The sequence below is a fragment of the Callospermophilus lateralis genome, unplaced genomic scaffold, assembly GCF_048772815.1.
Source record: "Callospermophilus lateralis isolate mCalLat2 unplaced genomic scaffold, mCalLat2.hap1 Scaffold_1348, whole genome shotgun sequence".
NCBI lineage: Eukaryota > Metazoa > Chordata > Mammalia > Rodentia > Sciuridae > Callospermophilus > Callospermophilus lateralis.
The window spans coordinates 107,637-179,725 of NW_027512510.1; the positions used below are offsets into that span (position 1 = coordinate 107,637).

General features: G+C 38.0%; 1 protein-coding gene and 1 pseudogene across 1 annotated transcript; one reads left to right on the top strand and one right to left on the bottom strand.

The window, feature by feature from the left end:
• Positions 1-10,172: 10,172 nt before the first annotated feature.
• On the bottom strand, positions 10,173-12,360 carry LOC143640202 (zinc finger protein 511-like; annotated as a pseudogene).
• Positions 12,361-26,956: 14,596 nt separating this feature from the next.
• On the top strand, positions 26,957-59,770 carry LOC143640203 (fibronectin-like). The gene is given in 30 exon segments (XM_077108092.1): positions 26,957-26,962; positions 28,315-28,402; positions 28,585-28,679; positions 30,152-30,320; positions 30,733-30,819; positions 32,969-33,160; positions 34,473-34,706; positions 34,709-34,744; positions 35,886-36,068; positions 38,079-38,168; positions 39,357-39,626; positions 40,401-40,517; positions 41,185-41,349; positions 41,992-42,147; positions 42,819-42,932; positions 43,748-44,017; positions 45,192-45,385; positions 46,177-46,264; positions 47,152-47,328; positions 48,211-48,300; positions 48,519-48,698; positions 48,865-48,963; positions 49,942-50,396; positions 51,493-51,631; positions 53,846-53,854; positions 54,069-54,224; positions 56,108-56,233; positions 56,733-56,839; positions 59,234-59,347; positions 59,699-59,770. Coding segments are annotated over 30 exon segments (4,278 nt in total).
• The last annotated feature ends 12,319 nt before the right edge of the window (positions 59,771-72,089 follow it).

A 72,089-nucleotide genomic window follows, 5' to 3' on the forward strand; every position in this document is an offset into this window, starting at 1 on the left:
TACAAACTACTAGGCAAGAAATTGTTGATATACACACAAACACCATCTCTTTATAGATACAGGCTGTATGTGTTGAGTGAAATTCTTCAAAGTTCTGTTCTCACTTCACATGAATTTTGCAATTAGTCCTTATGTTTTATTTTTATTCAATTTTTTTCCTCTGGTTATGTCACCTAAGTTACCCTCCAAATTAGAACATAAATTTTGTTAGTTTTTAACATGTTAAATATGCTCCTACTCAAGAGTAACATATTAAACAAAGACATGAAAAGTTAGAATACACGTTTGCTTAGGTTAACAAAACTGAAAGATCCTTGGGATGAAACAACATCTTATGTTTTTGTTTGTATAGTCAGTGCTAAATAAATGCTGATGGACTGATAAGCTGATAAAAATTAGATCTTTCTTAAATTCACAGAAAAAGATTTTCATTTGATCTATATACTTTTTGTATAACTGTTTATACAATATTTTTATACAATTTTTTATACATGTTTTTGTTGTTATACAACTCATCCTTGGTGAAAATATTTTCACATAAGAATCTCTTTCATTTAAATTGATTGTGAACACTTACTGTGTGCTTAGCTCTGTCCTAGACAGCAAAAGCAACACAGTTTCTTTGTCACTTGGACCGTTGTCAAAGCTGTCAGTGATCACACATGAACTGACCTTAAATAAGAGACAATTTTACATAATCAGAACTTTTGAAAATATTCACATTCTAGGTCACAGAAATTTTTGCCTGTAGAAGTTTAGTCTATATCCCACAATGTGACCTTATGGAAGATGTGTTCATAATCAAGTGTTCATATCCAGCAGGCACACTTACTGAGTATAAGTGACTCAATAAGATTTGTTTCCACAAGTCCTTTTCCTTTTATTAAAAGAGAGGTGGAGGAGGAGCAGAGAGGAGAAAGAAGAGATGGTGTCTAAAATAACCACATACTGCATGTGTCAATCCATTGAAAGATTTACAATTTTCAGGAAATTCTGATGATGATCAAATCTGTAATTCCTACCACATATAATGAATGTTAAGTGGAAATTTGATTCATCTTCTCTGGTATCATTGTATGAATGATAGCATAATCGTCTTTGAGATAAAACATGCTTCTTCCCTAAACATATATTCACATCTTTCATTCACATTAGAGATGAATCCATTCATCTGAGCCCATTTCCTTGTCTTCAAGGGAAAAGGAGAGAAAACATCTTTCTTTTATCTCCCAAATATATGTAGGTATTGCAGGAGATCTATAGATATAGAAGCACACATTTATATATGTAAGTGACTCCTGGCATTTTTCTCTCTACTCACTGTTTAGTTCTGTGTTACCACAATCTCTCCACCTTCAGGTGTTGCTGGTTTACTGAGTAACATGCTTTACTGACCAATGGCACATATGCTCAGTGCTACACTGTTCCCTGAGTGTCGAGGCTAACCTGTTCATTTAAACCAAGCTAGTGCTGCCAGGGAGCCCAGATTACTGGGGCACAGCAACTACATGAAGCCGGAGACTATTCACAGAGTGTTAATGGGGATAAATATTACAAATAGTTGGTACAGAGCTTAGGAAGTCTGTCCTCCCAAATATAGGAGAGCAATGTTGGGACAACATTCTCCCTCTTCTCAATTCCATCCCTCCATATGCAGTTCTGGTCCATGATACACAATGCCAGGAGCCCTACTTTAATATGAATTCAAGAAAAGGACTTTTTCTATTAATATGAAAAGGACCATAGTCAGAAGTCTCAAGAAACTTATAATCTTTATGTATATGAAGAAATCAATTACTAGGGTTTAGATGTAAAATATCCCCCAAAAGTTCTTGTCCTGAAAACATGGTGTCCAGTGCAGCAATGTCCTGAGGTGGGCTTTTGGGAAGTGATTGGATCATGAGGGCTTTAACCTCATGAGTGGATTAATCCACTGATAGATTAATACTTTGAATGGACTTCAGGAAAGAGGTGGAAACTGTAGGCATTTGGGGAATGGTTGGAAAATGGTTGGAGGTGTGCCCTTGGACTACATCCTGTCCCTGGTCCCTTTGTCTGTCTCTCTCCCTTCCTAGCTGACATGAACTAATCAGCTTTCCTCTGCTACGCCCTTCTTCCATGATTCCGCCTCATCTCAGTCCCAAAGCATTGGAACTGGATGAGAATGGACTGAAATTTCTGAAAACATAAGCCAAACTAAATTTTTCCTTTTAAAATTATATTAGGGACTTTGGTCACAGTGACAAAAGCTGACTAATACAGCCACCAAAATGTTTACAGGAGGATTTCTTCCTCCCAAGACTATTATTACTTATTCCTTAGCTGAATCTGTGGGTGCATAGACATCAATGTGAGAGTAAAACTTCACAGGACCACTGACTCTCCCTTCTTAAGACATTTTTTAAAAAAGTATAATATTTCAGATGATGGCCCTTCTACTGACAAGTACCAAACAAAAATCAACCTCAAAACGTAGTTTTTATCATATTAATTATATTTCTTTGAAACAAGTCATCTTTGTTATCTCACACAATCTCCCATGCAAATAAGTTTTAAAAGTCTACAAGTTTTTATTTTGAAATTTTTCATAATATTTAATTTGAGTGTTGTTTTGCTTTCTCTGGCTTAGAGAAGCCAAAGACAGATATCTTCATAATTCACTATTGTATTTTAACTTTTTATACTTAAATTACACCTTAAAACACACCAACCACAAATATACACATTTTTTAATATACTGAGATGACAGGATAAGCCTGCGATCATATTTTTTTTATTATTTCTTTGTAGTTTCATTTGATTTCTCAAGATACTGGTTGATGCTGAATGAGGTGACAGACTGTTTTGATTTTACCATTTGGAGAGTTTCATTGACTCATTAAAAATGATTCAAAAGAAAGGAAACATAGTGCCATAGAAAGAGACAAAGACAAAACATACAAAACATGAATTTGGCAAATTTCAAAACATACTTCCAAATATTTCATGCAATAAAAAATTACAACTATATATTTTTAAAATACCATACAACACAAATAGTACTTAAAGAGGATTTTATAGCTTAAATGCTTATATTTTAACCTAAGCAGACTTTAAAATTAATTAGTTAACTTTCTCAATTTAGAAAGTTTTAAAATTTAGAAACATACAATAAATACAATGAAAGGAACAAATAATGGATATACAACCAGAAATTAAAGAGACAGAAAATGAAGACGCAACTAAAAAATAAGGCCAAAATTCATTTTTCATATTCATACCACCCAAAGAGATCTATAGATTCAAAGCAATTCCTATCAAATTTCTAATGGCATTTTTTACATAAATAGAAAAAATCCAAAAATTTATATAGAACCACAAATGACCCCAAAGAAAAAGGTAATTTTGAGAAGGCATTACATTGGAGGCATCACATTGCCTAAAAAAAATATATTACAAAGTTAGATATGCAGATTTTAATGTAATACAAAAAAGAAGACTTAGCAAAATAAAGAGGCCACTAATTTATTAACATCAAAGAGTGAAAATGTTAAAATAATTCAAAAGAAATTTGGAACAATAAAACATGAGAAAAAACAGAAGTGACAAATAAAAAAATAAAATGATAAACCTAAATCCAATTATGTCAAAAGTTGCACTAAAAATTATTAGTCTAACCACTTTACTTAAAAGGAAGAGATTCACAGCAAGGATAGAAAAAAATCAACTGTACACTACCTATGAAAGACATGTCTTAACATACAAATTTGAATAAGTTGAAAGTAAATATATATTAAGATACATAAAAGTATACCTATAGACACAAGAAGGCTAGAGTAAGTGTATGAACATTAAATTAAATTAATATAAAGGGTAATACAAGTGATTAAAAAATACTTTATGATCACAGAAGCTGCAATTTATTGGGAAAAGAGAACATTTATAAATGTGTGTGCTAAATATAAGAGCTCCAAATTATAAGGATCAAAATTAAAAATCGAGAAATCAACATTTCTATAGCCACCAGCAGAAGATTAGCACTGCTCTCCCAGCAATTGACAGGACAATTAGATGAGACATCAGTAAAGATAGATCTGAACAATATCATCATCTACCTTGATCTAACAGACTTTTATTGAATGCTTCATCTATCAACTGCAGAATATGCATTCTTTTCAAGTGTCCATAGTATATTTACCAATTCAGACCTAAACAGAAAGCTCCAGGACCGGAGTTCTTAGTCACCAATTTCATCAAACATTCAAGAAATATTTTGACACAAACTATTTTTTAAAGTTTTAAAAAGAGGAAGGGACATAACCTAAATATTAGAACTTGTCTAAAGCATTGCCAAAAAATTGGAGACAAATATTCCTCATAAATATAGATGCAAAAACCCTTTTAAAATATTACAAATGAAATGCAATATTCTGTCTATAGTGGATAGTATATTAGGACTAGGATGAATTACCAGACAATGCAAAACTGATGAACTTAAAAAGCTACCAGTGTAAATCATCGTACCAACAGAATAAGAGAAAATTCACATGAATATTTCAATAGATACAGAAAAAGCATTGGACAAATTCAACACCCATTTATGATAAAAGAAAAAAGCACTCAGCAAATTGGGAATGGTAAGAATCTAACTCAAAATGATAAGCCTACAGTTAACATTACATGTAATGATAAATAACCAAACACCTTCCCTCTGAAACTGGGGACAAGGAAAAAGTGTGCACTTGTGCAATGTCTTTTTAACATACTGAGGACAGTTCTGGTAATGCTTTTTGACAATTGTAAAAGCCATAAAATTAAGAAAGAAGAAATAAAACTATGGGTATTTTCAGGTGATAAAGTTGTATACAAAGAAGATGTCAAAGAATCTATAAAACCACAGAAGTATTAACAAGTAAACTTAGCAAAAATCAGTTGTTTTCTTACATTCTACTAGCACAAACTAGAAAATGTAAAAAAAGATAATCCATTATGATGACATCACTAAACATTAAGTATTTAGAAATAAATCTGACAAAATATTTTCAAGACTTTTACACTGAAAACTATAAAAATTTATTGAGAAAAGAAGACATAGATAGAGAGCTATATTATATTCATGGAATAAAAAATAATATGATTAAAATGACAGTTATCCCCAAATTGATCTGTAATTCAGTGCAATGCCAATCAAAATTCCAAAATTTTTTTTTCTTCCAAATTAACATTCATCCCAGCAGCAGGATGAATCTTTGAAAAGCATGGTAAATGTTAATTATCTTGACTATGGTATTGGCTTCACAAGTGGACATATATGTCCAAATTCATAAATGGCACATTAAAATACACAAAATTCACTGCAAGCCAATTACGCCTCAATAAATTTATAAGCAAAATATAAAAACACCTTAATGCCTATATATATAAAAACAGACAAAATAAGCAAATTCCTGGAAAACTACAAAATATAAAGACTGTTCCTGAGAAGATAGAAACTCTTAGATATTTTAAAACTAATAAATTGAGATATTTAATTTTTTTAAAAAAATAGTATTATCCCAAAGAAAATATCAAAGGTCAGATGATTTTGCAGATTAGTTTGATCTTTTCCCTCCAGAATTGATTAATTCAAAATCTTTCAAGTAATGGAAGAGGCTGCCCTTTCCAACCAGATCTGCAAGTCTAGTATAACCAAAACAGATGGTGACAATTTGAAAAAAGATATCTAAAAGCCTACCTTAATCTTGACATGGTACAAAATTCCTAAAGAGGATATTAGCACAATGAATTGATTATATAAAAATAAAATATGTAATGCCCCCCCAAAATTTAAGGATTTAGGAATAAAAGATCACATGGTTATATCAACATCTATGGAAAACACATTATATGAAATTCAATTAATGTTTTCTCATTATCAAAATAGTATAGAATAAAATTCCCTTAATTACAAGGAGTATTTTCAAAAACCTATGGTCAATATTGTTTGGATGGGGAAACCTAAAAATTTGGCTGTAGTCTACTCAGTGCTTTTGTATAAATTAGAAAAGATAATCTTCCTTGATTGATGGATGGATTAATATTTAATAAAGAACATACTTAATGATAACTATTACAAGAGTTATAACTCTTGTTATAATACTCTGTATAAATGCAAACCAAATTCTTGAGCAGAATAAATTAGAAATATTCTTCATAATAGTCAGGAATTCAAAAAGTCATTTAAAGTTCTTATTAAATACATTTTTAAAAGATGTGTACTTATTTATTTATTTATTCTAATTAGGTATATATGACAGCAGAATGCATTTTGATTCATTGTACACAATTGCAGCACAACTTTTCATTTCTCTGGTTGTACACAATGTAGCATTGCACCATGCTTACAGTCATACAGGAACCTAGGGTAATGATATCCATCTCATTCTACCAGCTTTCCTACCACCTTGCCCACTCCACTTTCCTCCCTCCCCTTTGCCCAAAATTCCTCCATTCTCCCCATGCCCTTCCCCATTATGGGTCAGCATCCACTTATCAGAGAGAACCTCTAGCCTTTGTTTTTTTGGGATTGGCTTACTTCGATTAGCATAATATTTTCTAACTCTATCCATTTACCTGCAAATGCCATAATTTTATTCTATCTTAATGCTGAGTTATATTCCATTGTGTATAAATACCACAGTTTTTTTTTTATCCATTCATCTGTTGAAGGGCATCTAGGTTGGTTCCACAGTTTAGCTATTGTGAATTGTGCTGCTGTAAACATTGATGTAGCTGCTTACTATAGTATGCTGTTTTTAAGTCCCTGGGGTATAGAATGCGGAGTGGGATAGCTGGATCAAATAGTGGTTGCATTCCAAGTTTTCTAAGAAATTTCTATAATGCTTCCCAGATTGGTTGCACCAATTTGCAGTCCCACCAACAATATATGAGTGTGCCATTTCCCCTACGTCCTTGCTAACACTTATTGTTGTTTGATAAGTACACATCTTGCTTTCATAAAAATAAAATTCTTTGACAATTTCAGTGCTTATTTTCTCCAATATATCATCTCAGATAGAAGCAGTCATTAGGTAGATAACTCTTTTTTGTGAAATTATTTAAGTAGGCTTTAATAACTTTTAACATGAAGAATTATGTTATCCACTTTTTATTGATATTAATAATATTGGCAAAGTTAAAAACTGTCTGAAAATAATGAATACATCCAGAAAAGTTTCCAATAAATTTTACTGCAAATATCTCATGAGTTTTGGCATGAGACTCTGGAATTCATTTAGCATAAATATAATATCACTATAAACACTTTTTTAAAAATAATTGTAGTTTCTTCCATGATTTCAATTTTAAAACAAGCACTAAATTTTGGCTTCTGTATCATTTTGTATAAAAGCTTATTAGTTACTATATTATATCTGGCTTTGTAATTAAAATATTGATAAATTTAAACACTGAATATAATAATGCCATCTTGATACAGCAAGCAAATATTGAATGATATGCAATTCAGCATGAAATTCCAAATTTGGCAAGTATATTACATCAATTTTATCTATTCCCAGTTTAAGACACCAGTTAGAAAGTTATAAAGCAAATATTATTTTACACGTTGTATCACAAAGTGTTATTTAAACAATTCCTTGTCAGAAGTTAGAACAATAAGTATTGACCCCATTTGGAAATGATAATTTCTAAATGATGGAATAAAGTATCAAAAAATTCTGATTTTTTTTAGAGTAAGACACTTTATTGCCTGTTTAGGAAAAACAATTACAATAATCAGTATATAAATTTCTTACACCTAAAATCAATAAGAACAATTTTAAAAATTAATAATTCCAAGTATTATATATTAGATTAATTATATAGTAAAAAATTGGAACCCTAGAAAATGTGACCCTGATAATATAGCAGAAAAACATAAAGGCCAACTTGTTGGGGGTCTAGAATTCAGATTAAATAAAAACAGAAATATGATTACCAAGTGGGAAGGTTACCTAAGAGAGTTGCTCAAAGAAATAAGTGGAATAAAGGAAATCAAATCTCCATTAAAGTGAGAAATTTATTACATTTCCCCCAGTTATTTGTATTTCTGTTCAATTTATTCTATATTTGTTACACCACTTATAATATATAGTTTAGGATGAGTCCATCATTTTATGTTATTTCAATGAAGATATTATTGTAAATTTACTTCTTTCCTTTTGCTCATCAATATCATCAATTTAGTCCACCCCAAAATATGTACTAAGCACCCGTTATGTACCAGACACTATTTGAACCATATATCATGAGTGAATTAGATTAAAAATCTCTGCCCTCAAGGAGTTTATATTCCAGTGAGAAACACAGCTACCAGCGTATACTCTGTTACTTAGAAATCTCATTGAGTTCGAATAATAGTGCCAAAGTGGAAATAAAAATCAATGATGGCCAAATTTAAGCATATAGCATGTCAGCAATTGTCAATAGAGCATTGAAAGAAATAGAGGTAAGTATTGTAGCCTGTTACCAAACTGCATGGGTATGCAGAATTCTTCTGGCAATACATGCCTAGTTAAGAAAAAATAAATAAACTTCCACAACTGAGGATAAGAGCTGTTATATTTACTGAGCTACATCCTGAATATAACAGTTACTTATGGACAATGTTCAGTGCAGGATAAAGCAATCCCTAAATATATGTCAACTAGCAATGTAAAATGGGTTCATTGCATCCTTGAAAATCCTTCATAATAAAAGATGGCGTACAAACCTGAGCCCTTTGCTGGGCTAGTAATTTATATTCATGAAGAGGATGCATCCTGCAGTGATAATTTAATTAACAAATATAGAGCATTCTAGAGAGAAATGATCCTTCCCTTATGCCAAATGTGTCATTCAACATCAGTGTCACTGCTGAGGTATCAAGAGTGTCAGATAAATCTTCAGATACCTTATACTCTGTGCAGTGAAAGTAATTTCACTGGGGATAAAACTGCCATTGGGCTCAATTACCTCCATGCAGTCTAATTCTGGAAGGTAGGCAGGCACTCTTTTAAGCTTCAAAAGGCTTCATCACCAGAATGATTTCCCTGGACATGGAATATGTTTCTCTTCAGCATTAAATGCAGTTTAAAACCAAACAATCTTTGGGAAAGATTTTAGCAGGCACTTTAGCTCTCTCAGTTAGTGGGTTTCTTAAAAGCATGAATAGCAATGAGGAAGCATAGTCATTGCACTGTATTACTATCCAGATTTTTAAAACAACCTACAGAGAAGGAGTGATATTTTATCAATGGATTGTGAAATGAGTCATTTATATAAGGTCAACAAAGGTTTACAGTGAGCATAGACAGATATTCAAAATCCACTAGGACTTGCTCATGTTTACCATTCATTTCCCCATGAATTTTGTGTGTTCCTTATAATCTATTTGCATTGAGCTTTCCATTCATACAAAGTACTTTATAATGAAAGAGTTACTTAAAATCATTTAAATTTGTTTTTAGCTCACAGGCAAATGGTAACTTGTTAAAAAAATACAGCAATGTTATTACACCATAAGCACAATACAATGTGAATTTCATTTTTTAAAGAATAATAAGTACTCTTCTGATAAAACAGTTGAATTTTGATAGACCAAAGAATGCATTCTGCTGTAGGGAACACCGAAAATCAGATTATTTAATCAATATCTACCAACTTATTTTTATTATCTTGCTCAAATAATTCAAACATAATGTTTTAATTTTAAGAAAGTAAATTTTTAAAAAACTCTGTTTGCCAATGCAACTGTTTGTACATTGAAATTTTATGTTACTACTTTGCTACATTAAAGTATTTAAGAAGTAAAAAAAAAGCATGAATGGACATTTAGTTATGCCTCGATGTTTCAATTAATTTCTAACTAAATATTTCAAAATACTGAATTTTGAATGTTCTGCATAATATATTGAAGTTTGGTCACCTTTACAAAGAAAATTTTATTTTCTAGAATATGCACAATTTCAAATTGTGTTCAATCTCTGTACAATTAGCAATCTGTGTTTTGTTCTTTGGAACTGCTTAAGTTGTAATAAATACCTTTTACACTGAGTGATCTCTTAGTCAATAAGGAAATTCTTAAATATGTAATATGATATTTTTATTTTTTTCTAGGGAGAAATTTTAACAGAGAATTAGAAGCTGCTTTTGCTAAAACACTGACCCTCCAATTAGGCCTGCAGATGCCCAATGGGTAACTCAAAGCAGGATGAAAAGCTTGACATCTCTGCCATCATTTTGTCTCTGCCTTTTATCAGCTTAGACTCTGGATCAGGTCCCTGCTCAGCTCTGTACACAGGGACGCGAATCACTGAAGGATATCTGTGAAAAAATGGGAAACACAAGTTCGACTAGCCCTGAATTTACCTAACCTATCTCATAACACACCAGAATGTTCTGGTTTTCAACCTCATGAGGCCAACACTTGCCCAGTGTTACTGTCTCAAGAAGATGTCCACACTGACCTGTGGATGTAGGTCCGCTTCTCACCTACAGGTGCTAGGTGTGCTGCTGCAGGCTCAGAGCAGACTTCCATTGCATCCCCTTCATCCCTGAGGGCTGCAGTTGAAAGGTCAGCATCAGACCCCCGAATGGCTGGGTTGCAGAAGACAGAGTGTCAGCAACGGCTCAGCATAACTCCCACAGCCCTGGCTTTCCCCAGAAATAAACTTTCAAGCAAAGGACTCTTTTTTTCTTGCAAAGATATTCTTACTCTGTTGGCATAGCCTAATTTTACAGTGCAATTTCCAGGCTATCAAAAAAAAAAAGGGGTGAATGCTTATGGCAAGGTCACAGTTCACATAATATGCCCTGTATTTTATATATTTAAATATGATCATACTCTGTCTTTCAAATATACTGTTTTTATGGTGCCACATGGTATAAGCCTACCAAGGGAGAGGATGCTCATGGCTTTGGATGAACTCCATAGGCCCCTGCTGGCAGCTTCCTAACTCTGAAAACTAGGGCATGTGGGATTCAGCCCAGGTGCAAGTATGGGAAAGGAGTGCCTGCCATTCCTACATCCCTGTTTCGCTACTCCTGGCCAGGAACTCCTCTGCGATTTCCCTTTGCGGGGAGACTACCCTATTTGTGTAACACCTTTGAGTACTGATCCCCATGGTCAGAATGTCAGCTACCTGCAGGTATATACAAACAAAAAAAGCCTCCACCCATTCAAGCTGCTCTCACATCTCCTAAGACCAGGGGCCGCCAACAACCCTACTCCTCACGTACCCTCTGCTTGTCTTGGGCTTATCAAACTGGAAATCCGCGGGGTACAGGTGGAACCTCACCATGTGATCCTTCTGGTCTTGGCTGGTCTTAAACTTCTCTGGGCAACCTTCAATCAAGCACTGGTACTGCAAAAGATAGGGTGTCACCTCCCTGATCCAAGTCCCTAGCACAACGTGTGCCCAGCCTGATTAATTACCCACCATGTCCTGCCTCTCCGCCAGGATCTGGAAGAGGGAGTCATGCCACTCCAGAATGTGGGCATCCAGCAGGTGTCCGGAGGGGAAGGCGGGGCTGCAGAGGGAGCAGGCATTCCCGTGTAGCATGTTGTAATGGTGCTGGTAGTCCTCCAGGGCAGCGAACACCTGGCAGCAGCTGGGGACCTGACAGGTGAACTCAGGCACCCTGGGAAAGGAGGCTAATCTCAACGGAGGAGGCACACTTTGCTGAAGCAGAAACCCCAGTGTGACTTTTCATCCAGAGTAAGAGGCCCAATAAAGCTCCTGAGGTTCTTTTGGAACTGGGAACTGAACTCAGGGGTGCTCTACCACTGAGATACATACAACCCTAGCCCTTTTCATTTTTATAGTGAGACAGGGTCTTGCTACAGGACCCAGGCTGGCCTTGAACGCTGGGATTCGAGGAGTGCGCCACCGCGCCACACTCCAAGCCTTACTTATTAAAAAATGAAATTTCCCTAACAGGCCACAGGCGGAGTAGACGTGCCAACGCTTGCACCGGAGGGTCTCTGTGGAGGGATCTGAGCCCTCAGCTGCATGAGGCGGTGCGGGGGAACGGGCGCGGGCGGTGTCGCTCACCTGGATCTCTCCGGCTCCTCGGCCATCTGCGTGAGCACATCCTGCAGGTAGAGATGCCTCTGCACGTCCCGGTCCTACAGGAGACAAGCGCCGAGGTTAAGGCCGGGGCCCGCCCCAGCGTCAGGCCCCGCCCCTGCGCCCCTGCGCCCCTGCACCTCGAAGAGCTCGTGCTCCCGCGGGAGGCGCACTGGACGTGCCACAAAGCGGAAGGGCGCCGCCTGGGCCGCGGGGTCCCTCTCCACTGGCAGGTGCTGGCCGCCCCGGGAGTGCGGGCCAGGCGGGCGCGCGGCGCGACGGGCAGCAGCATCACCCTTCGCGGCGGCGCCGCAGCCCGTCGAGCCGGACGTGACGTAGCTGCGCTTCCTGTGGCGGCCCGCCAGCGCGGCGGCTACGGTGGCGGCGGAGGTGAGTCGGCGCTTAGCTGGTTCGTGCAGCTTCTGCCCCTGCCCCTACCTCTGCCCCTGCCCCTCAGGCCGCATTCTCCGCCCGCCTGCACCGGCAGGATGCGGCCGCCTCTCCCCGGCCCCGGAACGGCCCTGCAGCTGGGCCAGTGGACGGGGAAGTTGGCGGTCCACTGTGACCTGCCTCCCCTGGCCGCACTACGGGGGCTTCCCGAACTCTGCCCGGCGGCCCTGCCTGTGTCCTGCGGGCTCTGCCTCTCCCGGCTCCTCCACCGTTCACCACAGGTAACGGGGGGGGGGGGGGGGGGGGGGGGGGGGGGGGGGAGGTCCCAGGCGGTGCTGCCACCCGAGCCCACCGCCTCGCAGGGGGACGAAAGTCGGAGGACAACCTTACCTAGTGGGCGGCGTGGAGGCCTTCACTCTCCCAGCGCCGCGGTTTCTCCTTTTTTGGCGCTGGGGCTTGAACCCACCAGCGCTGTACCACCTGCTCCATCCCCAACCCCGTTGATTTTGAGCCAGGGCTTGAGCTTACGGTCCTCGTGCCTCAACCTCCTGAGTCTCTGAGATTGCAGGTGTAGGTCACCCCACTTTGTGGAATGGTTCATCTTTGAGCACGGCTTCTGTGTACCTGTGTGCAGTGCCAAGGAAGAGAGGCCCTGTTCCATTACTGTGGTTACATGAGCGCCTCTTGATTGGAAAGTAAGTTGCTGGGGACTTGGGCGCAGCTTCAGGCCTCCTCCTCTCACCCTCATTCTTGGAGACACTTACCTTGTCCAGGGCTGGAGGTTCATTTAACAAGCTTTCCATTACCCTGAGGTTAGAGTTCCAGTTGATGAACCCTACAAAATTAGCATGCTGTGGGAGTGTGTGCTGGATCTCCTGTTCTTGAAGTCTAACTCAACAGCTGCTTCTGTCTGAGCTGTTGGTGCAGTACTTTTTAACCTTTTGGGTCACAGAACCTTTAAAAATTTGTTGCAAGACCATTTCCTCACAAAATTCACAGACAAATGATTATGATTATCTTTAAGGGTTCTTTTGTTATTTGTGGATCCTAACTTAAGAACCCACACATAGGTGTTTTGAATTGTTCATATGAACAACTAAAAAGTTTTATTTATTTTTATGTGGTGCAGAGGATTGAACCCAGTGCCTTACACTATTGTGTATGCATTAGCCAAGGGGAGCAGCACAGCCACTTCTTGCTGGCCTAGGGCTAAGTGTGCACATAGTCTCCCAGGAGAGAAGAGCCCACAGGGCCATTCGCACAACCTGCCTGGTGCACTGCCTGAGTGGTAGAGTGTGCTAAATGCCCAACTTGTGAAGGAGCAGCACTTTGGGTTGTCAGAAGGTTGTAGCACTGGTGAAAGCAGTGAGGCCAGCTAGCATGCCACAGCTCCCTGAGGAAAAGGAGACAAGTAGAACTGACTGCACAAGGGTAGGGGAGGGGGAGGGCATCGTGATGTGGGGGGGCCTGGGCTGGGCCAGGTGATCTGTTTTGTCAAAGCATGAAGTTGGTCAAATTTGATCTTTTAATTTTTTCATAGAGGTTAATTTTATGAATAACTCTATACTTTCCTTTAGGAGAGTGTGTCTTGTGATGTTGATGCCTCAGAGCTGAAACCATGAGTGAATTTCGGATTCATCATGATGTCAATGAGCTGCTCAGCTTGTTGCATGTCCACAGTGGAGATGGAGCTGAGATCTATCTGCTGCAGAAGAACCAGACCCCGTATGTCACAACCACCGTCTCTGCCCACAATGCCAAGGTGAGCACTAGTCCTTGCTGCAGGGCCATGCACGTCAGGGTAGGTACTTGTTTCTGGCAGTTACAGCAGCTCCCATGAGGGAAGCTACAGTACTTGTTGAGTGCTTCCCATGGGCCAAGGACATGCTCCACTCTGCTGTTCTCCTGGCTCCTGGTAGCAGCTGCTGTCACTTCACATTGTGTAGATGAGTCACTGGAAGCCCAAGTGAGCTGGCTTTAACCCTGACGTAGGTGCTACCCTGCTGTTTCCCAGGGAGGGGCTCACAGAAGCTCGGACATTCCTACAGGTAAAAAGCTACCGCTGTTAAACACATTGAAATTTTTCAAGGTGTTTCCTCAGTCACATTACACATGATTTAAAAAGATTTTCAGTGAAAGATGGTTTTAAATTTGAAATCTGTTTCTAAAACACACTGTGAAGTTTCACTTATTTGGATAAAAGTCAGGACAGTTAGACAAGCTAATAGGGTAGGGTGGAGAGAGACACGCAAACTTCTGTAGTCATCGTCAGCATACACAAGTCACTGGGTTAAATGTGTCCTAGAGCCATACATGGTAATAAATCCTATGGGGACTAGAGTTCAGGGTGTGAAATGAAAGTGTGAGCTACCAGGAAAAGGTAAGTGCTTATTATTTGCTCTTGTCTAAGAAGCAAAAAGTGAGAGAAACTGCTGAAAACATTTATTCTAAATCATGAATGGCTAGTGAGACAAAGAGTTATCCCCCAGAATTACACCAACAGACATTAAAAAGTCTTCAGACTCTAGTCTATATAGCTCAAATCAAATGTTGTGTTTTGTTTTTTCTGTGCCATGTGGGAATTTAGACTCAACACTGAAATTATTCCTTTTTTCCCCCTCAGTCTGGATTTTAATGTCTTACTTCTTATTTTTATTTTTAAAATACTGTGTGGGAAAAAGTCAAATATCTGTGTGGGCCATTTTGCAGAGACTGCTATAATGGCTGAACTGAACTAAGGTTTAGTGAGCTATTTTGTTAAGTATATTATTCTGGTGGCATTTGGGGAAACGGGGGTGGGTGATCCTTGGTGCTCTCCAGCACCTCTGAAATCATACATTACGTGGCTGTGGCTCACTTTGCCAAAATACCAGGGCCAGCAGGGGGTCACCATTTTTAATGGCCCACAAGAAACAATTTAGAGAACAGTCAATTTCTTTTATTGAACATCTGTGAAAGCCACAACTTTTTCACAAATTACATTCTCTCCAACAGTACTGGACTTTAGAACTGGGTATTTTCTATTGCTTGAGCTAGCCAGGAAAAATCTTCCCAAGTTTAAGATGATCCTCTCTGTCTGAGAAGACCATTACAGGAAAATCACCAAACCACAACCCCACAAACTGATGTCAAGCAACGGATGTGACTGTTAAGTATGAGTTACAGATTCTGGAAGGTCTTGTTAGGTGAAGAACTGCCTGGCTGTTAAAGAAATAAAATATGCCCTATCAATAAAGGAATGAGCCATATTTTCCCCAGAAATAGCTGCTTCTTCCCACTTTTCTCACATTTGCTCTTAAGAATTCAGCACAAGTTATAAAACTCAGGAAAGTTATTCCCAGAATTCAGCTTAGTAAGACAGTAAAAAAGCTACAGAAAGTTACAAGTAATTTCAAAAACAGCAAGCTCTGCGGATGTTTACAGCCACAGGAGTATTTGAGGTTTAAATGAAGTTGTATAACTCCTTGTTTACGTTGGTTTATTTAAATATAAGCTGGCCTGAGTGGTTCTCATTATCATTTCTTTCTCAATCAATCATCTCTTCAACAAATGTTTTTTGAAAGTATACTCTGCAATGTACTATTTTAACCTTTACATAATAAATATTAATTTTGGTATTAGCATTTTAATTCAAATATAATTATATTTTAAGTAAATATATATATATATATATATATATATATATATATATATATATATATATAGACATATTCAAGAGAGCAAAAAATAGCATTTCCAATAAGTATATCAAAGTTCCCCCCCAAAAAAAGTTCCTGTACTGATCCCCTCACTCCACTTAATTATTGTTATCTTCACTAAAAATCCTTTCATTTCATAGGCACTCTACTCTATCCAGCAAAAAAAGAAAAGTACATAAAATGTCTCATGCTAATGAAAAAGACAACTATATAATTCTACATTTCAGTAAAAAAAGGCTGTCTGCTGAGAGGAAGCAGGCACAGGACTTTCCATTCTAACTCAGTGAAGGCCTTTCTTAAGAAATACAAAGACAATTTCATGAGAGTAGATTTTAGGCTCTCTCAGAACCAGATGACATAAAAGAGTGAAATTTTAAGGTGAACTTTCTTTCAAATTAAAAGCAAATTTCATTTGCCTGTGATTAACAATCATTTAGGAAAAAGCCTTCATTGGCCAGACACCAAATTTAAACGGAAATAAGTTTTTGGTGAAGTAGGGATTCTTATGGGGAAACATTTATAGAGAGATTTTGTTGGGAAATAAATTCCAGAGTTATGCACAAACTAAGGGTTGTCTTGACTTTTTTTTGACTGCTTTTGAATGTCTATATTTTTAAATTAGTAAAAGAGGAAGATTTGTGGAAAGCTTTTGGGAAATTGAAAACTAGTACATGGTTGCAATATATGCTGAAAAAAGTGCTTATGTTAGATGTTTTCATAATTCAAAATGTCAAGTTGAAAATAACAAATAATATTCGGCTAGCAATAAGGAGTCTCATAATTCTTTGTAATGTAAATGGAATGTACTTAGTGGAAATCAGTTTCTGAATAGAGGCCTTTATTGTGATGTGTATATATAGAAGATTTAAGACCATTTACTCTAAAATGTTGAGCAAAAGTAGAAACATGACCAAAAATTATTAGAATTTTCACCCTCTGTGGAACTTCAAGAGTTTTTTAAGTAAAAGGAAAAAAACAAAAAAAAAGAAAGAAAGAAAAGAAAGTTCATTTCTGTGTGCTATAGAAGTACTTAACGCTTTGCTGTCAACAACACTTGGGAGAAAAAATTTCCTCAACTTCTTGCTCTATTGGTTGGTTTCCACTCAGTCCCTAGATATTTTTCATTCTGCTTATATGGCTATCATTTGATGCCCAATGTAATAAACTATAGGTAGAGATGCTGATTTATTTTGTCTTAACTATTTGGTAAATTTATTTTGTCTGATAGAATTCAATTTTTCTAATTGCAGGGTCATTATGCTACTCAAAGTGCTAGCCTAGGAGGAAATAAGGAACTTGGCAAATGTATGCAAAAAAATTTTTTTTTCATTTTTTTGAGCTACTATAGATCAAACCCAGGGCTTTGGGCATGCTAGGCACGTGTTTTGCTGATGCAGTCACATCACCAGCCCTCATAGAGAAGATCTTTCTTCAAAAATTATATCAGCTAAATGAAATAGCATGCTTTTGAATTACATTCTGGCACAAGCTCCTTGTCTTGTAGCAGATGAATAATAAACAATTTATGGCCCAGCAGCCAATCCATAGAGCACATTTTTAGTAGCATTGCTTTAAATGATGTACTAAGTTTTTAAAGTTAACCTTTAAAAATGGAAGAACAGAGACTGCAAAAATACAGTAAAGAACCTATGATGTGGCTGGGGATACAGCTCAGTTGGTACAGTGCTTGCCTTACATGCACAAGGCCTTAGGTTCAATCCCCAGCACCATTAAAAAAAAAAGAACTAAATTTTGGCTTACATGTAGTGAAGACTCCAGTGGCTTTGGGGCTCTCTTGGTCGCCTTTGATACCTACGAGGGTGACAGTGTACTCAGACGCAGGCTGCAGGTTCCTCACGGGGTACTTGGAGACAGAGGGCCCCATGTTGTACTGCTTGGGCCGGTCCCCTCGGGTCAGGCCCAGTGTCAGTCGGTACCCTGAGATCCGGGCCCGAGGTGGGGTCCAAGTTACCAGGACAGTTGTGTCACTTTCATTGACAAATTGGAGGTTAGTGGGAGCATCCGGTTCTAGAAAAAAAGATGAAGCATGTCAAGAAATATTTAGATCAGTAATTATCTCATTGGAATCTTAATGCTTGACTAAACAGTGTTGCATTTCTTCTACTCAAGGTAGAAACTAAAGGAAAAGTCAAAACTCTGGAGAAAATGAGCCTTTAAGAGACAGAGCACTTTGTACAACTGTGCCTAAACACTGTGTCAGCCATGAGAAATCCTTGATCTTTTCCCCTTGAGGGTTATCCTTTGGACAGTCTCATTTTCAGCAAGATCTCCCATCACACTCAGAAATTACAACTACATTAAAGTGATGGCATTTTCTTAAAAAAGCAAAACAAATACTTGTGAACCCCACAATTTGCTCAGAGCCAGAAAGGTTATGGGAAGAGAGATAAACTCAACAGAAAGGACAGCAAGACAGAAGTTCCCTATGGATCAAAGGAAGAGTCTATCCATTTATTAAATGAATAGTCCTTTGCTGGAGAAATAAATGTTATTTTCGCATGGTTCTGAGTAGACAATAATTATAGTTATTAGAATAGGCTCAGAACCTCAGATTCTCAGTAGGACATGGGTGACTTTGTACTATCTGAAAGAATAGTACATCCATTGGAATGGAAACATCCATTGTGGGTTTTCTTCTTAAGTATGACAACTAGTAGTTTCCCCTCAGAATTCTAGAACACATTTCAGATACAAGAAATCTTTAGGAGGTGGCTGGGTATAATTGAAAACAGGGAGTCCAGAATCAAAAAGTCAGGTTTTAGAACCAGTTCTATCTCTTCTTAGCTCTATGACCTTAAAACTTGCAGAACTTCAAAAATGTTTAAGTTTCTTTCTGAATCCAGTAGAGATAATAATATTTTCCTTTATAAGATTAAAATGAAGATTAAATATGAGTAGAGTGGTTCGCTAGAACTGAGCAGACAACTCAGTGTTCAAAATAGTAGACACTTATTCATTTCCACATTTTTTTTGCAGTGTTGGAAATTGAACATATTAGGTAAGTGTTCCACCACTGAGCTACATCCCTAGCCCAGCAACTACAATTCTAAAATTCTACTATAAAAGTGTTAGTAGTTTACAATTTAACTTAGATCTAGATATATTTATTAAATAAAAAATGCACTCAAATTACTTAACCATGTTTCCATTAGCAAAGGAAATTAGGTTCTCTTAGTGCCATTCCCCTGAGTATTGGAAATGGATTACCATTTACCATCCACAGAGCTTATCTGAATTTTCATTCCAAGTTTAGTGAGCTTTACATTCAATACACAGTCTCCCTGTTGGGCATTTTTCTACTGCTAAGCTGTAAACCCAGGAGGTTAATAGAAGAGCAAGGTTGCACTTCCACATAGGTCAGATGTGAGGGTGGAGAAGCTGGGGTGGGGCAGACACAGGTAGGAAGAGTACATACTGGTTGTCTGTTGTGCAGTCAGAGGCTTGCTCTCCCTCCCCTGGTTCACAGCAAAGACCTTGAAGTAATAGGTGGCCCTGGGGGGGAAAACCCCATGACTTCTACAAAAGTGTTCCTGTTAATAGGCAGCCTCTGCCCATAATAGGCAGCCTCTGCCCATGCTCCCCAGGCAAGTTGACGGGGATCACATCCACATGATAGCCGGTCACTGCACTGTCAGGGGGTGTCCACATGATGGTGACCTTCACGTCTGTCACTTTCACAAACTGCAGGTCTTTAGGAGGGGGAACTTTATCTAACAGAGAAGAAACAGCAAGTCATTCACAATTCCAACTTCTTTTTTGTACTGGGAATTTAAGCCAGGGAAACGTTACCATTTAGCCACATCCCCAGCCCTTTTAATTTTTTTTTTTATTTTGAGACAGGGTCTCACTATGTGGCTTAGGGCCTGGATAAGTTGCTGAGGCTGGCCTTGAATTTGAAATCCTGCCTCAGTCTCTCAGGTTGCTGGGATTACAGACGTGCACCACCATGGCCAGCTGAAAACTGTCTTTAAGGCCATTTTCCTGGACATGTTAGGCACTTCATGGGGCTACCCTCCAGAGCACTGCTAAATTTTGTCTCTTAACCAGATAATTGGCTTTTTTGCATAGATTTTCACAGTTCAGTCATACTGCTTACATTATGAAATTTGAAGTTTTGTGTCTAAAATACATAGGTAAATGTATGAGTTTACAGCATAAGAGGTATCAATTTGGAGAGAGAAGTTAAACATAAAAAAATACAGTACCTGTCCAAACGATAAGATGGTCTTATCTTACTGAACTATTTTATAATAATGAAGAGCAACAGATAAAATGACCCTAGGCTTATGAGGAAAAAAATAAGAAAAATTGATGGTAAAATTGTTTTTTGACTAGTAGTTCCAATAGCTGTCTTTGATAAGCTCCCTAACTTGTATTGTGCACACTTCAGCGGAATATCCTTAGTTTCAGATGATTTGAATGTAGGAACTTCTGACAGAGAGAAAACAACCCTCTCTCAGGGACAATCAACCCTTAGTCTGTGTACTCCAGTTCTCCCCAGAAGGCTAATGGAATGAACTTGATCCCAGGAGGTCTAGCTGTTATCTAGCTGCCCCAGGGGAGCATTACCTGACCGTGGGGTGCCCGTGGTTTCTTGCTGGATGAAGAGAGGAGTACTCTCCTGGTTTTCTTCCACCGCATAGATGGTGATGTTGTTCTGAACTCCAGGCTGCAAGTCACTGAGGGTGACAGAGTTGGCAGTCTCGGGGAGGTTGAGCTCAGTGCTACCGCCCTCTTCTGATGGTGCATAACTATTCTGTACCCTGCAGGGTCCGGAGAAAAGTATGAGGGCTGTTTTATAAAACAGAGGCTAAGAAAATCATAAATCCTCCCCTCTCTAGTCACCGTTACACCTTGCTTGATTAGTTAAGAATCAGCAAGATTCTTTTTGATTCTTTCAATGCTACCACTTCTAATGACTATTCAGCACAAAGATAAAATAAGAAGAGCCATACAAACCTTTTTAATAATAAATATCATCCTTGAAGACATGAGATACTTAATAACTGTCAATTAGAAAAGCCAGTAGGTGGAAATATTCATGCTAGGCTGATTTCTCTTCTTTGAGCTCTGGATTATGGAAGCAATTAATGAACCAGCCTGAACACAGAGCTCTCAAGCCCTGTCTGGTCTTTGAGGAACCTCTATTATGAGGCTGAATAGGCAACTTAGTTCTTCTTTAAGTCTTAGTGTAAGGTTTTCAGAAATGCCACACCTTTGCAGCCCTGGAAATGCTTGCTGTAATGGCCAATGAGCTGCCTTTGCAGGGGTGTGTGTGTGTGTGTGTGTGTGTGTGTGTGTGTGTGTGTGTGTATGTGTGTGTAAGGAGTTAGTAAAATGGAATGTTACACTTATCCACAGTATGAATCTGCTCTTGCCACACTTAGCCATAAAGATTAACAAAGAAGCCAAAGAACAAGGCTAAACCCACCTGTGATTGGTGCCTGGGGTCTGCTCCAGCGAACAACAATGGAGGTGTCATCAACTTGGCCCACAGTAGGGTCAGGAGGGGCATCAGGAGCTAACAAAGAAAGGAAGGAGGAAGTGAGGCAGCTGGGCAACTTTGCTATAGCCCTGCTTGTACAAAAGGATTCCTTGAACACCACGTAGCACACAGGTACCTGTTGTCTGTGAGGTAGACAGGATCAAATTTTGCTCCCCGTCTTTGGCTATCTGATAGACATTTACAATGTACTTTCGGCCAGGAAGCAGGTCAGGGATGCTCACAGAAGTGGCCGTGCTCGGGAGTTCTTTGGAATAAAAAAGGAAAGGTCACTGATCAAAGCAAACCAATGCCTCCACAGCTGATACAAGAAGAACTACATATCACAGGGGGGAAAAGACTAGAAGGAGATGTAGTAAAAGATCATCAGTGATTATTAATGTACCATGGGATATTTCTTCTTTCATTTTTCCAAAATCTTCTCCTAAAGATGCATAGTCTTAATAATCCACCCCCAAATTTTTGAAAATAGCTCTGTGATTATAAGTCCTAGTAGCAGCAATGGGCAAAAAGTGATGGGATTCGGAGTGGGAGGGATATTCTTTGTCTTGACCTGGATGCTGGTCCCATGAATGAGTTCAACAAACTTTGTTTTTTTTTTGTTTTTTTTTTTTTTTTTATTGGTTTGTAATTTTATTGCGTACATTAGTGGCACAAATACTGCATTCACATTAGCTATTTATATAAACTATTCCTAGTTTTGAGATGAGTAATGTAATTTGCTTATGTTTTTACTTTGATGAGAAGCTCTATATCATAAGCATTTTAATAGATTTTAAATGATTATAATCCACTTAATTTTACTACATTTTTTTGTAATTTTCATTTTCAGGTTAGGTCATTGTATTTGTCTATGTGCTTTAATGATTTCATGTTTCCTAACTGACGTGCTTTAGTGAATGAACACATTTGGTTTCTAGTCAACAATTAATATAGCTTTAAGAAAACAACTTTAGTTCCAAATGTTGTGAATTCAGATAAGTAATTTTGAAAGGTCTACTTTTTTTTGTTCTAATTAGTTATACATGACAGTAGAATGCATTTTGATACATCATACATAAATGGAGTTCAGCTTCTCATTCTTTTAGTTGTACATGATATAGAATCACTCTCAACAAACTTTGTAAAAGATCTCTAACCAGGGGAATCTGGATAGCATAAGCAAAGGACCTGAGCACTCTTCAAAGCTACCATCTTCAGAGGTAGTCCTCATATACAATCACTGCCATGAGAAAATAGCTTCTGTTGGGCAAACCTATGTCCAGGCAAATACTTGGTGCTCAGTGAAGCTCACATCAGGGACCAGGACAAAGTGTCTTTGCTCACAGGAACCCAGCCAGTTCTGTAAATGGTTAGCTCCTCCCTGACTTTTATCAGAGGGGAGAGTGTTCAGACCACGTGTGATGCCCTGTCCCCAGGGGGTCTACCCATCACCCCTCCAAACCTGTCCTGAGACAATGTGTTTAGCTTACCCAGGTACCGTGGCTCATCTCCCTCCTCACTCAGCTCATACTCCACCCGGAATCCAGACACAGTATCGGAAGCTGAGACCCATGAGACCACAACGCTGCTGGCAGTGATTTCAGTCACAGATTCAGACGTGGCCACTACCGGTGACAAAGGTGTCATCTCTCCTGTCACAGTGTTGCCTAGAGTGCCACAGAAAGGGGGAGAGCAGTCCTTGAGTTTTCTAGAATGTTCACCCTTCTTGTCTGAAGAATACTGTAATTTAAAAAATGTAGGTGCCATTCACAGAAGGAATTGAACTGAGAATGAAGCAGGTCCTGCAGGGAGCCCGAGTCTGGGATACCCAGATGTAGACACGAGGATGCTAGGTACGTACTGGTCCCTTTGGGAGTGCTGCTGCTGGTGGTGGTGAAGTCAAAGCATGTCACTTCTCTGTGGCCATACTGCTGAATACTGATGACCTGCCCCTCATATATCACTCCTGGGGTCAGGCCTTTAATGACGAAGGAGTTTAAGTGACCAGGAATGGTAGCCTCTTTCCAACGGCCCACAGAAATTTTCTGAAAATTTAAATGAAATTTAAAAAAAGAAAAAATCACACAAGAGTTTGCAAGGATGCACATTCAGAGATGAGGGTGAGCAATCTTCAAAGACAAATGAGGAGATTTTCAGCTCCACTCTAGAGGACGATTGTGGAAAACTGAATTCAGAACAGGGGCTAGTAGTAAAGTTTGTTGATGTTAATAATTGTATTATAAGTATTATTTATTGGGAGTTTATAGCTCTGTGCTGTTTTGCTTGTTTTCTCCCACTGATCTTCACCTCCCTGCATCCTACTCAGTAGTGTTGGTATTACTGCTCTCATTTTAGAGGTGGAAAAACCAAGAATTATGTGACATGCTGGAGGTTATGAATTTGCAAGCACTGAACACCTTTGCTTTGGTCAGAGCAATTACTTAATATTGGTGAATACAATTATGATATCCTAAATTTTCATCTTGCCCACTTTTTTTCCACTTTTACAATAAGCAGAGATAGCTTCCTTTCTAAAATGGAAAATATGTTCTATCATCTTTTAAGTTGATGGGATACAATTTAAGTTTCTTGCCCTGCAGAAGTGTCCAAAGGCACCATACTCTTTTTGTGATTCAGATTCTGGGGACAGCACAAACAAGATTCAACTGGTCTGGTTTTGTGACTCATTCTTGGATACAAACTATCCCATCAAAAGTGGTCAGCCAACTTTGGGCAAGACTATAGAAGAATGTAATTTCAGTTTATTTAATCTTTTGCTCCTGGTTTACATTTTCACATCCTGTTCAACTTCATTAATATGTCATAGATCACAAAGCTCAATGCAATAGAATGTGTGGAAAAGAAACACCCTAACTGCAAACAAGACGAAATCCTTTTAAATATAAATATTCAAAGTAGTATGAGTATCAAAATACATTTTGTATCCCCAGTGATTTTTCTTTTTAATTGCCCAATCAACCAGTTCACAGATTTAATTCAAATGCTCAAGTGCCCATTTACATTTTGGGGATAAATGAAAGTGATCCTAGTATCCTTTGAATTTAAATTTTAACTTAAATACACTGTGAAAAATTTTGAAATTAGTCATTAAAATTAGCTCCAAATTGGTAGTAAACTTGTATTCAATGTGAGCTTTTAAAATTAGGTATCAGAAGAAAAGATTAGAAAATATACTCATAAGGAAACAATCGAAAAGTTTTCATTTTAATAGTCATTTTCTCCTGTATTTAAAGTACTGTTCCTCAAATCATGTTATGAACTTAAAAGTTGTACTGGGGTAGGTTTGAGAGGGTAAGAAAAACTAAAGCTTAATGGACATTATCTTCCTTGGTATGGTTTCTTCAGTTTCTAGATGTTTAGAAAATCACAGGGCTCATTCTTTAAATAAACCAACTATCATCCCTCATCTGCACCTTCCTCTCATCATCTCTTTCTCTTCTATCTAAATAACCTTAGGAGATAAAATTAATGCTTGAAACAATGAATCAGGCTGGAGATGTGGTTCAGTGGTAGAGCACTTGCCTGGCATGCAGGATGCCTGGGGTTTGATCCTCAGTACCACACACAAAACAAACCAAAAAACAAAAATATGGTTTAAAAAGTGGATCAAAAAAGAAAGGAATTAATTTACAGGACGGATCCCAATAAGTTCTTCCTTTAATAGAGTTGAAAGACATGCAAAAAAATTAGATTATCTTCCCACATTGGGCAAGATTAAGTTTATGCTATCATTTCTAATTCCTTGCAAAGATCATTTGCAACATAAATTTCTAAATTCTAAATACAAAAAAAAAAAACAGTCAATTTGATTGACCACATATTCTTACTAAGAAAACATACTGACAGTTAATCAGATCTGTTGACTCAAAAGCTAGAAACAAACAAAAGAAACATATCAGAATTTGGTGAGGTCGGGATACTCAATGTTCAGGGTTTCTGGATGGATTCTCACAGGTCTCCACCTGAGAATGTACTTGGTGATGTGAGATGGTTCTGGTGCATTCCAATGGATGGGGTGAGAGTTGGGCTGACTGGGGGTCTCAGTGATAATTACTTGGACAGGACCACATGTACCTAAAAATTTTAAAAGTTGAGATTTGGTTATATAGAGTATTCACTCCAATTTAAAATTTAATGTTCATGGATGTCATCATTAAAAATGGATTGCTTATCAGCTAATATTACTATAATAAAAATGATCTGGGCTTGGTTAAGCCTTTCACCTCCTGACACTGGAAATCAATCTAACAAATTCTTTCTTAGATGATTATTATTGTTCTTCAAATGAGAAACACAAATGTTTATAATTAACATTTTTTTAAAAATCTCTTTAATCTGTTTTCTTCTTTATTTTCAAAGGAAAATTGTGAAACAATTGTGAAATTGCTTTAACACAGACAATGTAATTCAGAATACAAACTTCATTTACTGATTATATTGTTTCCTTTAAAGAAAATTCTAATTTGTGAAAGTTTCATTACCAAAGACTCTGCTATCTGAGAAGAAAACAACATTCCAAAGGCCATATGACATGACGTAAAACAAACACATTTCTAAATGGTGCCGAATCTTAGGCAAATAGACAAAGGTAATAATTAAATACCCAGTTTTATTTCTCATCAGCCTAAGCATTCTGTCAGTTTGGAAAAAGAAATCTAGCTTTATTTCTATTCAAAAAGTATACTCTAAAATCACACCACTGGCCAAATTATTAAAAGATCAAAATTTTTTTTCAAAAGGAGTTAACAACTAAAATGACATTATGAAGTACATAATAAATTCAATGTTTCCACATCTTGGCATGTGTGACTGTTATGGACTTGGTTCTTTTGTTTAAGGAAAAGGAAAAATAAGGAAAGAAAATCAATTTATTAATACAATAGACTCCACTTAGGATAAAACAAAACAGTCCTGAAATATTTAGGTTTATAGAACAGAAAACTATCTTTCTCTTAAACTCTGTATTCTCTATAATGTCAGCCAATGTTCAATTTTCTAGAAATAAAAAAAAAAGTTCTTTCTAATAAATAACCTTTCCAAGAATTTTGTATGTTTAATAAAGCACTTCACCAGATTATTAACAGATTTAAGTTTCCTGAAAGGTCTCAGGGAAAAGTATATTTATTTTCGAATATATAGAAACTTATTTATAAATATATTTAGTATCTTAGCCATTAAATTATCTTTGAAAACAAAGTATTCTCTAGCAGAATAATTATCTAACTTGTAAATCTAGGTATACTTAAAAGTCCTAGAATAATACACTGACTCTCATGCGGGTAAAAATTCAAAGTTGGTTGGAAATCCAAATATTCTTTGAATCTTAATTTCATTGAGGGTACATATTTCCAGGCCACATGGCTATCAAAGTTCATGTATAAAATTCATAGTTTTCCATTCTAAAGTGACATATATTTCACAGAACATGCAGGATGTTTGCTTTAATCAATTGGCAAAAGTTACATGACCCTCTTTGAAACATGTTTTCAGTAGTTATTTTTCCCAGTGAGAACAGAGTTTGGTTGGGACATAAAATGGAAGGAACTGTGAAGGCATAACCCAGGGCTACTAATGTGCTCCAAACCCTTGAACTTAATTCACCCAACTCAAACTTCTTGGCTTCCAAAGCCTCATCTTTCTAAGTTTATAACAAAAATTTGCAAGGCTGTTGGGAGTGCGTGCCTTAACTGTGTACACATGCTCTTTCTCCTCCTCGCTTTTTTGAAGACATTTAAAAAATTTGTCCTTTTTATTTTTTTTTTAATTTTTATTTTTGAGAGAGAGAGAGAATTTTTTAATATTTATTTTCTAGTTTTCAGCGGACACAACATCTTTGTTTGTATGTGGTGCTGAGGATCGAACCCGGGCCGCACGCATGCCAGGAGAGCACACTACCGCTTGAGCCACATCCCCAGCCCTGTCCTTTTTAGATATACATGATATAGAGTGTATTTTGACAAATTATATACATATGGAGTATAACTTATTCTAATTCAATTCTGGTTTTTGAGGTTGTTCAGGATATGGAGTTTCACTGGTGGTATTCATATATGAACATAGAAAAGTTATGTCCAATTCATTCTGCTGTCTTTCCTATTCCCATTCCCACTCCCTTCCCTTCATTCCTCTTTGTCTAATCCCTTGCTTTAAAGAATATTTTCACTAAGGGAAATAACTGGTGCTAGGATGCTAGGAGATGCAAAATAAACCTTTGTTATGATTTCTAATTCTAGTGGTAGGATACTAAACTTCTATAGAATTCTTATGAATGAACAATCACATATTAAAAGGATGAATTTTTACAATTAAGATACATTCATGATTTCAGAATTTTTTTAACTTTTATATAGCATCAATTACCACAACCAAGAATATTGGTCACCATTGTGGAAAATTCAGCAAAAAGCTATTTTTAGATCACATCTGTAATTTTACCATTGTTCTTAATGTTTAAGAAACCAAATGATCCTCTGTTTGCAGTGACCAGTTACATATTTTATAAGGGACTTTATTCTGTTATAAGAAAATTTATTGTCACCAAACTCAAATCCCAACATTAATGAAAAGCCACAAGTCACAGAATCTAAGGAGTGTTGTCTAGCCACCTGTTATACTCAAGTGTGATTCACAGACCAGAGTTGGCATCATTGGCCGGTTTGAAAAGCTAGCTCCTCAACCCCATGCTGGACCTCCAGAATCAGCACCTGGATTTTCACCAGGTTATTTGTGTGGCACATTGATCATTGAGAAGCACTGCTCTTCCCACCTGATGAAGTAACTCCTTCTCCATCTACTGGTTCATTAAACTCAAGTTCTAGATAAAGATACTTGTTTTTTTTACATTTTCTACCATCATTTACGAGTTGAAGGTGTTGAACACATGTGTTGGTTCATTTCACAGTGCAGCCATCGAGCTCCATTCCACCTTTCAACACAGAGGTCACTGAGACCACCATTGTGATCACATGGATCCCTGTTCCAAGGATTGGGTTTAAGGTAAACTGCAAATGTTCCTAAATTCTTGCAATGCAGGCTTGATAGAGCCATCCTATTTTTGCATGCAGTAGATAGAAGTGGTTCAGGAGAGGAGACCTGGGTGTTGTCACCTGCCTCTGTTCACACCTGGAGGATCCCCTTGCTTACCTTGTTCAGTTGCTGCAAGGATGGACTGAGGGTGTGTGTGTGCTTTGCAAAGGAGAAAACATTAGCATGGACCTGTTAGTTGTTGCTCTTTTTATTTTCTCTATCCTTTCCCCCAGGGAACTACATTTAAGAAAAATGTAGGAGAACTCCATTTGATATGTTGTTCTAAATGGGTGCCAAGCAGTTCACAAAAGCCAATTTGGGGAGGACAATTAAACTTGGAGTCATTTAAAAATCACACTTTCATTCAATCAGTTTCCTTTTGACTTGTTCAAAGCCCCATCGGTAAATCTCTTTAATAGAGTTTAAGATTGAGGTCTCCCCTGTAGATATCTGGATTCATGTTCTTTAAAGTAATGATATTAGGGAAATGATGAATACAAATGAATATGCTTGAAAGAATTACTTTTGTTGTTTATGTAGAGAATGGAGGAAGAAATAATTCATCAAGACTGGAAATTAAGACTAAACCCCCAGGATTGTTTTAAAAATAAGCCAGAGGTCATTTCCTTTTTGAGTATGTAATGGCCATATTGATGATTAGGCCTCTTATTGAGACTCCTTTTTGAAGTGTGCCAACGTACCTTGTGGATTTCCTTTAATGGCATCAATCTAACCTTCAGATGCTGTGTAGCATATGAAGGATTTTTCTGAGGTCTAACACCATTTCATAACACCATAACTATGGGCACATTTATTTTAATTCTTCTTTTGGAACATATCCTGCAGCTGGAACTATGAACATAATGTCTTCAACAGGAGGGTTTGTGTGTGTGTGTGTGTATGTGCGTGTGTGTGTGTGTGTGTGTGTGTGTGTTTTAATAAGAGGTACTACAGAGGCTGGTGCCCTGAAATGGCAACTGAAAAGTGAACTAGATGTAAATAACTCATTTAATAGAGTGCCTAGGGAATTTCCTCTCACACAAAAGAAAATAGAAGTGAACTATATCATGTGGCCCAAAGCCCCCTGTTTATACCAGAAGGTCCTTTATCAAGCAAATCAGCATTTTTAATAGAAGGTTCCAGGCATTTCTCTGGAACCTTCCATCACAAACTACCTTAGTGCCATTTGGAAGATACCTTAGTGCTATTTGGACGATACCTCTTCCACCCTGGGTCCAATCTAGGGAATTTCCAGCTGAGGTTGGAAATAGAGCTACGGCACGTCCCCAGTGCCTCCCCAGTGAAAGTACATTGTGTGTTTCTGAGGAGCCATGATATATAAAGTCTAACCACAACCTCTCAACATGTATCTAGATTATAATTTAACTATTATTTAACCAGAAATGCTTGTCCTTTGTGTTTATGTGCTCTCCTCCCTCTAGCTGGGTGTGCGACCAAGCCAGGGAGGTGAGGCCCCACGAGAAGTGACTTCAGACTCAGGAAGCATTGTCCTGTCTGGCTTGACTCCAGGAGTGGAATATGATTACAGCGTCCAAGTCCTGAGAGATGGGAAAGAAATCGAACAGCCGATTGTCAACAGAGTGGTGACACGTAGGGAGAGTTCTTGTGTTTTTTTCTTTTCTTTTAGCTTTTCAAACTGTTCTACTTTTAAAAATCTGTCAATAGCACTATTTATAAGAATAGTATGGGGGGAAAATCTTATCCCGACCTACTATTTAGAAATTTGGAAGAGCGGATCCAACCCATGCCAGGTATTTTGGGGCATAAGATATGTTCTTTCCATGTCAAGAGTATTTGCAAGCTGGAAAGTTGGAAATAATTCCATTAGTAGTACAAAATAATCGTGCACCATGTTTTCATACTATGACTTCTATAATTTCACCAATTCTGGAAGGAAGGCAGGGAGGGATAAAGGGAAAAGAAAGAAGGGGAAGAAACATTCCTCTGGCCAAGTCCTTTGTGTGAGCTCTCATTTTTAATTTAACATTTTCTTTTTGCATAGCACTGTCTCCACTGACCAACTTGCACCTGGAGGCCAACCCTGATACTGGCGAGCTTACTGTGTCCTGGGAGAGGATCACCACCCCAGGTAGGACTGGGACCAGTTGGAGGGTTTCCAAAACCAAGATTTTATACTAAACCAAAGTTTCAGCTAATGTTGGTTGCATCCATACCTGTTATACTTAACTTGAGGAATATATCTAGTTTATTACTTAACTCGTACTTATTTTACTGTTAAAATTTTTGTAAGAAGTAGCTGGGTGCAGTGGCACATGCCTGCAATCCCAGTGACTTAGGAGGCTGAGGCAGGAGGATGGTGAGTTCAAAGCCAGCTTCAGCAACTTGGTGAGGCCCTTAGCAATTCAATAATACCCTGTCTCTAAAATAAAATGTAATATTAAAAAAAAATAAAGAGGCTGGGATATAGCTCAATTGATAGAGTGCTTGCCTCACATGCATAAGGCCCTGGGTTCAATCCCAAGGATTTCAAATAAAAAAATAAAATAAAGGCTGCAGATGTGGCTCAGGGGTACATTGCCCCTAATTGCCCCTAGGTTCAATCCCTGGTACAAAAATAAAAACCTGTAAGAAGTATTTTTTGCACACCTCTACTGCTATGTGGGTATAAAACTGAGGTAATTATCTCTAAGTCTGATCAGTTTATACAATCACACAAGGTAAAAGTAGCTCAAAATATCCTTTCTAATCTCCCTCTGAAGTCTAGAATGATTTTGGTGTTTTTTTGTTTGTTTGTTTGTTTTTAAATATATGAACACATAGTTTAAGCCAAAGCTACCCAGTTTCCAACTGAGTTACTCTGGTTTTGAAACTTTCTGCTGGGGAGTTTCATGCTGGCTGGCAGCTAGTCATTAATCTCCAGTCTCAATGGCCTCATCAGATGATCACAAGCCAATACAATGACCTAAATATTTTTTCCCATCCAGCTGGATTTCCTTGTATAACACTTTAGTGTTCACCTTGTTCCTAATGATAAAATAGACCCTTGTTTCCTTGTCCTTTGGAAAGTTTAACATCATCACTCTTCCACCTCTTATCTTCGGGTCCTGAAGATCTCTAGTTGTCACCATCTACTTGAATCTCTCCCTTCTCTCCCTCAATTCTTTTACTGCCCAATTTCCATGATTCCTGAAGTCTTAAATAATTTATAGACTTTTTCTAGAATGAATGGCATCACCTTGGTTTCTCTTCCTGAAAATCCCATAGGTCGAGAGAGTGTTTTGTACCATGCAGGTAAAATGGGATGGCCCTCAACAGTCCTACTGAGACTTGATCATTAAGAGAAAGCTGGGGAGAGTGGTAGGAGGAGAGGAATTTGGTCATCATTTCCCCTTTTTCCAAGATTTCCTTTCTTTTCTGTTGTTACTGAAAGGTAGCTTTATTTTTTGTAGTTGACCCACAAAATTTGTACCTATTTTGGGTGTACAGTAAAATAATTTAATACATAGATACAGTCTGTAATGATCAAATAAGCTTCTCCATCTCCTCTTATTATTTCTGTGTGTTGGGCATCTTCAGTCTCTTCTAGTTAGTTCAAAATATATTATAAATCATTATAGACTATAGTCACCCTGCTGGGCTGTAGAACGCTAAAACGAATCCCTCCTATCTACCTGTATTCTGGCACCATTTTCTTACCTACCTACCTTTTTATTTTTCTTCCTTCCCTCCTTGTTTCTTCCTTCCTGCCTTTTTTCTTTCTGTTTTTGGTAACAGGAATTAAGCCCGGGGTGCTTAACCACTGAGCCACATCATCAGCCCCCTTTTTAAAAAATTTTTATCTTGAGACAGGGTCTCACTAAGCTGCTTAGGGCTTCATTTAATTGCTGAGGCTGGCCTCAAACTTAAGATCCTCCAGCCTCCCAAACTGGCTGTCACTGTGCCCGGCCCATTATCTAACCTTTCTGTATCTCCCTTCCTTGCTACTCTTCCTAGTCTTTAGTGATCTCCATTCTACTCTCTTCTTCTATAAGATCAACATTATAATTTCCACAAATGAATGAGAATACACAGTTTTGTCTTTCTGTTCTGAGCTTATTTTATTTAACACAAGATTTTCTTGACTGTACTCAAACTCTTGGTCAACCTCAAAGGGTTGAATAGCAGTAGAATCCTTAATAAACATTCAATCTCCTTCGTCAGTTCACCATGGAGTCTTGTTTAATCCTCTGTGGGTCATCAATGCTCTGTGGTAACTTCCTCCTTTCTGTTCTTTCCAGGTATCACTGGCTATAGAATCACCACCACCCCTACAAGCGGACAGCAGGGTAATGCTTTGGAAGAAATGGTTCGTGCGGATCAGAGTTCTTGCACTTTTGAAAATCTGAGTCCCGGCCTGGAATACAATGTCAGTGTTTACACTGTCAAAGATGACAAGGAAAGTGTCCCTATCTCTGATACCATCATCCCAGGTAATAAAAAAATAAGCTGTTCTCCTCAGAGTGGCAGTTTCAATAAGAAGGGATTAGAATCTTAATCCCCAGATGGCTGAGTGTGTCAAGTGTGTTTGGGATTTAATGCCAACCTCCCAACCGCACTTTCCAAAACTACGCAGTCAAAATGACTGTTTGGACAAAGGCTTGCTGATAACACTACTTCACTGTCTATGCTTCACTGGGATGCTCTTTGTTGCTATGAGTATGTAATGGAGTGGCAACCGTGGCATGAACTCTCTACTGTTTGCTCACGTGGAAATTATTAAAATGTCATGTGTCTGTACTCAGTACTGACGGCCTAAAAGTAATATGGTAAATGCATCCCATCGGGACATCTGTGCCTGATTTTACAGTCAGTTTCTGCTTTTAGCAGCCATCTATAAAATATTTTTTTGTCTCCATGTGTGAGCACAGATATAATGTATGGTTGACAATATCCAGTTCCTTATCTTGCAACTTCAAAGTCTTTTTTAAAATTGGAGGAGGGAAAAGAGGATGAAGAAGGAAATCAAGGCCACACCCACAGGGCATTCCTTCTTATGAATTGAAAGAAAAGACCTATCTAGGGATACATTCATTGTTTGTCCAAAATTGGATGATGACAGAATGAAATTACTGCACAGACTGTTTCCCCTTTGGCACTGTTTGGTATGTGTTTACTAATGCTAATTAAATAACTTTGATTATGAATTAAAAGATTGGCAGTGGCCTTGGACGCAAGCCTGTCTGTCCTTGGCCCGAATGTGCTTTTTTGGGAAAGGCACTTTTCACACCGTACATCCATAATGCATTAGTATTATCACCATGATGTTGACATGAGTTTTGTATGAGGCAAAAACCAATTCATCAGCCAGTTTTTTAAAACCTTCATGCAAGCTTTGATTTTCCTACTGAGACAGCTTGAGATTTTTTTTTTTAAATCATTGCTGATACTTAATGTGGATATTGTGTCTGGGTTCATGGTTTTGACATCCTAAACTGGCCTATGATTTTTAGGAATCTGAGAAGTCAAACTTTACTGTTTAGAAGTCAAACTTTACTGTTTCCAAATGCAAGAAAATCCCTAAAAGAATATTGTAACCTGTTTTATTTTCCCAGGAAAGCAAACTATTCATGATACTTAGGACATTTTTTCAGATCATTTGAAATAGATTGCATATTACCATCATTGCTTTACCATTCTATCAGTTTGACTATAGATAACCTGATATACACTGCTTTATTTTTTCCTCTTTTTTTTTTTGCTTCTCTTTTCCTGTTGCCCCCTCTTCGCTTTGTAACTAAATAGAGGTGCCCCAACTCACTGACCTAAGCTTTGTTGATATAACCGATTCAAGCATCGGCCTGAGGTGGACCCCGCTAAACTCTTCCACCATTATTGGGTACCGCATCACAGTAGTTGCAGCAGGAGAAGGGATCCCTATTTTTGAAGATTTTGTGGACTCCTCAGTAGGATACTACACAGTTACAGTGCTGGAACCCGGCATTGACTATGACATCAGCGTTATCACTCTCATTAATGGCAGAGAAGTGCCCCTACTACACTGACACAGCAAACGGGTGAATTTTAAAAACTTCTGTGTTTGACACATGGATGGTGTTGCATGCTGCCAACAGCCACTCTGGTTAAATATGAATGTTTCAAGGGAGAAGCCAGAAATTGGCCACAGAGATGAAGACGGGAGGGATTGAGCCTAAGGAATCTAAAGCATATGCCTGACTAATTGAAGTCGTATGCAAAGAGTCTTAAGTGCACTTTCATTTAAACTGCAAGTATGCATAAAACTAGAGGAATCTAGATGTCGGATCTAGTAAATACAAACCAGCAGAGGTGAGTTAAATTTGTAGACCTAGCATTTTTTAAAAAATTCCTAACATAAATACCAAATTTTAGGATGAACACCAGTTCATGCTGAAAGGTACTTCCAGAATATGCCATTACACTCTTCCTTCTACCTCTGGATAAACTCCACCATGTTCCTTTTTTGTAGCTGACTAAAAAGCCATCAAAATTTACAGTAGAACGGAAGGGGTTGTTTTGATGTACAAGAAAAATAAACTTCAGCATATGCTAGATTTTGTTGCTATCATAAGGTAAAGGAACTCCTTTTTAACCACAGTCTGGGAACCAGCATGCAACATCTTAAAGGTTCTCTGCCCTGCATTGGAAGAAACATGCTGAGAACCAATTTGCATGAACCCTTCTCACTTGTAAGTAGAATTCACGGAATGAAATTGTGGCTATGCCATTAGATCATAGATATTTCATGTCTGGGGGACATTTAGGACCTTCTTGTCTTTTGTCTGTGTGCATGTGTGTTTGTTTTTTTTGGAACATACCCGCTATGTTTCTTTTTGCTCTGTGGCAACTTAAGCCTCTTTGGCCTGGGATAAAAGAATCTTAAGTGGTATTCATCATGTATGTAAAAATCAACCTATTTAAAAGTAGATTAAAATGATTCTTTAGAACACATCGATGATGGCAGAAAGGTTAAAGGGGCCTAACATTACTGAATGTAGTGTTTGATTTTTTAACAGTAGTCTACCATGACTTAGATTAGATTTAGATTAGACTATTTGCATGATTATGACTCTGTTTCCTTTAGGCATGAAATATTGATTTTTTTACCTTTTCAGTGGATTTGTGAGCTTTGACTTTAAAAATCATATTAATATAATCTTCCTTTTTATTTGAAACCAGCTGTTCCTCCTCCCATGGACCTGAGATTCACCAATGTTGGTCCAGACACTATGCATGTCACCTGGGCACCCCCTTCATCTATTGAGCTGAGCAACCTGTTGATGCGCTACTCACCTGTGAAAAACGAGGACGATGTTGCAGAGTTGTCGATTTCTCCATCAGACAGTGCAGTGGTCTTAACAAGTAAGCAGTCGGGTACATCTGTTGAATAAACACTAGCCTGGAGCAGATGTATTAATTCTCAAAGAGAATTAACGCAGAAGATCTGCAGACGAGCTCCAAACTAAAGTCTTCTGTAAATTCTGAAAGACGTAATACTTATTGCTATCTCAATATACTGTTGATATCTACAACTTTAGTGGAAAACCCTAAAAGTAATGTTCCAAGACTTCAAACACATTCTGCTTTCAACTAAACACATAAAATAAGTGAATTTCAAGAGAAATTATTTGACTAAATCTAAGTGTTTAGAAGAGAAAAAAAAATGAAGATTGAAAATAGTGTCCCCATATCTGTTGTGTTGTCATTTTTTCTTGTTAAAGTATCAGCAGATAATCTACTTATCATTTGAAAACTTAAAAACAGTGACTGATTGCTTGGGATAGATCAGGATATTGTGAGGACAGAAGTTTAATTTGTACTTCAAAAAGCATCTGTTGGCAGGATTTCTCAGAAGGCTGAGGTCCTAGAAAACAACTGACATTAAACAAGTTATGGAAATTGTCTCTTTCTAGTCCCTGCCATTTTGAAACAGAATATTTTTTAAAGAAAATAAGAGTAGGCTGCAATGAGGTGCTGTGTTTCACATAAACATTTCTTATTATATTTCACTATTGTGGTACAATGTGTGAGAACATCAAAGATTCCACATAAGCAGAAATGGCTTACATTTAGGGACATTCCTCAATGATGGTCTGAAAACATCCTCTTCCTTTCCAACATGTTCTAGAAAGCAAAACACAAAGAAAGGCAGCTATGTGTGACCATGATCTTGATTTCTTACTTGCTGGCTGGTGAAAGAGAACATCCTTATATTTGCATGATAGCATCCACAGCACTATTTTTGTTGTAGAGCATTCTGGAACCATTGGTGACCTCATCACCTGATATACACTAAACCCTGCATTGCATGTTGGTTCCTGATCAACCAATACCTATTACATGTTCATGTGTTCTAAGACCTTCTGGTCCTAATGCTATGACCTCAAGGTAGCCATTTCCCCCTTAGAGAATTATTATTATCCTGTTTTAAAGATGAAACAACTGAGGTCCCCAGTTGTTAAGTTACATTGCCTCTGGCAACTAGGAAGGAAGATGTGAAGTTCCAGCATTTAGCCCTCCCTTCTGGTCCTTTTCCAAACCTTGCAGGACCCTCTGCAGAAAGACTGAAGAGTCAACAGTATATAGGGGAATGAGGGTATAGTGAGCAGAAGTTCAAAGGTTGGAAAGCTTCCTCTGTACCCTTTGGCTATATCAAAATGGGAGAAAGGGTTACTCATGGATGTAGGCTAAACTTTTAAAATATATTAATATGGCTCAATTGATTGTTATCCCTTTATCACGTTACCCTTTTCCAATAAAGCTTCATTATTAAGACCATTGGTCCTGACCTGGGTCAATCACTGAATGATCCTGGGCAAGTCATTTAAAAATGATCATTTCTGTTTGCCTCAGCTTTCTTCTTTGTAAAGTGGGGGGCGGTTGTCACCAACCAAACGTCCAGTGGTACTGGTTATATTTTTTTATGTTAAATGTAGTGAAGGTTCCATAAGTTAAATATATGTCAAAACTTGTCAAACTACATATATTAATATTTGCAGTATATTGTGTCATTATAAAACTGCTTTAGAAAATAGTGAACCACCATGTAGAGTCTTGGGGAGGGCTCGGTGATCACCCATGATACCATAGCAGTTGTCTCCTGTGCTCCCAGTGGTCACACTATCAGGTGCAGATAGAACTAAGTCATACAGAGGAAGAACTTAGGACAGGGCTTAGAGAAGACTCAGGGCAAGGTGACCCTTCATCATCACCTGCTTACAGACCGTCTCCAGGTATCCATGTTTACATAGTTGTAAGTAGTTTGCAGGACTAAAAGCTTGTATATGGTTTCGGTTGAAATAGTCCCAGGAGTACTTTGGTTTTTCCTACCTTCAAGCACAAGTGTAAAATGAGTCTCACTTGCCTCTTCAGACCTCTTGCCTGGGACTGAATATTTAGTCAGTGTTTCCAGTGTCTACGAACACCACGAGAGCATACCTCTTAAAGGAAGACAGAAAACATGTGAGTCTTGGAGCAACATGCTTATCAAGTAGCTCTTGCCTACCGATTTTAAAAAAACAAAATGAAACACTACTTCTAAATATACACCTTGTCTTTTGTGGTGATTATGGTGTGGGCAGCCTTGTCATTACTTTTTCTTCAGTGGTCTTAAAAATTAAAAGACACCTCACTCAACAATTAGTAATTTATAATTAGCAATTCAGTCAGTGACATTCTACTCCTGCTTCCACAGTGGACTGAAATTAGTTCAGAAACTTTGCTGTCTATGCTTTAAAAAACAGAAAAACAAAAACAAAACAACAAAATGAAACTCCCAAGAAGAATATCTCATAAACTCTATTATTTTAGAGTTACTGGACATTTCTTTTCATTATACAGTATGTTCTTTCTTAAATATGAATGCTTTTAATTGTTTTCCCTTAAAAAAGCCTATTTTAGTGTGTTTAGTTCTTCATAGTCCAAAAAGGACTTCCCAAAAGGAAGTTGATATATCACAATTTTGTTTGAGTATAGTATTAAATAGAATTAGTGAATATTTCAACTCAAATAAAAATTTGCTGTAAGTCCCAGAAGGGTTAAATAATTTGAATATGGGTTAAATAAAATGAACACTGAATTCTTATTAATTTTCAAAAGTTCTCAATTCATAAAGGATTACCTGCATTGGATCTATCCAGGATAATGTCTTCAGTTTTAGAAAATTTATGTCCAGCTTCATCACCACTAACTCTGTTGACAAATTAGTCTCTTCTTGGGCACAGAAAGCTTCTTTGGTATCTTCTTTAACTTGACAGTGGGCAGATCTTGTCTTACTTTGAGAGATACAGGATGGAACTGGACTATTTGAACATTGAAACACTTGAAAATATTACTTCCCACAGTATTTTAAACACTGGTCTTCAAATGTGATACAGAGACTACTGTAATGATGTGTATACATAACAGGGATTGCTTAGAAAAAGAAAAATGCATGAATTGGCTATTTTGAACTGAGAATATATGATTTTGAAATTCATCTGTGGCTTTGAATCAGTGCCTCATAACCTAAGATTCAGGGCACTTCACTACATTGATGAGAAATGATAAAAAGTTGGGTGGATGTAACTCCCTCCCACCTTCCTCACATGTTAAGCTCATGGTATCTTGTCTTTTTTCTTCCCCTCTTCCTCTCATGGGTGGAAAATATAGGTCTTGATTCCCCATCTGGCATTGAATTTTCTGACATCACTCCCAAGTCTTTCACTGTCCACTGGATTGCTCCTCGAGCTGCCATCACTGGCTACTGGATTCGCCATCATCCTGAGCATAGTGCTGGGAGATCCCGAGAAGATAGAGTGCCCCCCTCTCGGAATTCCATCACCCTCACCAACCTCAATCCAGGCACAGAATATGTGGTCAGCATTGTTGCTCTTTATGGCAGAGAGGAGAGTTCCCCCTTGATTGGCCAACAGTCAACAGGTAACTTGTAGTCTGTTCTTCAGAGCAACCCAGGCTTTCCCATACAGTCGGTACAGTCTATGAAATAACTTAGCTTTATGTAGGCAGAGTCATCTTCTCCCCCCAAAATAGATCATGGTTAAAGACACAGAGAGGCCAGTGAGAGAATGTGTGGAGGAAAATCTCCCTCTTAGAATATAGTGAAGAAAATAATTTCTTTATCCCAAGAAATTTCTCACCTGATTTAGATATTTATATGTTTATAATTATAAAAGTTTTATTTAAAATACAGAAAACCATTTCAAAGTTCTCTTAAAAATATAATGTTAGTATAACAGTGTCATTATTCTTGGAAGATAGATGCTGAAGCACTTAGGGGAGAAGTGTCATCTTGATGTCTCTATCTTAGTCTGAAATGATGTTAATCATTTTAGGTTATTAATGTTAAGAGAGAAGCAAATGTTGCAAATGTTTCCAAATAGTAGACACTTAAGAGGAGGACAGGTGGCTATTCATTGTTATTATTTTTGTGACTTTTCTATGGTCTTACTAAAATAAAAAGTGGAAGGAACAAAATCCTTCAATAAACTTGAAACAATCATTTTATCACAATTTGAATAGTCTCTTAACCACTTTCCTTGAATTGTTCATAACTTTTAGTTCTACTAATTTCATACAGTATTTACATTTTTGTATGAAAGAAACCTAAAAATGATGACCTGGAAAATGAGCAACGAGAATCCAATTATCATTTGAAAGTTATGGATGTGAAGATTTGTCCCTCGTATTTTCTAGTTTCTGATGTCCCAAGGGACCTGGAAGTCATTGCCTCCACCCCCACCAGCGTACTGATCAGCTGGGAAGCCCCTGCTGTTACAGTGAGATATTATAGGATCACCTATGGAGAAACAGGTATGTTGGCTACTTGATGCTTCACATTCTTAAGCAGACCAAAATCTGCTGTGAAGAACCCAAAAGCTCAAAATGGACATAAAATTAAAGTAATTTTGGCAGCGCACTTGCAGACACTTGTCTATTCCATGAATACCTGGACTCTGCATATGATATAGTTGGTTATAAAATCAAGAGAAAAAGTTGATCCAATACAACTAGAAGAGGAATAGCAGAACTGAGGAAAAAAAGATTGTCAGTTCACAAATATATTATCACTGGTCAAATATGATTTTTAACTTTTTCTTCATTTTACTTTTCTGTATTCTCTAATTTTTAGCATAAAAACATTCCATGAAAAAACTTTAAAAGGATGAAGGACATAAAATCCTAGTTTGAGTGAGGGCTTACCTCTCCTCCCTTTTAATATTAATCTACAGCTTAGTAACATTTCAAAGTTAGAATGTTAAAATAACATTAATTGCAATTTTCTCCCTATTTTATATACTTATGAAGGTTTAGTATGTGTATAAATACACCTTCCTGTCCAGGATTTATTAATAACACTCTTTAAAGGGGAATAAGTAATAAAATGTGATTTACATACTGCTTTCAATATGTTAATTAATCAGTAATGCCCAAGTAACTCTAAGCCCCTCACATTATGGACTAATCCCTTTTCACACAGGAGGAACGAGCCCTGTTCAGGAGTTCACTGTCCCTGGGAGCAAGTCCACAGCTACCATCAGTGACCTTAAACCTGGAGTAGATTACACCATCACAGTGTATTCTGTCACTGGCCGTGGGGACAGCCCAGCCAGCAGCAAGCCAATTTCCATTGACTATCGAACAGGTACAAAGTTCTTTTCTGGAACAACACAGGATTATTTATTCAGAAAACTTTTACAATGTTTTCCCAATATATTTTCCTCACTGTGAACTTGATTTCCTTTCTTTCTTCTTCTTTTTTTTTCTATTCTTTTTTGCTGGGGATCAAAGTCAGTACCTTGTACATGCTAAAAAAAGCACCCTACTACTGAGCTATAACCCCCAGCCCCGGTCTTTCTTTTTAATAAGACAAAATCGTTAGTTAACATTATAAGGCAAATATACAAGGAATGACTTCAAGAGCACAGATTTTTTAAAATGTGTTGTTAATTGATATATCTCATGTGCCTCCTGCAAGAAATAGGCAGAAAGATAATTATTCAATAAATATTTGTTGAGAAAGAAATGAATGTATTGATAATTATAGGAAGACAAACACCTACCTGGGGTGTAGCTTCTTTGTGAATGAAGCCATCATCTTGAAAACATTTGTAATGAACACCCCACCCCTCAAAGCTATCTCTTTATTCTTGCAAAAGAAATACCTGGGAAAGGTTAATAGGAATAAGAGATCTTTGAATATGTACCAGAACCAAAGATAAGGACTCTTCTAGTCTTGTCCCCCAGGACTGGGCCTGTACTGGTTTCTTTTTACTTTTATTTGTAGAAATTGACAAGCCATCCCAGATGCAAGTGACTGATGTTAAGGATAACAGCATTAGTGTCAGGTGGCTGCCTTCAAGTTCTCCAATTACTGGTTACAGAGTGACCACCATTCCCAAAACGGGCAAAGGACCATCACAAACTAGAACTGCAGGTCCAGGTAAGAATAACCCTCTTGTCACATACAGCAGGATGAACAGAGTAGGACAACATAATTTTCCTTCTTTACTAGATGGCCACCTTGTCATGGGGACCATACATTTCATGCCACATGTCATGGTTGCCCATTCATGAGCTCAGGACTCAAGATCATTTCCAACTTACTTCACAGTAGCAGTTTTAGGATACACACATTTCTGGTTTTACATGCATGGTTCTGTTTAGTGACATGGGCCTCTTAAATTACCAGATCCATCTTTGTGGTTTTGTTGGTATGCACACCAAGAAGAATAACTGACTTTTTCAGATTCTTGTAGATCTGTTGTTTTTATATTTATATAAAATATTTGTGAAAATAGGATCTCAAAGCAACCTCAAAATCAAGTTAATTTTCTTTCTTCCTTTTTCCAAGAGCACCATCATTCATTGTTGAGGGCATCATATTAAGTTTTTGACCTTCTCCTTGAATGTGATTTTATTCCAACATGGGAAATTGTATTAGCAATAAACAGGTGTGTCCAAGAGGAAATTGATATCTAACTCCTTGATATTTTCATGACAATTCTGCAACTAAAAATTCGAGACCACACATGTTTACTGTCAAACTCCAGAAGTCACTTGGATGACTTTATAGTGCATAGATGCTACATTTGCTTTTCACTCCCCTTGCAGATCAAACAGAAATGACCATTGAAGGCTTGCAGCCCACAGTGGAGTATGTGGTTAGTGTTTATGCTCAGAATGGAAAAGGAGAAAGTCAGCCCCTGTTTCAAACTGCAGTAACCAGTACGTAACAAATGTGTGGTTTCCTTTTCTAAAGTCAAATTTTATTCTTGGGTCTGAATGCCCTCTGCATGTCTTTTGCATTTTATACAGAGGTAGAACCAGCTTATTGTTTAGTTTGTATCTTGAGCTGAGTCCTTGGCAAACATTTTTCTTTCTTCCTGCCAAGTAGTGAACGTACAGGAAAGAAGTTGTGGAACTACCATAGTGAATTGCTGTGCTTTGAATTTCTTTTGCTCCAGTGGCCTCAGCAAAATCTTATTTGCCTATAGCAAATCTACAAAATATTTTGCTAGGACCTTTTTTTCTATGACTGGATGGTAAAGTTGAATAAAGTATACATTATGAAGTTACCATTTTTGGAGGACTGTGGCTGGAAAAACATTTCATATGAATACTTAATAAGAAAAAAAGAAGAGTTTAAGAAAGCTTATAGCGATCTGAATGTAACATTGAAAATCAACATTACCACTTCCAAGGCATAGAAAATCCAGGTCTATGAGACTAACATTACATTGCAAAACAAATCTTAGTGGAACATCTTTAAATCAATGCAAGTATATCCCCAACGTGGGGACATTTGCAGAGTGCCTAGGCATCTCATGTACACCTATTTTGATAAGTTATGCAACATCAAATATTTTCTAAACCAAAACAATTTTAGGCAAGTGTCAAGTAATTTTCCATTGACTAGTGGGTTAATTGCAGTGTAATTCATCAAAGAAAATGGTATCTGCAAAACTGCTTTGCATGTTATAAAAATGCTTATTTCACAACTTGCTTTTCACATGACCTCTTACCATTAATTTGCCTAACAGACATTGATCACCCTAAAGGACTGGCATCCACTGATGTGGATGTCGATTCCATCAAAATTGCTTGGGAAAGCCCACAGGGGCAAGTTTCCAGGTACAGGGTAACCTACTCGAGCCCTGAGGATGGAATCCATGAGTTATTCCTTGCACCTGATGGTGAAGAAGACACTGCAGAGCTGCAAGGCCTCAGGCCGGGTTCTGAGTACACAGTCAGTGTGGTTGCCTTGCACGATGATATGGAGAGCCAGCCCCTGATTGGAAACCAGTCCACAGGTATCTTGGTAATCGCACCACCAGGGTGCTCATGGGAGCAGTGACTTTAAGCCTTGCTGAAAGTCTACTTTATGGGGCTATTCATTCCCATTTAAGGGGTAAATAAATAAATAAAATAAACAACCCTCTTTAGAAAAGATCCTCTTTAAAGAGGAAAGAGGAAAAACAGTCAATTTTAGGTGGTATTAGGTAAATAAATCTGATGAAAAGAAATATTGGAGTAGCTTGGCTTATACATAAGGCCATGAAACCAGACATCTAAAGATGATACTAAAATTGTGGATATTTCCGATGCTATGACTCCCTGTGGTTACTCTCACACTATGTACAAAGGAAAGCAGTTTGGCATCCTAGAGTTTCCTCTAAGAAAAGATCCCAACTAGGACATTTTATAGCAGCATGATTCTGAGAGCACATGGGTAAGACCTTTCTCCCCTGGCAAGATAGCTTATGCTTGTGTATAATTTGCCTAAAGGATTCTGATTCAGACACACAGGAAACAGTCATTAAGGCAAATTCTTTCCATGATTCTTTATCCTCTTGTGCTTTATTGCTGAATCAGAGTGGAATGCTAAAAATTTGTCCTGGTGATGGTATAAACCTTAGCAGTGACAATCTGATTATTGCTCCTTGCTTCTCTTTTCTGCTTCTATTGTGATCTAATTTTCTTCTTATGTTGCACCACAGAAATACTTCAAATTTAGCAGTTACATCTGCCTTGGGGTCCGAATAAAAAGAGACAATAAAAACATAATTCTATCTTTTTTTGGATGGCATACTCTGAATGCCATAAGAACATAATTTATATAGAAAAAGGGCCATTGTTCTTTTCATACAAATACAAATGGAAAATCAATTGTAATGACCAATAAGCCAATATGACTCTTTTGTTTTTTTAAGGAAAAACAAATAACTTTGAAAACCCAAAGTTTCCTAGAGCTCAAGTATTTAAAGTGTTTTCAGGATTTGAGAATTGGCAGATATAGAATACACATTTCAGAAAACTTTCTTTCTTTTGTATCCCTTCTTGTTATGCTCTCCTACTGAATCTTTTCTGGACCAGGGAATCCTCTAATCCAACAAGAGCTATCCCTTCTACTTCCTGGAATTCATTCTATGTTCCCTTCTCCCCACTTCCTGTAAGATAACCTTTGACCAATGACCATCCCAACAGCCATCCCTGCCCCAACCAACCTGAGGTTTACTCAGATTACACCAACAAGCTTTAGTGCCCAGTGGACACCACCCAATGTCCAGCTCACTGTATACCGAGTACAAGTGACCCCCAAAGACAAGAAGACCGGACCAATGAAAGAAATCAACCTTGCTCCTGACAGCACCTCTGTGGTTGTATCAGGACTGACTTCTGTCATTGGAATAAAGTAGAGCCTCTCTTACATAGTTAATTAGGTGGTAGAACATAATCTCATGCTCGATCCAACTGATCTTTTCTTCTCCTGTCAAATAATTTTATTGTGATTTTTTGTATCAAGAGAATTGCTTTTTGTTGACCTAAGCTTTTCCAGATGACTATTGGAACAGAATTTTATAAATAGCTTTAGATTTTGTGCAGCTCTTCTGGAAGTATTCTATATATGTGGGGGCAATTTGCATATCAGTAGACATAAATTCATTTAGTTATACATTTTTTGAGTGATGTCATCTTGGCAAGAAATGTTCTCCAGATTGTACCAACCAACTTGACCCTACCCTCATTAAAAAATTTTTAAATCATTCTAGACTTATATATTAAGACCAGTTACAGGGAAACTACAGAAAAGGGTTTCAGAGACAGAAAAGAAAATTATCTTTGTCTGTGACCATAAAAATTCATGATTTACACCTGTCATATCATAAAAGAAAAAAAAACAGGCTATTACCCATTTTTCTTATTTTTTCATCACCAGTTTTACATGAAAATGTGAGTTATAGCTTACTTGGGCATAAGCCCATAAGAGCTTTTTAAAATTCATTTAATTTCAGTCTGTTGCTGGTCATCTGTAGTGTAGAGATGAAATTAATCTAGGAATTGACAGTGTTGTGAGATTTGTTAGTTTATTTCTTTTTTACTAATAACCACTGAATTATCTAAGCCATGGTGAAACTCCCGGGGCTTCTTGCAATGACACTGCTAAAGCTCACCAAGCCCTTATTTCTAGGTGGCTACCAAATATGAAGTGAGTGTCTATGCTCTTAAGGACACACTGACCAGCAGACCAGCTCAGGGGATCATCACCACTCTCAAGAGTAAGTAATCCAATTTTCTAGTCTCAAAATTTTCTGTATAAACAAAGAATGATAAATGATCTCTCTGGTCACTAAGTTAAAAGTGGAATGAGTCCCAATGTGGAAATTGGTGGGATTCCCTATCTTTTTGACTGTTACCTTTTTTGCCCCTTCAGAAAGTATTCCACTAATACCTAAAATGAAATCCTTTCATAATGGTATAACATTGGTGTTAAAGATTAGGACTAACAGCTACTTTATGCTCCACTTGTTAGAATTTGTTTTACTGGAGTTAGGTCTGGGGAGGACATGTTGATTTCTACTGTATTTTAACAGCACCATAAGTATGGGATCAAATTTGGCCCAGATTTTAGTTTCTGCTCCATCAATAACTTGCTGTGCGCTCTTTCAGCTGTCACATAAAGTGTCAAAAGTTCCATCATCAATAAAATAGAGATAAAATAGGAATCTTTTCTGTTGAGAGAAAAGATATGAAGCCCTATAAAAACGACGAAATACTAGCAATAATACTGGCTATTATACATATAATTGCTAGCTGGCCATGCTATTATAATTCCTACCACACACTTTTACAGTACAGTAAATTAATCATTTTAATACTTACTGAAGATTTGTATGTACTATAAAGTCAGACCTGGGAACCACTGGTAGTATTTATAAAGCTTTTCAGTTCTTCAAAGAAAAAGGCACCCAATGTAACTATTTCCATATTTCCTAATTACTGTTGAACATTCTTTGAATGCCAAGGGAGATAATCTACAAATTATTTAATCAATGTATTTTCTGAAGAGGATGTATTTTTAAAACATAAAGAAATGTTTTAAAAGATCGAAATCTCACCTATATGAGCCAGGCAGGCACTAATCTCTAGCTATAATCCCATGCAGATGTCAGCCCTCCCAGAAGGGCTCGTGTAACAGATGCTACTGAGACCACCATCACCATTAACTGGCGAACCAAGACCGAGACGATCACTGGTTTCCAAGTTGATGCCGTCCCAGCCAATGGCCAGACCCCAGTTCAGAGAACCATCGGCCCAGATGTCAGAAGCTATACCATCACAGGTGAGGGGACCCACCACCTTTACCACAAGTGACAGTCAATCAACATTCACAATGTAAACCAGCTTCTTAGTTATTCTATGTCTTATATGATTCAATTTATTTCCAATTTTTTATGATAACACAGCTTGAAACAGTTATTCTCATACCATAATCAAAAATAGTTTTGTCCTTTGAATCTTTTATTTTGGTCTACTGTGTGGTCTCAGAGAAATGGCTTTTTATCAGATTTGTTCTTTCATCCCTATGCCCTTTCTTATTTAAAAAAAAGTAAAATAATGTAAAACCAAAAGAAATAGGGTCTGAGGATGCGGTTCAATGGTAAAGCACTTGGTGAAGCTCTGGCTTCCATCCCCAGAAGCACAAAAAAATGAAAATAGAAAAGAAAAAAATGAAATGGTGGTGTATAGTTCTTAGCATTAATATAGATTTTAAAAAGACATAATTAATAAAGACAAACAACATTACTTAATAAAGGTCAAAGTTCAGAGGGAATTTGATAAAATAGATCAATTTAGGTCTTTTTGTGCTGTACAATTCTGATTCCAGGTACCAAATAATGACCACCTAATTACCCTATAGAGAAAGTACACTCAGTGGGCCACCCCTCATTCTCCAAGAGGACTGCTTCTAAAGTAGCATTTTTGCATTTAAAAATTTATTTTAGTCGGAGGTCCTTCTCTGCATTAGTGATTTGCTTTTAAGTATGCTCCACAATAACAGTTAATATCCACATCATGTTCTACTTTATTGTTCAAAGGTAGACTACTTCCATGATCTGTATAAACATGGGTGGGTAGATGAGCCAAGAAAATTGCAGGTGTGGGCTTGAAAACTTTCCTAGTAAAGAAGAACACATAGAAACCATCTCCTCTCACATCCCAGGTTTGGAACCCGGCACGGACTACAAGATCTACCTGTATACCCTGAACGACAATGCCCACAGCTCCCCCGTGGTCATCGATGCCTCCACTGGTAACTGCTTTGTGCTGACAGACACCACTGGCTTGTAGTATAATCAGACACATGAACTTAAGAAACAAATGAAGGGTCTTTGTAATATGACTCCCTGTGAACCATGGGAAGAGCTTACAGAATTTCACTCTCTTAAGTCTGATTAAAAGGGCTGGGGGGGAATATGGGACCATTTTCTTGGCTTTTATTTTCTGAGACTTAGTTTTGCTTTCTTTTAGCCATTGATGCACCATCCAACCTGTGCTTCCTGACTACCACCCCCAACTCCTTGCTGGTAGCATGGCAACCGCCCCGTGCCAAGATCACTGGCTACATCATCAATTATGAGAAGCCTGGGTCCCCTCCCAGAGAAGTGGTCCCTCGGCCCCAACCTGGTGTCACAGAGGCCACTATTACTGGTATTGTGTTCCCTCCCTTTCCTCTTTACTCCCTCTGACAGTCTAAGTCTTGAAACTCCATCTGTATCTTTGATGCTATATCATGAGAAAGGGAAGCCCTGCACTTCAAAAGACATTCTCCACACAGTACCCTCCATATGACATGACGTTCTATTCTGCCCATCAGCCCTAGAACCTGGAACCAAGGACACAATCTACATCAGAAGAACCGAGTACACAATCTACAACCAGAAGAATGAGCCCCTGATTGGGAGGAAAAAGACAGGTAAAAAGCACTTTCCGGGTAATGAGAAGAACGTTAAGACTAAACTAATGAATGATGGATTTTGCATTGTAAAAAGGGTCTCTCCATGTTTTGACGCATATATCATGGATGCTTTTTCTAATGGCCCAGTGTATATTTTGTACTCTCTGACAGGAGGAATAACTGAACATCCTCTGTAGAGTTCCATTTTATTTATTTATTTATTAAAAGGCCAGTCAATATAAAACCTTGTTATTACCTTTCAAAAATTCAAATCCGATATGAAATATAAAACCAAGTTGTTATTGCTATTCTTCTATACTTTGTGTTGACTGTTTTTTTTTAAAAAAAAAGGAGGGATAGAAACCCCTCCCATTGTCTTATTATTTGATTTCTGAAACTTGGAACTAAATAATGTTTTACTTTGTCATTCGGTCTTAGTTCAATTTGGAGAAAATGCTGTACATATGGCAATAGGAAAGCTTTCAAAACAAATATGTGTTCTTACCTCTTTTTACCATTTCCAACCATGAAAACTATTGATTTAAACCTCTGTAATGCTCATACTTCTGATTTAAACCTCTGTAATTCTCATACTTCTTATACTGACATGATCGCTGTGGATTCTAGTTCCTATGATTTGTTTCTCAGGTTTAAAGAGAGAAGACAATGGCCTGGGGAGGCACTACACATTGCAGTTTCATTAGGCTTAATTTGAACAGAGGCAGCTTCTGTGGTGCTCAATGGTTCAAAGCTTTGTGTCTCTAATAAATTCATGCTAACACTTTTTTTCTTTCTAAACTATAAAGAAACCTTTGAGAAAAATCATAAAGTTTTCTTTCTGGGAAAAAGTGGGTTTTTTTGTAATCTGAGAACCGCTGGTTTTCCAGGGGCTTTGATCAGGTTGATATACAATCTTCATTGCCTGAATTGATAATGGTTGCTACTTGCTGAAACTTAACGCCCTTTGCTTTTTTTGCTCTAACCTCTCTTGGCTAGATGAGCTTCCCCAACTGGTAACCCTTCCTCACCCCAATCTTCAAGGACCAGAGATCTTGGATGTTCCCTCCACAGTTCCAAAGACCCCATTCATCACCAGCCCTGGGGTTGACAATGGAAACGGTTTTCAGCTTCCTGGCACAAGCCATCGGCAGCCCAGTTTGGGGCAACAAATGGTCATTGAGGAACATGGTTTTAGGAGGACCACACCACCCACAGCGGTCACCCCCGTAAGGCATAGGCCAAGACCATACTCGCCGACTATAGATGAGATTCATGTCCCCAGGGGAGAAGTAGACTACCACCTCTACCCTCACAATAGGGAGCTCAATCCAAATGCCTCTACAGGACAAGAAGTTCTCTCTCAGACAACCATCTCTTGGACTCCATTCCAGGACAGTTCTGAGTATATCATTTCATGTCAGCCCATTGGCATGACAGAAGAACCCTTACAGGTAATCATCTCCCTCCCTGCCTGTGGCTGGGAAGCTCAGAAAGGAATAAATTAGAGGAAAGAAGTGACAAAGTTTTCCTTCTGGGAAAGTGTTTTGTAATCTGAGAATTGCTGATTTCCCCAGGGGCTTTGATCAGGTTGATAAATAGTCTTCATTGCCTGAATTGATAATGGTTATTAATTGGTAATGGTTATCAATTCCCATGGGCTTCTTACTAGTAGGATTAAGAGGCTCTGATGTAAAATGGCTACTTCTAGAACTTTTAGAGAGATGGCACATTTAAGCACTGATCATTTATTAAAAGTCCATATGGCTCTACTTGGGAGGATGTACGAGAGAGCGTCATTAGCTTTTATTCAGTAGAGAATGAAATCATTTTTATTATCTTCACACATTGGAGGCTCCATAGTAAGATGAACAAAGACATGATCTTAGAAAAGAAGAAAGATACTCCACTGAATTTACATTTGTGCACCATTCTTAGTTTGTCCTTGAAGAATCCCATTATCTGTAGTATATACAAGGAAAAAGAATGTAAGAGGAGCTGTGCATGTCAGCTGTTAGAAGTAACGGATTCTCTTACTAAAACCCCATCCTTTAATTTGTCCCACTGGCACAGTTTTTAAAAATGACTATGTTGTGGGAGATTACTGAGCTTAGAAACCTGAGTTTGAGGATGTGCCATTGTTTTAAGGACTCTGTATTGTGTTGTGGTCTACTGCCCACTGTGCATGGCCTGCCTGTCTCCACAGAGAGCAGTGTCTGTGCTTGATGTGAAAGGATCATGCAGGGCTTCCATGGGCTTCTACAGAGCCACATCTAGTAGGATTAAGAGGCGGCTAGTGTCATTGAGGGCTCCTGCTAACTATGGAGCACATAGGCAGACTTTGGGTAGGAAAATCTGAGAGAAGTGACTATTCCTTGCTCATTCCATTTCTCTCCTTGGCCAGTTGGGACTCCTATATACCCCTGGTCTTTATTAGTTTCCCTTTGATTTGTTTAAACAGTGAGGGTTAATGATAAGGGACCAGGGGAGCCCGCATCTGTTCTTTACTATAATGCTCTCTCCCCATTTTGGCTGTACCAATAATTGCAGTTCCGAGTTCCTGGAACTTCCACCAGTGCCACTCTGACAGACCTTACCCGAGGGGCCACCTACATCATCCTAGTGGAGGCAATGAAAAACCTGAAGAGGCACAAGGTTCTGGAGGAGGTTGTGACTGTGGGCAACCCTGGTATGTAAATTCACATGTGGTTTAGGCACATGCTCCTTGTTGGACTGCACCAGAGAAGGCTTTTCCTAGTGACTGTTCCTTTGTTGCTTGTTGCCTTGCAACTGTGGAAAGTATGCCTACCATCAATATGAAGTACATGAGCAACCTTAAGTTCATTTAACTTTAAGTGTCCTCACCAACACACATGCAGTGTTAGGATGACAGGCCAGGCTTCAGTTATTTAGCCCAAAAGTATTGAATCCTTCCCAGTGTCTTGAGTTGATATGAGGCACTGGTTTCCTGGTATACTTTCCCGTACCCCTTCCTTCTCACCATGCTGTGGTCCCCTAGAGTGATTCTTAGTACCAATACTAATGGGAAGTTCTCCTCTGCAACACATTTTTATCCAAAGAGCTTCCTAATTCTAAAGTTATTTCACTTTTTTTCTCCTGATGATATAGGTGTAAAACCATCATAAAGGTTAAATGGCCATTGACTTTATTGTGGGGTGGGGAATGGGTATTGGGGATTGAGTTACATCCCCTGCCCTTTTTATTTTTTATTTTGAGATAGGAGCTTGCTAAGTTGCTTAGGGCCTTGCTAAATTGCTGAAGCTGGCCTACCTTAGCCTCCTAAGTAGCTTGAGTTTCCAGGCATGTGCCACTGTGCCCAGCAACCACTCACTCTTCTTTGTAGCACTTTGCAAGTCCTTTAAAGCCAGTAGCATGCCACCTGGCTTTTACTTTGCAGCAGCTGATGTTATTCACCCAGGAACATGAGATAGGAAATAATCAAAATCGTGAATCCTGAATCTTCCCATTGGAAAGGTCTCTCTCCACACCAACAAGGAGTGGTAACTCCTGTCTATGCCATGTAACAGAATCTCATCCTAGGGTCCAGTTATATAATTTCAGCCTTATTCTTCATCTGACAAAAGACTACTATTTTATATGTGTAAACTTTGGTGAATTATAGCAGCTAACTGCTGGCAGGCTGGGGGGAGGTTCTTTTGTGTTTGTTATTAGGTATTGCATTTTGTGGCTTTAATGGCAAAATTGTTGTGTGAAAGGAATTTTTGAGAGCATAAAGGTTTTTGTGCTTTTCCACATCTTTTTATTTTCTTTAAAAGAGTCCAACTCCATAACATTAGTTACAATAGAATTTTAACTCCTGAATATTTTTGGAATAATGAATCCCCATTTAACAGTCTTAAGTTCTTTCTGTTTTTCTTTCCTACTCCTTATTCCTGGCAGCAGTGTTCTTCATGATAGCCAGGGTCTCTTGACTTTGAAACATTTCAGACTTTTTAGCTCTCTAAAATATATTTCTTTCCAGAGTGATGCCTTTTGAAATATTAGGCACTTCCAGTATCTACTGGATTTGATTTTACACTGTTAAAAAAAAAAAAAACCACACAGTGAGATTTAAAGTCACAGTAAGTTATCATATTCAGTTTTCAGAGAATAACTTGAGGCATGCTTTATTTGCAGATTGTTTATCTATCTATCTATCTATCTATCTATCCATCCATTGGTATCAGGGACTGAACTCAGGGGCATTCAACCACTGAGCCACATCCCCAGTCCTTTTTAAAAGTTTTTATTTTGAGACAGGGCCTTGCTATTTTTCTGAGGCTGGCCATAAACTTTCAATCCTTCTACCTCGGACTCTTGAGTCGCTGGGATTCCAGGTGTGTACCCAGCATGCCTGGCTTACACAAATTATTTTAAAACAAGTTTTTCTAAAACATAAAGAGACAAGATCTTTGGTCACATGATGAGACTGTTACTTATTCCTAACTCATGTACTTCCCATTTGATTTCTCCTATTTGAAACAGTTGGTTTTATTAATAAAATCAGTTTTACTATCATAATAACTATTTTGCAAAATCTAGGATTTCCAAACTATTATGCAAAAAAATGCAATAATAAAAGTGAAGACTGCATTATAACAGTATATAAAAATGCTAAGACCTTTGCATCATAAGCAGAAGGTAGCCTCTGATAATATTTCTTAGTTTAGTGAGCACTTTCTACAGGTTGTCAAAGGGACGATACATTGGCTTCTTGGCCTTGTGAGAGAGATGTTAAATAATTAACTCAAGGTCACTCAGGTCCTGATGGAGAGGCATTGCTACCCTTGTTCTTACCTGGCTTAAATTGCCTCAGAGTTGATTCCATGTTCTATAAAGTAGATTTACCAGATTTGATCATTTTTACAATTGAAGACAAAAGTGAAAGATGGTCTCCTTTTCAGATGCTGGTGGCAAGTGTCCATTGGCTACACCTTTACATCATTTATGAGAGTGGCTGATACATCCATGGAGCATATGGAATTTTAGAGCTACCGGAATTTTTCTGTTAGATTAAGTCATTGTATATAATGTTCTGGTTTCTTCTTCTTCTTCCAAACCACCAATAATAGGTCTCTTTTGCTTTTTCTTCCTGTTGCTCATAGGCCCAAACCAACCTATTGATGACACCTGCTTTGACCCCTACTTGGCTTCCCATTATGACATTGGAGACTAATGGGAGCGAATATCTAAAACTGGTTTTAAACTCACGTGCCAGTGCTTGGGCTTTGGCAGTGGGCATTTCAGATGTGATTCATCTAGTGAGTAGCTTGCTCTGACCATCCACTCTTCCTCCATCTCCTCCAGTTCCATACATTCGCATTAACGTACCAAGGAGTCATGTTTGGTAGACGCAAGCTCTTCCAAACATTTGAGAAAACTGTTGGACTCAAAGTAACATTTTGTATCATTGAAAAATGATGGGAAATTTTACTTGTTGAATATCGCTTCATTTCAAGTCGTATGCTAATACAACTACTGATTAAAGCAAGTTGTTGGTGATGCTTTTGAAATTTTCTGTTAAGTCAAACTCAGTGGAGTCAGTTCTCATTGAGAGTGCCAGTCAGAGAAACCCCAATTCTCTTTTAATCTTTAGTGTTGAATGTGGTTCAAGGTGATGATTCATACTCATACTCATTTAACACAAATCAAACATACATATGTACACACACACTCTCACATTATACACACACATCACAAATACACACATTGAATATGTGCACACACACACACACACACACACACACACACACACACCAGCCACATAGTTTGAATATTGCTAGTAATGTAAAGGAAAATGTACAGATATTCTACTTGTCCATAATTTAAAAGCCACTTCACCAAAAAATATTTGATTTTCAAATTATAGAGATTTTAATGTTTCAAATTACAGTGATCCTAGGATTATCTATTGTGCTTTGAGAGTTACTATTAGAATTTATAACCTTTCACTTATCCTTCGATTTTAGGAGATATAATCATTATTGACCATTGGTTCATTTTTACAGGTGTTAACCATTATACCATATAAACAATCCTTTCATCAACTTTTACAGAAATCATATTCATGGAAGTAAAACAGAACAGATTTTTAAAGATTTCTTAAAAGTATATTAGTTGACTTATATACATGAAATGGCTTAATCCAGATTGAAATTCAAAAGCCAACTGATTTTTACAGTGTAGACTTCTGAGCTTGGCCACCTGAAAATGGTATATAAAATTGGGAGGCTGAGCAGAAGTATGGGCGTGCACTGCGGTAGAGTTGGGTGTGTTAACATGTGGCAGCAATGAGGTGGTTGGTTTTTAACTTCTGAAAATGAACTACTTTTTAAAACTTTGCCTGTTTTTTTGCCTGCATAAGTATTAGGTGCAATTGTGGGAGCAGAAGTCTAAGGTTGTTTATGAGTGTCTTTAGATCAACTTACATATTCTTTGCTTGAATGTCATAGTTATTTAATGCCTTTTCTTCCAATTTGAGAAGACTGAATTGTTGATTTTATAAATTAGAAGAAAAAATGCATTCTGATGTAAACTTCCTAAGTGTGTTCTATTTAGTATAAATCTCAGAGACTAAAAGTCATCTTTTACATATGGTAAAGGCATAGGACTTGTGGATTCTCTTCAGCACCAGGTCTCTATTTGTAGGGATGATAGCCAGGGTTTATCATTGTTTTGTCATCTATGTTTATTCTTTCTTTCAACTTACATGCAAGAGGTCATGGCAGAAAGAAAATGCTGATCTGTTTCATTGCACTTCTTTGTATCTAAGGTCTCTGCAAATCCAAAACTGACTTTAAAAATATATATATATAAATAATATATATATATATTCCTAAAAGACTACTCTGATCCTGCTTTCATTCACCACAATTTTAAACCTTAATGAAAATTTAAATGGAAATCATTGGCCAAGTCCTATGACATGATTACTGCGGAGTGCCTTAAAATGGCCTAGAAAATAATAAATAGTAGAAACTATATTTTTAAGTCCAACTGAAGAATCAGTTCACAGTAGGGATTGTGACCTTTAACTTGTCATTCTTTCCAGATATGTGGATTTTAAAATCCTATATCCCAGTGTGCTTTTCTCTTGAGAGTCAGAACACAAATAACTCTGCCTGTGATTTTCCCACCCACACAGAATGGTGCTACGACAATGGTGTGAACTACAAGATTGGGGAGAAGTGGACTCGCAGGGCAGACAACGGCGAGATGCTGAGCTGCACGTGGCTGGGCAAAGGGAAAGGAGAATTCAAGTGCGATCCTGGTACGTCATTGAGAATGGTTTCTGGAGCTCTATTGGCACACCCACTTCCATTAGGGGCTGTAACTCCCATTCACAGGATGGACTGGAGACTTTAGGTCCCCTTGAGGTTTGAACAGAGGCTTTGTTCATCTTTTGATTTGGAAAAGTGGAGGTGAGCCTCAAAAAGGAGTCATGATGGAATGTTATTACAGGCCACTTTAGCACTTTTCTGAGTATTTTGATCATTATCTACAGTGAAAATGGTGGAAGAAGTCTCTATTGGTCTGTCAATTCAACTTTTAAAATATGATTTCCATTGAACCTATTAGATCTAGTTTGTGGAAATGCTGCCTTAAGATCTGAGGAGTAGTACCTCTCTTATGATGATTCATATAAATTTGAGTAATTTGGACTTTGATGATACAAATTTAGGATAAAATAGAACCCACCCTTGTATCAAGCTGAGTCTGCATTGCTGTTCTTGGTCTTACATGTGCTTCTGATTTGTGCCTACATGTAGATGGGACAACATGCTACGATGATGGGAAGGTTTACCAGGTGGGAGAACGGTGGCAGAACGAATTTTTAGGTGCCATTTGTTCCTGCACATGCTTTGGAGGCCAGCAGGTAAGATGGGATGTGCCAGGTTCCCTGCAATTTAGATGACACAGGGGAGGCTCCTGTATTTACATGCTGTGTGCAAGGTGCCTCCATGCCTCTTATGAAGAGTTGATAAGACTCTGGAGCATCCTCCCTGAGAATGGCAGACAGCCCCTCCCCATGCCTGCTCTTCTCAGGCTGTTCTGTTCTTCAGCACTGGAAGTGTTACCTGCTATGGAGCACTGAGTAGCCAGCTCTATGCTGATGGACAATTTTCCTGTGGCCTTGTTGTGAAATATTTCAAATAATACTTTGGGTCTAAGAAAATTCCACTTTGTGCCCTCTCTTAGTCCAAATATATATCCTTGTACTAGCTCTACTAATATGCTAAGTAAATGGGACAAACAGGAAATGAGAAGTGGTCATGGCTCTTACTTAATGATATAGTCAGAAATTAAATTAGTATGTATTTAAAATCAAGCTAATTAAGGAAGGTTTTTGAGTTGAGTCTGACAAATACAGTTCTGACTAGACTGGAGTCAGCAAGAAAGGGTTTATGGAAAAGAGAAGAATAAACTGGCTGGACTTGGGGTGTCTCAGATTTGGTTGAGGGAGCAGAAAGACAGTAAGCACACCCCCAGGGACAGGGTGAACTGGCCCAGGTAGGCTCCATGAACCAAACCTCTGCCTAAGTGTCTTGTTGTCAGAAATTAGATGGCAAAAAAATTCACTATTTAAGCCAGTACTCCTCAGCTATTTCTAATATATGCCCTCCTTCATTGTAACAACAGAATGCTGTGCCTTTCCCAAATAAGTAAAATTTCAAAGGGAAATGACTCTTGTAACTGGAAAGTAATGGAAGGTCATCGTCCTTCGTTTTCAATGGAGACATGCCTTTCCTAACAACACTCCAAATTCTGATCCATGGGAAGGAAACATGCTTCCACCCCAGGCGAGGTCCACAGTATGATATATTTGGCATTAACCAGTTACAGATGCACAAGAAGAAAATGAGCGTGATGGAAAATGTACTTTGGGGAGATTCATCTGGCATCAGGGAAGCTTCTTCAGGGTTCTCTCTGCATCACCTTACCAAGGGACACAGTCCAAGGAAACTGATCTGATTCCATCCCTAGTGTGTGAAGTTGGTCTCTTTCTTTCAAACCCCCCCCCTCTTTCTCTCATAAAGACCGATCATAGAACTCAGTCATTTTGGTATAAAAATGTGTAAAGGAGAATTTATTGGGAAGTAGACATTGGTCACACTTCAGTCTCTTTGTTACTTAATGAACGTGAAACCTTTCCCCTGTGACTCCTTTTCTGTTGCAAAGTGCTCAATGAACCACTTATGACAGGAGTAGGAACATTCCTGATTCTGTAGGTAGGCATTGACCTGTATTATGTTAGGTGTTATGGGAAGTAGGCTACAAAGTGGAAAATGTCTAGAATATATAAAAGATATGAAAGAATGTATAAAATATATTTAAAAAATAAGAAAGAATATATTAGTGTTCTTTGGGTTGCAAGAGGAAAGTCCTGTTCAAGTTAAGTGGGCAAAAATGTCTCCCATAACTGAGAAGTTCTGTATCTACCAGCTTGAGGGGCAGCTCCCACCATGGCATATGGAGTCTGTTGCTCTTGGGCTACCATTTCTTTTCTAGTGGATTCCCTGCTTATGGTAACATCCAAGATCAGCTTCAAATTTACCGTCTCCCAATTTAGGAACAGAGAAAGAGAACTCTCATTTCCCCTCACTTCAGGCAAAAATCTGAGAGAGTTTTACTGGTGTTGCGTGGTCTGTTCCTATGCTCCACTCCATTGCTGGCCAGAGACAAGACTTCCATGTTACTGGCCAGGGTGGTTTAGGAAGGGAGTTGCCATACGATGCTGGAAAGACCATGGCTAGTGTCAGCCCAACTCCATGTTGGCAGCCCCAAACTATGGCCCATTGTGTGACTTCCCTCTCCCTCCCAGCAAGCCACTCCTCTCCCCTGGATCTCTATTTCCTTTGCTGTATAATGAAGGTATGTGTCTATGTGGTCTCAAGTCTCTTTTAAAAGCTCTAAGATTCTTTGAAACAATCTCTTCCATCATCTAGTATTAAAAAAAAAAAAAAACATTGCTGAGGATGTTGGGACTGCAATCAAACTTAGCAGACTGAGTGGGATTTAGATAGGAAGAGAAGAGAGGAAATTCCAGGAGAAAGACAAAGTGTATGCAGAGGCCAGTGTGAGCTTTGGTGATAAACCAAAATGTATTCCAAGAGTTGCAAATACATGAGATTCTCATCAGTGCTTCTTTAGTGATTTACTGCTTATATTTGACCAATGCACAAGAGCTGAAATTCTTAACTCAAGCACTAATTATGATGCCCTTGGGATGTCTGTCCTAAGCTCCATTTGTTTCATCTCTCTCCTCCAGGGTTGGCTCTGTGACAACTGTTACAGACCAGGTGGTTCAACTGTTCCTGAAGGCCCCTCCTCAGGTCACTCCCCCAACCAGTATACACCGAGATATCATCAGACAACAAACACTGTAAGTCCATTTGCCCCTGTAGACTCTCCCTAAATGTAATTGGGTGCATGACAGGGAATCTCTTTCTGCAGATTCCTTTCTTCTGAATGAACCAAATATTTGTTGTTGTTGTTGTTGTTGTTGTTGTTGTTGTTGTTTTGAAGATCTCTTAAGTGACTTGTGTGGAATACTGTATCCTAAAGCATCATTGAATTTTTGAATATCTCTCATTGCTCAGTATATGGCTGGGCTCTTCAAACTAGAAAGTTTCTTTTCTATGAACAGTTGTCACAAGTCTCCCCTTCCAACCCACACCCCCATATACGTTATAGAGTATTTGCTATACTGATTCTCTTCTTCTTCCATTAACAGAATGTTGTTTGCCCAATCGAATGCTTCATGCCTTTAGATGTGCAGGCTGACAAAGAAGATTCCAGAGAGTAATATTTGCAACCCAACGGAACAAGCATCTGTGTCTGCTATGGTCTATCCGAAGTCGAGTGATGTTAGCAGATCCCATCTTTGAATGTTTGTTTCTTTCTTAGCCTTTTGCTCTGGAGACTCCAGCTTCAGCTAAACTCACGGCTTCTCCAAGCATCACACTGGGAAGTGTTTTGAGACTTTTCTCATAAATGAGGGCAGTATGTTGTCTATTCTGCTTTAGAATAGTCAGTACTGCTCAGTATTTTAAATGAAATGATTCTCGGTGTGATTTGGTTTGCATAATGTATTGAATTATGTTACCAAAATTTTAAATAGGAAAGTTGCCCAAACACTTCTGTTTTCATTTAATTGTCTAGCCCACAATACTATAGGAATGGCGTGTCCTTGCTACTGTGATATTTAACATATCCACAGTATTCACTTCTCCAAATGATTCTAACAGTTGCTTAGAAGTGTCTTTCTCTTACCTGTTATTTATCAATTTTTCTCAGTATTTTTATACAGAAAAAAAATTGTATTGAAGACACTTGGTATGCGGTTGACAAGAGAAATTTGGTATAATTATGGTTGGTAATTATTTTTTATACTGTATGTGCCAAAGCTTTACTACTGTGGAAAGACAACTGTTTTAATAAAAGATTTACATTCCACAACTTGGAAGCCACTTCTTTTTATATCAGATATTTGGGGAGGAAATAATAATCACCATGAATGTTCTTTTTCTTTTCAATTCATCAAACATTTAGATAGCTCTGACATGCAAGGCTCCTTAATTCTTGGGTTACTTCTGTACAAGGCTTTCTGCTTTTTGCTGCAAAAACAGCTTCACTTTTGTCATTTCTCCACTCTTCAAGAGCAGAGAGATTTATGTTTTTTCCTTAACAGATTTAAGTAGCCTCTCATCTTTATGAAACATGCCAGCTAGCACTTCAGAAGCATAATTGAAACAATCTTTAGTTGCTTTTTTCTAGGCATTATTATTCTTCCCTCCCTCCCTCCCTCCTCCTCCTTTCCTTCCTTCATTGAATAAACATCTTTTCAAATAGATTACTTGTGAGGAAAATAAAAGGATAGCTGAGCTGTTAGTACTTCCCTGTACTATACTATTCAAGTAGCTTTGTCTTAGGGAATCCCCACGGTATAATAACCTCATCCAATCTGTCTTAATTCATGTCGACTGACACTTTAGCATGACTAATAAACTACCATCTCAACAGTTGCCTTACTCATGGTCTGCAAAGATCATTTCCTTTTCAATTTCACCTTGGGGAAGCAACAAAACTCTGAGATTAAATATGACATTCAGGGGTGGGGGTATAGCTCAGCGGCAGAATGCTTGCCTAGATTGCATGAGGCCCTGAGTTTGATGCTTAGTACCATGAAAAAAAAAAAGAAAGAAAAGAAAAGAAGCTGGGCATGCCTCCAATCCCAGTGGATTCAGAATCTGAGGCACAAAGATCAAGTTCAAGTCCAGCTTCAGCAATTTATTGAGATTCTCTCTCAAAACAAAAGTGCTAGGTACTAGGGATGTAAAGTTTCATGGTAAAGCACCTCTGGGTTAAATCTCCAGGAGAGAGAGAGCGAGAGAGAGAGAGCGAGAGAGAGAGAGGGAAGGAAGGAGGGAGGGAGGAAGGGAGGAAGGGAGGGAGGGAGGGAGGGAGAAACCCTTTAAAAATCAATCTCACTTTCAGAATAGTAAATCATGGCATAGGAAATAGTTGATTAATAATTAATAAAAATTCAGGAAGCATGTTTTTATATACACATTTGAATTGATTTAGTTTATAAAATGCTTTGACATTTAGTATCTCATTTGGCGGAGATTTTATAGAGACTACAGGTCAGATGAGTTTTCCTTAGCAATATACAGACCCAGACTCCAGATATCTATTTAATATCACTAATCTTTCAGCTTCACCAGTCTATCAGTTACAGCCTAGCTGTTCCATGTCTATTAAAACAACACAAAAAACACAGATCAAAGTGATATTAAATGACTCTCAGACATAAGTGAGTCACCCCTGCTCATGGAAGAGAAGACTAGGACCTAGGACCAACCTACACAGTATAACAGTAGGTAATTCTATCAAAGACGCCTGCCCAAGAGAAAGCAAACCCTCATAGGTGAGGGACCAAGCAGCACCTCAGCTTAAGCTTAAAAGGTATTTATATCTGAAAACAAAGTCTACTGGATCTTCTCTGACATAACTTTCCTATGTTCACATTTGAATACACCATCAGTGAAACTCCACATCATGTACAACCACAAGAATGGGATCCTAATTAAAACAAGTAATACTCCATGTATGTATAATATGTCAAAATACACTCTACTGTCATGTATCTAAAAAGAATAAACAAATATAAATTATTTTAAAAACAATCTACTGGATTTTCAAAAGCAGTATAGTAAACTTATGAATTAAACTCAGAACAAATCAAGTAAATATAAATGCTCTGTTCTGTCTGGGAATTACAATGCAAGACATGTATAATAGTCTTTTTTTATTAACCATTTCTCGGCAAAATCATTCAAAATAAAAACTAAGTATTTCCAAAGATCTATTACAGTTTTTAATTGACTCATGTGACTGTTCCCACTGAGAATTCTCTAAGCAAGGCAGATCAAAAAGACGTAATTAAAAGACCGATCTAGATTTAGGCAACAAATGGGAAGAAAAACCAGTGAAAGTAAACGTAATAAATATTATCAGGCTTTAGAAAGAAAAATAAAGGTTTTTAAGTTTTATGGTGCCTTACTGTGCTTGATTTGTAGTAAAATTTGTTCTGTATTAATATTGTTTTCAGATCTAATGACCTAAAAGAATTATGCAAATTACCTATAATAATATCACTGTGTATGTAAGGCACACTTTCTGGGGAGGTGAATAGAGAAATAATCAGGTGGATACTACAAGTTTAGGAAATGACTTTTTCTATTTAATTATATTTCCATTGAAAATTCTATTCCATTTCTAGTTGTATGAAACTCATTAACGTGATTAAGAAACATCACATCAGCACATTTAAGTGTTGAAATTGCTTCCTATTCAGTAAGTTCCCATTACTGTGTTAGGGAAAGTGGCAGGCTACAATTTTAAAAGTCTCATTTTCAGGGAATACAATGCTTTTTTTTTTTTTTTAAAGTTTCCTGTTGGGACTCCTCATGTTTGGGGATATTTTAAGATTGTCACCAGGACGGCAAAGCAGAAGCACATACAGATGACCTTAGACTAAGAAAGTTCTTTTCAAGAGTGAAGGCACTTAGGTTTGCAATGCGAATTGTTTTCATGATCATGTTGTCCCATTCCATAATCTCATTAAAATAAGATTCAATTTGAATTGCAAACAAAAATCTATATAAATTACAAATAAGGAGAAGAAAATACCGTGTGTAATAAAAAGGGAAGAGAAATGGTGCTTCAGAAGCTAAAAGCCCCAAATGGAAAATTCCTTTTTTAACATTCCTCAGTAGAGCCAGATGTAGATATTAAAGTGTGTTTTACATTACCTTGAATTCTTTTTTTTACTTATTCTTTAGAGACATAGGCTTTTAAAAATTCTAGAAGCTAAGTTTATCTCTAAAACAGTTTTTATGTGGAGTCTCCCAAAGACTTTGAAATTAGCATTGGTTGGGGATGGCAGGAAGTCACAGGAAGCACTCTGCACTCCAGGGTTGGAGTCACCCGTCCTGTGTGCTGTGCACCACAGTGTGCTCCCTTAGGTCAAACAAATTGAAGATCAGGAATTCTTCCAAGGAGCTCATTGTATGACAGTACTTTGGAAATTGCCATTTCCTTCCAGAAAGGAGGCACTACCTTTGCCAGGTGACCACTAGTCAGGACTTTAAATGTAAACTGCCAGTCTCTGTCTCAGCGTTGGTTGCAAAATGCTCAACAACCAAATACTGTGTTATGGCTTGGCTAGGCGGTGTCCACCAAGGGCTCCTGTATCAATGCAGGGATCTTCAGATAAAACGATTATAGACTGTGAGAGCTGAAACCTAATCAGTGGATTAATCCATTTGGTGGATTAGTAATTTGAGAGGAATACTGTCCTGGGTGGTAACTGTGGGCAGGTGGGACATGGCTGGAGAAGTGGATCTCTATGGTGTGCCATTGAAGAGTTAATCTTCTCTGTGGCCCCTTGCCCCTTCTCCCTCTGCTTCCTGGCTGCCATGAACCAAGCAGGGCTGTTCTACCGTACCCTTCCACCATGACATCCTGCCTCACCTTGGGCCCAGAGAAATGGAGTCAGCCCTGGATGGACTGAATTCTTTGAAACCATGAACCAAAATAAACTTTTCCTCCCCTATCTGTTTAGGATAAAATATTGCTTTTTCTCCCCCCAAAATAAAAATCCTATTAGTCTCACCTCTTGCTCTTGCATATGCAGTTGATATGGGTGTAAGGGTTTTATACATGTCATAGACCATGCAGACTTTGGCCTCATCTTCACTGAGTGGAATTCCAACCGCAGCTCCTATAGCAAAAACGACAAAATAATCAATAAACTTAAAGCCTCAAGTTGCTAGTAGTCAACTGCTAAATCAAGACTCTTTTAAACGTCTAGTCTATGCAGCACATTTTTTACCACCTGTGCCAAATAAAATCCTACTTATCCACAAAATTGAACACCAAAAATAGAGTTGCTGAGGGAACCAAGGCAGCAGGAGGGTAGGGTTGGGACTTTAATCTCCTCTCTAGCTTCTGCAAACAGAGTCACTGAAACTTGATAGCACCCAGTGTGTAGGAAGCTGGGCTACTTCCTTATTGACTCTTTCTGTTTTGCTTGGTAACACACACCAATTATTTCTTCCCTGCTCCTATTGCTTTAACAAGTAATAAATACTGAGAAATAATTATATGTTGCACTGTCAGCAAAGCTGGTGATATGTGTGTGTATCCATATGTATATTCTTAATTCTATAACATGTGTGTGTGTGTATGTATATATATGAATTAGGGTTTAAATTCAGAAGCAAAAGGGTATCTCATACATGGCTATAAAAAGTTGTAGTAGTGCAGGCCTGTAATCCCAGCAATTTGTGAGACTAAGGCAGGAGGACTGCAAGTTCCAGGACAGCCTTAGCATCTTAGTGAGACTCTGTCTCAAAATAACATTTAAGTATAAGGGTTGGGGATGTAGCCCAGTGGTAGAGTGCCCCTGGGTTCAATCCCCAGTATTGGGGCAGGGGGGCGGGGGGAGCAACAGATGAAGTGTCATAAGAACAACTTCTTCATCTTTTATTAAGATTCATTTTTAAACATAGAAAAACATTTGACTGATAAAATCATGCTTACACAGCAAAAAAGGCCTGATTTTCCTATCTCATAATACAGTCAAATAATTATATGTGTTATCGTATTTTATGATATTATTATATTGATACTATTATCACTAGACTCACTGAAACCTTCACAGAACACCTAGATTCACATTACAGCGTGTCAAGTATACAAAAGTATATTAAAGGATTTTAAAGGAAACACATGGTGAGCAGCTCCAGAGCATTCAGGAACACAGTGCTTTACCTGCTGGGCTAACGTGTTTGAAAGAGGCCGCAGCTGGAATGTCTAAAGCTTCTCTGAGTTCCTTCCCCAGCTGCCATGCATTCAAAGCATCACACAGGTTTATGAATCCAGGCACTCCATTGAGCACTGTATACAAACACACACACACACACACTTTACAGTCCTTAAAAAATAAAACTTATCAAGTCTACACAAATGTTTCAAGTAAAGTACAATTAAGAGCAAGGAGACACTAACATATAGGAACGTGACAAAGAAAAACAAAGCAGCTGAGCGTGAACTCATACACAGGTGCTAGACACACACACTGCTGGAGGACCAGATCCAGCCAGACTAGACATCAATCAACAATAGAGTTTCAGGTACAGGAGGAATCGGGACAAGACTGGAAATCAGTCAGAGATCCATGTAAATTCAGAATTGAGATAATTGTTGTAATTATAGATAAAGAGTACATATTGACAATTTTACAATTTGTCAATTGAAAAAATTATACTACAAGCTAAAGCAAGAGGTGCGGGTGGGAGGAAAGGAGAATTAGGAAGAGCCTGCAACTTCAGAGTCTAGCATTAACTATTTTCCTATTTTTTGGCATGAGCTAGTATCTCTCATGAATAAACATAAGATGTGCATATAAGCAAACAGTGAGCCAGCACTAACTAAAAACAAATCTGCATGATTTCATTTCCCACATGTTATCTTGAATAGTAAAGACTTTTTGAAAAAAGTAAAAACCTTGCACAAAATGTTTGCTAACTGCCTACCACATTAGTGGCTGCTCAGGCACTTGGGATACATCAGTGAATAAAGGACTCCTTCTTACCTCTCCCCCATATCATTGTCTTCAGTAAGCTAATGAGGGAGGCAAAAAAACTAAGCAATGAAAGGAAACAAGCTATTAAGCCATGAAAAGACATGGATGAACTTAAATGCCCATGGCTGAGGGTGGTATTGGGGTTTAAAGTCAAGGGTCCTCCACCACTGAGTTACATCCTCAGCACTTTGAATTTTTGTTGACATCCTCCTGCCTCAGCCTCCTGAGTAGCTGACATTACAGGTGTGTACCACCTGTGTTTTATCTCAGATACTTGTTCCCTGTAATTTATAGTCCTCATTTAGGTTCTGAGGCAAAAAATATCTCCATGTACTTTCAGTTCTAGTACTTTCCATTATCAAAAGCATTTTCACTAGTACGATATAAAAGTCTTGATTTATTGTTTCCTTATTTTAGTGTGTGGGGGTATGAATGTTTTTTTTTTCTTATGTTTTCTGGTAAATATGGCAGAGGTGGCTCTGGGCAAATAAACAATGATTTACTGTAAGAGACTCATTGAATTTCTCCCAAATATATGCTTATTTTCACAACAGAGGGGGCATCTTGCTTTATCATATGGTTTGAATGTTTTTGACAGTGATTTAATTACAAGGTAAATGCTTGTTTGTGTGTCTGGAAACAAAACTGAAGCAAGAGTAAAGATGGAATTGTGTGTATGATTGTAATGACTAGTTTCTTACAACTAGAAATGAGACGATTTCTATTTATTTAGCTATTTACTAGATTCAGAACTTCTCTGCAGAACTTTCTGGCTGATCAATTATTAGTGTCTTTAAATATCTTGAAGGGTAACTGGTACTCAACTCTTGAGATGTTTCAAAAACCAATCATTCTCTCACTCACGACACAGCTACTTTGTCTATGAAGCAAGGGAGATGAGGAGCTATACACAGGATGCCTCACTTTATTATGAATTATTGTATGTCTTGTGAAATATTTTACTTTTACAATTCATTATTGTCTAATTTGTTTCTTCTGTCACTCACCTAAGTTCAAAGAGTACTATATATATATAAATGTATACTGTTATATATATATATATATATATATATATATATATATATATATATATATTTTTTTTTTTTTTTTTTTAAGAGAGAGAGAGAGCGAGAGAGAGAGAATTTTTAATATTTATTTTTTGGCAGACACAACATCTTTGTTTGTATGTGGTGTTGAAGATCGAGCCCAGGCTGCACGTATGCCAGGCGAGCACGCTACCACTTGAGCCACATCCCCAGCCCCTATATATATTAATATATGTAAACATACCAATACATATATATGTAGAATAAATATACATAAATATATAAATATGTATTCATTTATTATATATTTGTAATATATAAAATACATATTTATATACATATATTTACTATATATACTTATTGTATATGTAAGTATATATACACATATCTTTTAGGGAGGGAGGCTGGGGAGACTTTTAAGTATTTTTTAGGGAGCGGGGTGAGGGTGCTGCAGAGGAAATAGATCTGGGCAGGTGCTTGAAGAGGAAAGGCTGAAAGGGGTTTCAAGCAGGTGTGACATCATCTGCTGCACATTTTTAAGATTCTCTGTTGTTGAAACAAGAAGGCCAAGAAAGAAAGCAGAGATTAGTTAAGACAGTCGTGTCTGTTATGGAGTTAATGGGGACATGAGTATTGTTAGACACAAAATGTACCTGAGGTAGAATAAAAACAGATAGTGAAAGAATGTGAAGGTGAAGGAGAAGAGCATTTTAAGTTAACAGACATCTTATCCTGCTCCCCTTCACCTCTCCCCAAGCTGTTGAGGACAACAAAGAAAGCTGACAGGAAGGCCTGCTCCATCCCACCAGCAAAGATGCCAGCCTGTGGGCTCTGGGCGTGCCCTTGTATTGTGAACAAGGCTGCTCTTGCTCTATCAGTGCTTGGTCTCCGAAGCTGCCACACTTATAATTCTCTCTTCCTATTCTCTACTCTCCCTAACCAAGGACTTGTTCCAACAGTCCACATCAAGAACAAACACTGAAAACCCTCTTTTCACTCTAGAAACCAATGGAAATCCTAATTTGTTTGAAGAATTATGTATCATTATTTCCGAACCTCAAATTTGTGTTCTGGCCCACTTCAAATGGATTCTAAAGCTATCATTCCAAGGAAACTGCTCCTTGAATCACTCCCCAAAAGTCCTTCCTCTATTCTAAAGCATTCCACCTCATCGAAATGTGTAGGTTTTCCTCCACTGGTCCCTCCACTGCTTTGCTACCAAGTGGAGAAGCACCCCAAGGCTTGGTCTTGATCCTCCCCTGTGAAACCCAGGCATCCCATTCTATCCCACATCTTTACAAATATCCATCCACATACGAAGGACATTCTAATCTGCATCTCCAACTTGACCTCTTTGCCACTCCAGATTTCTTCAACATTTCACAAGTCCAACTGGTATCCCAATTTTGGATAGTTGCAAGAGGTATTATGTAATTTATCTTATTTTCTAAATGTGACTCATATCAGTACAATGCAGAGAAAGCCACACAAGTATCCATACACAGCACAGTCACACAACACTAGGCTTTACCTGTGATGGGAAGCCGGGGCTTCAGTGTGTAGAGCTGGGCAGGAGTCTGATGAGGGTTCATTCCATACCTCAAGGGCATCTGAGACACTCCTTTACTGTACTGCTTCCTGAAGCAATCTGAAATTGCTTCATCATATTGTGCTGTGTGAGTAAATGCCTACAAAAGGTGTAAGCTTTGTGAGACACTAGCAGCAGGGATAAGAGAGTTTTAGGCACACAGCAAACTGCATACCTGGTTCCTGTGCATGAGACAAACATGACACAAACAACAAATAACTCTACAAATGATCCCTTCCTGTTGTCTGTCATTTTTTTGGTAGATTCTATTTTTAACAAAAGGATAGCAGTTCCAAACAAAGCCTTGTTAGGTGATATATCTAAGCAAGAACTGAATACATTTGGTTGGCAAACAATGCACTCGATAAACATCACTTTTTTTTGGAGTACCAGAGATTGAACCAAGGGGTCTTAACCACTAAGTCATATCCTTAGCCCTGTTTATTTTCCATTTTGAGACAGGGTCTCACTAAGTTGCTTAGAGCCTCATTAAATTATTGAGGCTACCCTGGAACTTGCCATCAATCCTCCTGACTTAGCCTCCCAAGTCACTGGGATCACAGGCTTGCACCACCATGCCTGGCTCAGATGTAACTTTAGTGCATCCCCCACCTTCAAGGCCAACTTGCGTCTCGTCTCCAAAGAGGTGTCCTTACTATCGGAGCTCTGCATCTCTGTGGACACTGTCACATAGTCCTCTGGTTCACACACAACTGTCACTCGAGCATGATTTTTGGCTGCGGCCCTCAGTAAGGTCACTCCACCTTTCAAGAACAACAACAAAAAAAATCTTTATGTCACTGTACACAAAGTTCTCTTTAATTCTTGACTTAAAAAGGAAAACAAATAAGGAAAAAATACCTAAATAAAACTCCATACCACAAATAGATAATAAAACAGAAAAGTTATAATTATCCCAGAAGATAATCTTGGAGAAGTAACTATCTTTGTTTCACTAATAATGGAAAGAAAATCTCATTAGAATTCAAATAATCCCCTCCTCAGTCAGTCCTCAAAATGGTTTCTCTAACTTACCAATATCAATTTGCTCAACAGCCTCCTCAACAGTTACATCTGGAGAAGCCACTGTCTTCACAAAGGGGTACAGATTACAGGCAACAACTCTAGAAAGGAGAGAAGTGAGCATCACCGAAGAATCAGCTTATGTGGTTTACAGCTTATCTAGGAAGAGGTCAGTACTAGAAACGTGATCAAAGCCAAAAAGATCCAAATTACAAACTGTGAGCCTGACATTCAGAGTTCTAAAAAGTTCTAAAAAGTTGTGCTAAAAGGTCTACTTGTCCAGCTGGTCACACAGTGGTCACTCCAAGGAACCACTTGGGTAACCTCATCAGGCCATCAGAAACTTAAAACACTTCAACAGAAATGGAAAACACCAAACTACAAATAATACCCTCATTTTAGACTGTGATCACTTTTATCTAGGATGTTCAAATTTAGATTTACTTACCAATGGACTGTGCACGATGATGAAAAACAGTAGAACATTCTAACGGTGAAATACTTGTTTTGCCTTCAGAGTGGTCACAAAAATGATGTTAACAGGAAGGCCAAAAGAATAACTTAAAATGCAGAAATAATTTTAAAATGACTAATGAAGTAGACTTCCACTCTCTGGACTTCAAATTCCTGTTGGCAGGCTCCTGAGTCAAACATGTTTAAGTAGTGAAAATGATCAAAAACTCTGGGAAAATAGGAGATTGAATCCCCCAGTTCATTCTATTAAGTCTATTTTCTGATACCAAACCAGATAAACGTGTCCCAAGAAAACTACAGACCACTACCTCTTATGTAAGTTGACACAAAAAAATCCTAACAAACTGAATCCACAAAAATAGAAAAAAAATTATACATCATGGCAAGTTGAGTTTATCCCAATAATGTGGAGTTGGGGTAAGTATCAAAAAAAAAAAAAAAGAGTTAAGGGCTGGCACTGTAGCTCAGTGGTAGAGCACTTGCCTTACACTGTGAGGTACTGGGTTTGATCTTCAGCATCACATAAAAATAAATAAAGATATTGTGTCCAGCTACAACTAAAAAATATTCTTAAAACAGAAAAAAACAGTTAATATAATGCTAACAGAATAAAGAACAAAAAAAATCTGATCATCTCAATAGATGCACAAAAAAGCACCTGGCAAGCCAGGAGCAGTGCGCATACCTGTAATCCCAGAAGCTCAGGAGGATGAGGCAGGAGAATTTAGAGTTCAAAGCCAATCTCAACAACTTAGCCAGAACTGTCTCAAAAAAAAAAATGACAAGGGGATGTGGCTCATTGGTTAAGTGCTCCTGAGCTCGAGCCCCAATACTTAAAAAGAAAAGCCTTTCTTATCACTAATATTCAACATTGTGCTAGAGGTTTCCGTCAGGAAAACTCACCAAAAAATAAAAGGCATCCTCAGGATTAGAAAAAAAAAAGTAAAGTTATCCCCACACACAGATGCTATGATGTTTTATATATACAGAAAATCCCAAGAAACTCACAAGAAAACCTACTAGCACCAATAAAAAAATGCATGGAGGTTGCAGGATATATGATTGATAGACAAAAAGCAACTGTATACATTAGCAAGGACCAATCAGAAAATGAAATTCAAAAAACAAACCTACTTACAATAGCATCAAAAAGAATAAAAATACTTAAGAATAAATTTAACATATAAAACTTGCATACTGAAAGGTACAAAATAATGATGGAACAAAGTGAAGAAAAACTGAAATGAATGAAAAGACATCCCATGTTTATGGGTTGGAAGACTTAATACTCCTGAAATGGCAACATTTCCCAAATCACCTATTGATTGATTGAACACAATCCCATTACAACTACCTTTTTTTTGTAGAAATGAACAAGTGTTCCTAAAAACTATGTGGAAATTCAAGTGTCCCTGAATTGGCAATCATTTTTTTCTTTCTAGAACTGGGGATTGAATCTGCAAGTGCTCTAAACTGTATCTCTAGCCTGGTTTTATTTATTTATTTATTTATTTATTTATTTATTTGAGACAGGAACTGGCTGAATTGCCCAAGGCTGGAGTGGAACTTGCAATCCTCTTCCCTTAGCATCTTGAGTCTCTGGGATTACAGGTGTGGGCCACTACACCGAGCCCAAAATAATCTTGAGAAAAAAAAACAAAGTTGGAAAACTCAGCTGCTGATTTCAAAACATAAGACAGAGCTACAGTAGTGAAGTAGTGTTGGCATAATGGAACATAGAAACACAGCAGACCAAGCCCACCCAATGACGATTTAAAAAATCTATTAAACAAATAATGCAGGACAACTGGACAGTCACATGCAAAAAAGTAAAGCTGAA